Below are 72,089 nucleotides of genomic sequence, written 5' to 3' on the forward strand. Positions count from 1 at the left end.
ACAAGTCTTATAAAATAAAATTATTTAGCATTACTTCCCAAAATGTATGAGTGCAGCAATATTTAATCTACTCATAGATACCAAAATGATACCATCTTAAAGGGACACTATAGTCAGCAAATCAACTTTATTTTAATGAAGCACTTTTGTTGTATCTGCCTTGGCTGGCTCCGATGGTGCAATTTGCAGAACCTGTTTCTCCTTCTACCAGTGATGCCCCTATCTCCTCCTGCCCTCCTTGTCGCAATTCAATGCAATAAATGTCAGAATTAGGAGGAGGAGGGTGGAAGCAGGCAGCTATATGTCACAGGAGCAGGGCCGGTGCAAGGATTTTTGCCGCCCTAGGCAAAAGTAAAGTTTGCTGCCCCCCCCCCCCCCCATATGACATCACAATGCCCCATGTTAACTAACGCAAGTGCTGCAGTGCCGCCGTGTTTACATTAAAAGGCCTGCAGGGACAGGCTATAGACACCAGAACCACTACATTAAGCTGCAGTGGTTCTGGGGACTAAAGTGTCCCTTTAATGTGAGGTAAATTAGAGATTAGTGCCACGAATAATATACTAGATTGCCTACTTACAATCAGATGAGGATGGTGATGGGCTCTAGCTGCAGTCTGGCTCCACTCGTCTGGTGTAGAACAGGCTCTCTGGAGGCTGTTTGTCTTCTGGGAGACAGCTCATGGTCTGGGCCCCAGGGTCCAACTACATGTTCCACCAAATAGTTTGTTCACAGGAGTAGGGGATGTCCTGATATGTGTGTAAGGAATGCATTGTGTGAATCTGTGTTTGTATGTGTAAGGGCTGCAATGTGTGTTTCTGTGTATGTACGGGATGCAGTGTGTGCGTCTGTAAGGGGTGCATTGAGTGTGTGTAAAGGGTGCATTGAGTGTGTGTAAGGAATGCATTGTGTGTTTCTGTGTGTGTAAGGGATGCATTGTATGTAAGGGTTGAATTGCTTGTGTGTGTGTGTGTCTGTGTGTGTAATGCATTGTGTGTTTTTCTGTGTGCAAGGGGTGCATTGTGTGTGTGTGATGGGTGTCAATCTCTCCCTCCTCCCTTGTCACTCTTCTCCCCCTCTCCCTCCCTCGTCACTCTTCTCTCCCCCCCTCGTCACTCTCTTCTCTCCCCCCCCTCGTCACTCTCTTCTCTCCCCCCCCTCGTCACTCTCTTCTCTCCCCCCTTGTCCCTCTCTTCTCTCCCCCCTTGTCCCTCTCTTCTCTCCCCCTTGTCCCTCTCTTCTCTCCCCCTTGTCCCTCTCTTCTCTCCCCCTTGTCCCTCTCTTCCCCCCCCTTGTCCCTCTCTTCTCCCCATCCCTTGTCACTCTCTTCTCCCCTGCGTGTCCCTCTCTTCTCCCCCTCCCTTGTCACTCTCTTCTCCCCTCCCCACTCTCATTCCCCCTCCTAACCCTGTCAATTCCACTCCCTGTCAATTACTTCCCCCCCACCTTGTCAATTTATTTCCCCCCCCCTTTCAATTTATTCCCCCACCCTCCCTGTCCATTTATCCCCCCCTCCCTGTCCATTTATTCCCCCCCCTGTCCATTTATTCCCCCCCTGTCCATTTATTCCCCCCTCTCCATTTATTTCCCCCCCTCCCTCTCCATTTATTTCCCCCCCTCCCTCTCCATTTATTTCCCCCCTCCATTTATTTCTCCCCCCCCTCCATTTATTTCTCCCCCACCTATGTTGTAGCGTGGTCGAGCTCTGTACTGTCCGCGGGTACAGGGAGCTTTTGTTTCCTGTACCCGGCCGGACTAAAAGGAAGTGAACACTCAGTGTTCACTTCCTGTTAGTCCGTCCGGGTACAGGAGACAAATGCTCCCTGTACCGGCGGATCATACCGCGCTCGGCCACGCTACAGTGAGGGAGTGACAGGAGGGAGCGCTGAGCGCTTCCCTCCTGTCAACCCCTCTCCTCATGCTGCGCCCGGGCGGTGCACCCTCATGGACGCACCAGCCCGGGCGAAGCTGCAGCCGCCTGAGGCGCTCTACAGAGCGCTCGGGCGGCTGCAGCATTAGGGGGGCCGGCGCTCCTGCCGTGCCCCTTCCCAAGGGGCGCCCTAGGCGGCTGCCTAGTCCGCCTTAATGGTAGCGCCGGCCCTGCACAGGAGAGTCTGAATTCTTAAAGTTTCAAAAGTGCGGGGGGATACAATATATTAATGTACTCTGGAGCCAGCCATGGCAATAGGGAGGCATGTGCCAATAGGAAGTGCTGACCCTGCTGCCAAGGATATAGTTATTCACAATTTAATAAATTGTGCCCACACAGTTGTATCATGAGCACATGTTAACTATCTTGTGGGCACGCTCTATTAAATCATGCGCATGACATAATACAGTGTATCCACTATTAAAAAAATAAAATTAAAATAAATGACACCTCTGGGACTCTGTAGGAGTGTGCTTTTAAAAGACATATCTTTAAGGTTAATAATCTCAAATCGAACAAATGTATTCTGACCACTTTTGAAACAAAAATAACAATTGGTGATACATCGTATCTAGAAAATATAATAGTAGCAAGCAGGAAAACAAGGGGGAGAGGAGAGGGACACAACCATGTTTCATGCTAGACAGAGCCTAGTTATCTGAGTAAGGTATGTCTGACTTCACTGGAAACTATCCAAATGCTCTTATCTTCAAACACACAAATGATGGAAAATATTTGTTGCATTAGACCAGAAAGTAAAAAAAAAAAAAAAATAGAAAATGCATGTCTATCAATTTTTGAAAATAAATGTAAGTTTCCATTCCAAGTTTCTCAATGAGTCTTCCAAGGATGCAATTATATTTTAAGTTTTTTTTTTTTTTTTTATTATTGCAATTGCAAAGTTTTTTTTGTGTAAATGAAACAGAATACTTAAAAGTATGTATTCCTTTTAATTAAATTTCATTGAAAAAGCTCCAGTGATAAATTGAACATTTGCCTGTCTCTTCTAGAAAGAAAATTGATTCTGAGTAGAAAAAATATAAAATAAAAGCATTGAAATGAATAGGTCTCCCTGAGCTGTTCATATCTTGGGAAATGCAGGAATGTGATTTGAAAAGCTGTAACAATAGCTTGTTATATGTTTGGAAATTGTAATCATTTTTTTTTCAGTGTATTTAAATCTGCAGTCATTGTCACAAACTGTCGGCACAGATGTACAATTTGACATGTTCTGATCCGGCTAGAGAAATTCCCCATCAGGTTACATCCATTCACACAGTGTCCTAGATCAGAAAGCTAGTGGCAGCCAGATCATTGAACAATGTCAGTATATGCTAAACCTTTGTGAGAATCTTACACTGGTATTTTGTGCCAAGGGCAAAAAAATGTCCCTCTGTCATAGTGTACTGTTGGAGTCTGATTTATTTTATAAGCATTTTTTAGTAAAGCATGGGAATGAAAAATTAATTCAGATCGCTCTGCTTGCCCATTTGCACAATATTACGATAAAGCCTCTGGTCAAATTTAACTAAGGGAGGGGACATTGTGGGGGCTCAAGAAAATATACCTGTTTATTGCGAAGCATGGTTTAGAAAAGTATAAATAAAGACCAATTAATACCAAAGGCTTGACAACATATTTTATGGTTTTACGGCTTTGCTAATTAATGACAAAGTTGTTATACTGAAAACCTGCCCACTTACCCTCTATTAAACTCTCTCCTTTCCATGGATGAATAGAAAACTACTAATACAAGTTTATATAATTAACAATTTATTGCTTTTTTTTTAATGAATAGTAATATATTTATCTTTTAGTAAAAGTTTCAAAATTCCTAATGCATTATTGAATAAATGTGTTCTAGCATAATGCCCCAAAATAATGTTTTATTGAGAATTTGAATTACTTTAAAGGAACACAAATTCTGCTGCTTCTTATTAAACCAGGAGGCATTGGGGGTAATTTTCCTGAAATCCCACACTTAGTACAGTAGCTGGCCACCACCAAGACATTGAGAATCTAATATCTCTGGGTGTCCTAGCTTACACCAAAATTACAAATTAAGTAAAACCTGACTCAATCAAAGCCTTTAAGATCGATAGGTATACGAGTCAGTACATGATCAATACTCAAAAGAGCTTTTGAAACAACACCAGAGGATTAAAAAACAACTGCTGAGCACTGTTATGGGATTCTAAGACCAGACCTACCAAGCTGTGCACAGCATGAACGGACTGCAAGAAAGCCTATGAAACAATGCCACACACAAGGATACTGGAATGCTTTACTCTATATAAGGTTGAAAAGCCTTCATCAAGAACTCGATGGGGGTGATGGCACTCATTATCCGGGGGCTGGCCAGGTTTCACATGAGCCACGTGTGGCTCAATCTCATCTTCTGAGCGGGCCGCGTGCACTGACCGCAATGAGTAGTTACCCTGCCCGCCTGGCAGTGGGAGTCAAAAGTCGATTGGCCCATGTCATTCCGGCACCCCTACACATGCACGTTTTGGGGGCGTAGGCATGACGTAGGCTAATCAGATGTTAAAGGGCATTTAAACTTCCCTAGCCCTATCCACTTTGCCTTATTGTGGTTTCTGTTTCAGTACCCTTTAGTGCGTTCCTTGATCTTTTGTGTATATTCTGGTTGTGACCTTGGCTTTGTATCTGACTCTTTATCTTTAACAATAACACAAGTGAACATCAAGGGTGGCATATACCAAGGCATTTACCAAAGTGTTCTGCATAGGCCTCAACCCCCTTAGCCAGATCATCATGAAGAAGTTCCAGCTCAATGGCAAGAACAGGATCCAAGCCATCAACACATATGTACTACCTGTCATCAGGTACCCAGCTGGAATAATAACCTTTATGTCAAGACCCAGAAACTACTCACTGTGAATGGAGGATTCCACCTGAAATACAGCACCAAGAGACTGTACACCAGCCAGAAGGAAAGAGGTTGGGGCTTGATTAGTGTTACATACTGGATAAGACACAGAGCATCCACAAGTACATCACAAAGATTGCTCCCAAACATGAAGTCCATGCTAAAGGAATGCCTGAGAAAACAACAGATAGAGGCTGCAGAAAAGAAGGAAGTTGCACGGCAAGCCAAATCTCTCCATTGGGTGTGCCACTGACAGATAGTGGATGTGGGTCAAATTTCCACTACCACTAGCAGTGGTTGGAAAATGCAGGACTGAAAGACACTAAAGCACTAATCACAAAAAACACAGGAACAGGCATTCAACACCAGATCACTAGATGTGGGGGTCTACCACACTAGACTTTACCAAAGGTACAGATTGTGTGAAAAGGCCTCTTTGACAATCCAGCACATAGCAGTTGGGTGCAAGATGTTAGCATGGACAGCATACACTGAGAGGCACGACCAAGTTGATGGGATTGTGTACAAAAATATCTGCACAGAATATGGGCTGGACCTGACTAAGTCCAGATGTGAGATGCCACAAAGGGTAGTAGAAAATGACAGGGCTTAGATCTTGTGGGACTTTCAGATCCAGACAGACAAGCAAGTAGTGGCCAACCAACCTCATTTTGTAGTGGTAGAAAAGCAACAGAAGACTGTGAGTGGTGGTGGATGTGGAAAGATCCAGTGACCATAACATCACAAAGAACGTACATGAGAAAGTGGACAGATACCAAGGACTGAAAGAGGATCTAGAAAGGATGTAGAAAGTGAAAGTAGTAGTATCCCAGTTGCCATAGGAGCACTCAGGGATTTGACCCCTAAGGTGGGGAGATTGTTTTCAGCAGTTTCCAAGTGATACATCTAAGATCACTGTCCAGAAGAGTGCAGTTGTGGAACAGCTAAGACAGGTCTAAACAAATCCCAGATGCCAGGTCACCACGGTGATTAGAAATGTAGTCCTGGTGCCTGGGACCTGTCAGCCCATTTAACAGAGGCGGCTAATTGAGGGAGCATGGAGGCGGCTGGCCGAGGGAGCATGGAAGCAACAGACACGGAGAGCATGGAGGCAGCGAGGGAGCAGTAATCTTCCTGCTGATTTTTCTCTGCTACTTTGCATGCTGTTACTGTAACCCATAGGAAAGCATTGGGAGGCTATTGCGCATGCGTGGCAAAATGCCACTCTGCACCAATCAGAATCTCCTCATAAAAATACATTAAATTTATGCATTTCTATTGGGAACACTCAGCGCCTTTATGCAGAGAGGGGGGAGCTGAATGTAGATGCAGCACACTGTGCAGCACTGGACTAAAAGGCGCTTTTATTGACTGCCCCTAGACGTGTTTCTAGGCAGCAATGTAAACACTGACTTTTCTCTGAAAAGACAGTGTTTACATTTAAAAGCCGGCAGGGACATACTATACACACCAGAACAACTACATTAAGCTGTAGTGGTTCTAGTGACTATAGTGTCGCTTTACGTATTGTATTTTTGGCGTTGAAAATGAAACGGTTAGTTTAAAAAAAACTGGCTCGTAACTTTTTTTAGCTGGCTCCTAGATTCCAAGCAAATTTGTTAAGCCCTGAGCTCAGATTCTGCGAAAAACCCAGGAATTAGGTGTGTTACCAGTCATTAGAAGTGGGGACACCTGAAATCAGATAATTGATTAGACAAAGCCAGGTCAGGGAAACAAAAATACAGAATGGTGAAATGGAGATCCGGGCCAGAAACAAATAATTCAATACAGTATTGGGTCAAGGAGAAATTACAACATAGCACCGTGCACTTGGAAATCTGCAGCTTAATAGGCTGGGGTAATTGTTGTGGTAATCATGCCCTCAAAACATATGAGGGCTGTGAACATGTCAAGTATTAGTGTCTGTGACATCATGACACCGGTGTGCGTGTGTCACGTCATTAAAAGGGACATGGCATCAGAAAGACCAGAGATGCCAGCAGGGACTTGGAAAATGGTGGTCCGCCCGATCGGAATGGCTCGTGACTAACAAGATAAGAGGGGAGCTGCTTACAAAATGACATCTTAAGACAAAATATTATTTTGGCTGAACATTTTCAGCATATTCCATAAAGCACTGAATCATAAATGAAATGTATATAAGTAGAGATGTCCCGAACAGTTCGCCGGGAACTGTTCGCCGGCGAACATAGCTTGTTCGCGGTCGCCATGGCGGGCGAACATATGCGATGTTCGGTCCGCCCCCTATTCGTCATGGAGGTGGGAGGGTCTGGGAGGGAGGGTCTGCTGCTGATTGGCTGGAATGTGTCTGCTGACTGTGAGGTACAGGGTCAAAGTTTACTCAATGATGACGAATAGGGGGCGGACCGAACATCGCATATGTTCGCCCGCCGCGGCGACCGCGAACAAGCTATGTTCGCCAGGCGAACAGTTCACGGCGAACTGTTCGGGACATCTCTATATATAAGCATCGAACATCATGAAATTAACATTTTTGGGTTTATCACAAGAAGAGCAAGAGGTAGCTAATAGAATATAAATTTAAATTAATTGGTTATGACGGCAAGATACACTAGGTGAACATAATAGAATAGCCATCATTCACAATGGTTCATGACATATTGGACAAGAATGTGCCATTACATTTTAGAATAATTTCCCAATGAACATAATGTGCATAGAGAGACAAGGGGCTAACTGCACAAAATCAGGATAATAATTGCTATCATTAGCTCATACAAAATAAAAAAAAATAAAAAACTATATTTAAGCAGAGATATCAATTCATGAATTACAGCAACTGTTCCTTGTTAATGGAATTATTTAACATTCACACTAATAACTTATTAAAATCTTTCAAGCGTTCTCATGTCACATTACCAAACAGTGGGCTTTTTATTGTTATTAACCACTCATTGTATAATCCTTAACGGTACATTCGTCTGAAACAATACTTTTCTTACAGGAAGTGTGAAAGCTGTCTAAATGTAACCTGGGGCATTTTAAAGACCCCACTCACAGCCCTTCAGGCCTACCTAGGACACTGACTTTGCACTTGTGGGTTCCATGGGGACAACTTAGAAATCAAATTAGGCTAGCATTAGAGGCAATATTCTAGCTATTTTTGCATTGCACCCCAGAATAGGTTGCCTTTTTTCCTGCTTTTCTGGATGTCTGAATTTTTATGCTAAATATTTTTCGTTAACAAAATTCTTCCCAAGAAGGATTGCAACATGGCTGAAATCTCTATGTAATCAAATATTTTTTTATTTTTTTATTTTAGATGAAGTGGTTCGGCCATAACAATTTTTCCTTTTGTGCACAAGTCTATTATTGGGAAGTTCTATAAAACATCATGTATACATACACATGTATATATGTATATATATATATATATATATATATATATATATATATATATATATATATATATATATATATATATATATATATAGACCTTTAGCTCGAAAATAAACTTATACACATATGATATTACCATTGTATTTATTTTTACTGCGGAACTCTAATGTTACACATTATGGAGAAAATCTGTAATACACAGTGCATGCCACATGTATATGTGTTACTCTGTAGTACTCACATACACACTACATTTGACTGGAGATTATTGTGGGTCTCTGTAAAATGCAAATGGACATTGCACTGTATATGCTTCTACACCGTGTAGAAGTGACACTACATTTAGTTGATTACAGCATCATCGCATTTATAAGTTTAGCGCCACTATACCCCTTACTGCTTTTATATACTCATGCACACCACATATTACTGGAGCTTCTGTAATATTTGGAATAAACGTTGTTTGTGACTCTTAAGAGATACAATTAAACTTGTTTTGCGTTTGTTTCATGGATATGACACCAATTGAATGGGTTAATTAAAAGTTTATTTTTTAAGGATGAAATTGTATACTATTTATAATTCCAAGTTATTAAGGATAATGTAGCATAATCTTTCTAATTACAAGGATTTTACAAAGCAAATTACCACGATCAATGCAGAAAATCAACATCGAGGAACGCTCTGGGCTGGGAAGCTATGGTCAGCCTTTTGCCAGGAGCAAATTACGAGAGAAATTTCTGGCTCAGAAAGTCTGCTCACAGGTGGAGCTTATGACAAAACTTCAGAAAAACCCAGCTATTATAATCATACAAAAAGGGGATCACCTAACTAATTCATACAAGTGACATGCGCATTTCATACATGCATGAGTGCAGATTCGCAGTTTTTCAAGACATCAGCCCACCACTGGCCAGACAACGGAACTTTGTTTGGAAGATTATGAAACTCTGGGCAGTGTGCCCAGAAAATTGCAAAGGATACTTCAGGGGAGGGGGGGGGGGGGTTGCTTTGTTTTTTTTCTTTGTTTTTTTACTAAATAGCTTTAAAAAGTGACGATCTATATATATATACAATTAGCAGTACAACACTACACTACATCGCCATAAGAAGGAGTAGCAGTGTGACTGTGCTCTCTCAAGTGTGAGCCCAATATACCACCAATGACATAACACTGCCTTGATGACTCCCGAGAGACTGGGTCAAGTTTGAAAAGTTTCCCAATGTAAATGCACACACTTGACTGAATGGGTGTAGGACAAATGAATTGTTACATCTCAGTTCCACCATTATAATATTTACATTTTATCAGCATTTTATATTGTCATTGTTCTGAACATATGTTTAATTTCCCCCTTACCCAGCACATGGTAAAATGATTCAAAACTACTTGCAAATGATCACTTACAAAAGAATTTGTAGCATTTTTATACACAGTGAAACAAACTAAAAATAAAATCAAGCCAAAACAAAGGAGGCTGCTGCTATCTGTGCATCATGTTACAACTACAATAAAAAGCAGCCATAGGAGCAAATATGAGTGAGTTACCATTTATTTGTAATGCTCACGAAAACACTGTATATTTGATAATTAACTATTCTATTATTTATTATTTTATATTCATTGAATATATATATATATTAAAAAAAATACACTTACATTCTCACTACGAGGAGTTTTATTTTCATTCTACTACATAACATGCCATACAAGTGATATATATCCACTGTGTAGTGAAAGCCATATGGCAATTTTTACACCCACTTAATGCTAAATTGAAAGACTAATTAAAATACGATCAGTCTATCAGTAAATTATAGTGATTACTGTAAAATGAAAGATATATCGGGCTAACCTTTATCGGAGACAGAATAGATTCATTTATTGACATTAACATTAATAATAACATAATATTTCATATAACTAGATTATTATATTCAATCAATGGATAACATAGTGATCAATTGTTTTAACAGCAAGAATTTACATTCAGTCGCTGGTATAACCCTTTGCCTTTTGACATTAATAGGATTTGAAATGTTTTGTTCAACCGGTACTGGTGATAAACTCTAAAACATAGCACCACACAAAACATTTCATGTTTTCTTTGTAATATCTCTTTTTAGAATACCCAGTTGCTAATTAAATAATGTAATTGTATTTCTGTTAAGAAGCAGCATATATTGTGAAATCATTAATCTGAGAATATTTGAGTTTTTATTTCCCCTTTAGCTACGGATTTAATCGTCTCTGTCCTTGTTTCTTATGCTAATTGATACATTTAGGATTTAACTTTATGAGCAAACGCACTTATTTTAACAAGTTAATATAAGTCGACCTTAGCTGTAATAATACTTCACAATTCCAAGGAGTACAATAATAATTTTGAATAGATCCACATGTCTTTACGACATGGGTAATAAAATGAACAGTCAAAACAGACATTATAATTAACATCAATAGTCTTTACATAAATCACTTTAAAACAAAAATATTTTTAAGACATTAATATTATTTTAATTAAACCAAACTATAATAAGTTTTGCTGTAATTACCTTTTAAAGATCCGTCAATATTTCATTTTCGAGGTAGCCGTCTTTGAATATCATCACCGTTTTCATTCTAAGAGGTAGTTTCTGATAAAAACAACAGTGACGGTAACATACAGCCAATCAGAATCTGTGATTTGAAGAGTTGCTCCCAGCTTTCCACTGTGCAGGAAACAGAAAATATTTATTTGTACTTCGATGATGCTTTGCATCAAACATGTCCAAGGTAAGCAAGTAAGTAACAAACATGCAAATAAAACAGATTTAAAAATGATCAACACAAAGTAAAATTCTATAGGATAGTGCTTAGGTAATTTCTGATGACTTGCTTCTATGGAAGAAAGGGTAAACAAAAAACCCCACAAGTTATCTACACTTGATTGAAAGTAATATTTAAACATAATAAGGATAGTTACCTACTATCAGGATTCCCATTTGGTTCCTGGTCGTGAGTAGTGACTAGAGGGAGGCTACAGCCCCCTCATCATCTTCTGGGGAGGCAACTTATTGTTACGCTAAATGCTTAAGTTATTACAATATCACACTATATTTATTTCAATTTACTTTTAGGACCATCAGCTGTATCTCAGATTTTGTCTTTTGTCTATATTTATATTTGTATTTAAAATCACTACCTTGGAAGTTGTACTAAATCAAATAAGTGATTCAATTTATACTAGCTTCACTTTTATTGAGTGGTGTAGGTCTTTTTTTTTTGTACAGATTATATTGGTGAATTCAGGTACTTAATTTAAGACCAAACATGACATATATTATGCCCCAAAACAAAATTATCATCTAAAATCATTTCTAAACTTTACGAGATTGACAATTCATTGAACTTACAATAAACATTGTTAGTATAAGTTATTTGTCTAGCTCTTTCTGAAAGCTTATCTGATAATAAAGGGCAACACTTATTGCACCAGTACCAGTTATAACAATACGTTCAAATTATTTGGTTTACACACAGAAAAATAACACATTACTTAATTGCTGTACTTTTGCAGGGTATTTTTGAAGAATTAACCCATTGCTACCAGACACAGTTGACCTCATAGGCCTTAGGGAGACTGTAGGGTTAAGATTAGGGGCAAGGCAAGGGTGGGTATATGGTTAGTGTTAGTGTAAGCATAGGCTAGTATAGGGTTAGGCTCAACTACCAACGATTAACATAGATCCAAGACATTTAGTAATCAGGACTTGTATGTGCATTTATTTTGAGTTATTTTTATATAATTGCACTGATGTGTAGAAGTCATGATAAATAAAAATGTTAAAAAAAAATTGTTTAAAAAAATGTTTTTTACACTTAATGTTTTGATAGGTATACATGTAGGATATTTAAAAAATAAAAATAAAATAAAAATCCCTATCATTTAAAAACAAACAAACAAAAAAAAAAACAGTATATGGAGCACCTTACATTTTGGTGGCACAAACATATTTTGAAAATGTTGTATTTGGTTTAGAACTTGCTTAAATGAACATTCCAAAACCAGAACATGCTTCCCATGGAGGGTGCGCACCCTACTTCCCAATGTTTCTCTGTAAGAAGCAGTGGATTGGCCATGAGGTTACCAGTACTGGTCTTCTTCCAGGGGTGGAGTGGAGCTGTGGCAAGGAGACCCTCTCACCACTGGATTACAGGTAAGCTAACTTTTTATTTTACACTAAAAGGTGGAAAAGCAGGGCCCAACAAACTAACCAACACTTTTGCATTATAAATATATTTAGAAAACATTTTTACATAACATGATATATTCCAGTTAGTGCTACTGTGTTAGGGTTGGGTTTATGGCAAGTGTTAGGTCCAGGGAAAGTGTTAGTGCTTACCCTGGCCTAGCTCTAACATTACCACTAAGGGCAGCATGCTAGTCCGTGATTTATGGGAGTTACAGTGCTGCGTGCCAACTATTACAGTTGCTGCCAATGATTTAGAGTGGCAGCTACCATTCCGATTTATGAGTGTAACTCCTATAGTGCTTAGGCAGACTACGAACTATATGTCCAGATTTTGCTTGATGTTATATTTCACCAACTTTATGAAGGTGAACTGTGCATTATTCTCCATTCATTGCAGGATTGCAGGTAATAACCGTACAGATTTCATTGCCATCTGTTCCGTACAGGATTCTAAAAACATGATCAGCCTGTTAAAACAAATACACACACAAACGCACACAAACATGCAAATACACACGCACACATACTAAAGCCATCACAGAAACTGAAAGACAGTTATTTTGTTGCTGTGTTTTTTTTTTTTTTTTACTTAAAATGACTTTTGTCACATAATAGTGGTTTACATTTATTAAGTGCCTTTAGAAAATAATGTGTATTTCTCTTTATATCGCCACCACTTAACTCTCTCCAGTAATTCTAAATGGTGACTGATTCCGGCAAGTGCTGCTTATTATTTTTGTTAATAGACCATTATCACAGCCAATTTTGGTACAGATTTACTTTAAGTGGAAGGCAATTAAAGAATTCTTAGTACATACGGCGCAGACAGTGGGTATCACTACATGCACAGCAGGCAAAACAAACAATAAAACCTTTTGTTTTGCAGCCATCCACAGTAAAATTCAGCAGTTGATATGCAAACGTGCTTCTTTAAAATGACCGTTAAATTTGTAGTTTTTAAGCACAGATTGCATGCTGTCTATTTCTTCCTTTGCAGTCTCTTTCAAACCTCCATTGCTTTGTGACACCCCTACACACATTCTGACAACTATCCCTGAACACTCACACTGTGACATCTCTTTTTTACTAACACACTCACATTCATATATGAAGCTGGTGCCACTGTACATAAGTTATTTGTCTCTTCATGCTTCTACGATTAACAAAAATTTGTTTTTTAACTTTGATTTTACCCATGTTGATTTTCATCAGCAGTAAAGTAAGCCAACAGCCAGATTATAAAAACCAAAGAAAAGAGTTACTTGCACACTATCCCAAATCCCTATGCACATTTAAATGACTGGAAGTATTTTAGTATCGCTCCAACGACCTATTGAGTGTAAGCTCACCTGCCACGTCAGGGCAAAACCTCTTAAGTGAGTCAGACACTAACAATTCACCTTGGCTCTTTCAGCTTAAAGGCAAAATCTCTGAGACGGAGAGGGATATTTTTCTAAACCCCTACACACTTAATAACCCTTAATAGAGAACACATGGGGTGGGCGGCAGCATAGTAACTTTGCAGTGTAATACAAAAATAAATACACAAAATGAGGTTCTGCTCTCAAACTCCAACTACTCCTGGGTGGCAGCATTGACTATAGTACACATTAGCCCCAAAAGGTACAATAAAAAACTAAGAAAAGAGTTAATAAATTAAAAGCCCTGTGCAGGTAAGCTTACACTTATCTGACCATTGGAGTGACATTAAAACCCTCCAGCTATTTAAATGTACATAGGGTTTTGGGATAGTGCTCTGATGCTCATGTCCCAATTGCAGGCGCTTCCGGTGGTTTCATAACCAGCTTTAGGGTTTTTTTTTTTAGCATTTTGAGGTACAGTAGCTCTTCTGTGTGACCGGACTAGTTGGGCTAGCTTTCTCTCCCCACGTGCATCATTGAGTCTCTGACGCTGGTTTACCGGTTGTCCTTCCTTGCACCTCTTTTGGTATGTACTAACCACTGTATACTGGTGATGTAGAATTATTAAAAAAATCTTTATTGCACCTGTATTGAATTATTGTACTTACTCCATTTTAACTTCATATTATGACAAACCCTCCATTTTAACTACACTACATGACAGCATTTCCCAACAGCATTTGGTATAATGAATAGAGACTGTATTTTCTAGAAAGACATGACTAACCCCGGAATTATTGAATCTCCTGTAACATGCAACAAAATATAGCCAAGGCCATAGCCAAGGCCATGAGAAGCTGGCCTAATGAAATGTTCTATTCATAAAAAGAACCCTGCACCTGACCACGAGTCTGACATCACTAACTACCCAAAATGACGCTCAAGCCCCCCTTCCCACCGAGTAAGCCTCGTGCTGGGTAAGATGGCGCTTGAGCCATCTGTCCACACCCGTGTCCAGAACAATACCATCTCCCGGTGGGAGGACACCTAGCTAACCACTTAGTTCTTGAGCCAATAACTAATATTGATGGGTGGACATTGACATAGCCACTTAACACTTAATCCAATTAATGATGTTTATTTACTGATATCTCGATAATCAATGATGATGTAATTTCGCTCTTATAAGGGTCTGCGAGCCCGCTTTTAACCAGATGCCATTACATTTTCTCGAAGTTATTTTAACCTGAACTCCGTGTGTCAGTGTGAATTTACTTCTGCGTATACGCAATTTAATCATCTCAGATTTGGACAGGAACAGATAGATTTTTAAACATATTTGTTTATTTCTAAATTAATCTACATCACTGGGAACACCCCACAAGACTTGCCATACTCTGACCAGTCATCTAACCATCACTATTTGGACCTTGTCAAAATCACTCAGATCTTTTCACTTGTGCATTTTTCCTGCTTCCAACACATACAATTCAAGAACGGACTGTTCACTTGCTGCCAAATATATCCCACTCCTTGAGACATATAATTGTAACAATATAATCAATGTTATTCACTTCACCTGTTATATGTATATATATATATACACACACACACACACACACACATACTTCTTTTGCTTGAAGATTCTACCAAGTTTGTATGGCTAATTGATGACTTTTTTCAGTAATGTACTTACCTAGTTATTTTCAACAATTACATCAATTTGCCATCTACGGTCTGTGCTATTAGTGCTCCATTTTACGCATTGTATAAAAGAGAAAAACAAGCTTTAGCACTCCAGCTATTGTATTGAGAGAACTCTGTGTCCCAGTCAGTAACAGGTGGGCGAAATATATAATAAGATGGTACTTGAATGCTAGGAACAACTGAAGTGTCTGAGGCTGCCTACCCTAGCTTTAGAATGAATCAGCTATTCAGTAATCTTGAACAAACCATGGACTTTCCATTTGCTGCTTCTTGTAAGTAAGCTATGTCAGTGTTCCAACACTAAAATAGATAGGAAAAAAAAACCCCACTAAGAAACCAAATGCAATGGAATTTAACGTTTTCCTTTTTAGATATTTTAGTGTTGAGCCACTAAAAACTTCTGAGAGTGAGCAAAAGCCCTTGACAAACTGAGTACACACCATCACATGGAGCTAGAAATCGAGGTGGGACACTGGTCTTGATGTACTGTATTTGCTTGAAATTGGAAAGAGATTAAAGTGTAAAAACATAAACATACTAAAAACAAGACAAAAAAGGTGTTATGAGCGTATATAAAGTTATTTTCTTTTTAGATTGTTGAGTGCCAGCAGTCTTTATTGTGGCATTGCGCTCATATGGCCAATCTGAGGTGACAGCAGTGTGATTGCCACTGCAACGGCCATTGAAGTATAAACTTACTTGCCAACATCAAGGCTGATTTCTTAAATGAGATCTACATTGATCTTGGAACACATACGGGAGCACTGTAACAAGCATGTGTAATACAAGAGCAGGTAAAACACAGAAAACAGACCTACACTCAAACTTCTAATACTCGTAGGTGGCACCATTGGCTATGGTATTTAGTCCAACTGGCTAATCAATATACAAAGAAAGAAGACACAAACCAATAGAATCAAGACAGATCCCAGATGCCAACTATCCGTGGGCAGCCACACTCCAAACAAAATGTAGAAATAAAGATTGACACACTAATCACCATTTTAAGGCAGTTAAATGCAGACGCAAACTTGACGTTCCTCTAAACAGAGTCTTTCTCAAGACTTCACAAGAAATGCTCTGCATGAAGCTGAAATTATTATTTTATTATTATTTATATAGTGTTAGCAAATTCTGTAGCGCAGTACAATGGGTGGACTAACAGAAACGTAATTGTAATCAGACAAATGGACGCACAGGGGCAGAGGGCCCTGCTCAATGAGCTTACATGCTAGAGGGAGTGGGATATAGTGACACAAATGGTATAAGTAGGGGTAATGAAATAGGTTGTTAGAAAAGTATTCACTGAGAATTTAGTAGGTTTTTTTTTTGACAGTTGCAGGAGAGGAGTCATGGAGGGGGGAAGAAAACCCACTAACAGTTTATATGATATGCTTTCCTGAAGAAATGTATTGCATCTGTGTTTACAATAATCTACCTTCAAATGGCAATTGGTGTGTCAAGTCTTATCAATGCAATCAGTGCATCGGCATATCAATGCAACATTTGCTTAAGAGTACGACATGGGGGGGCGGAGCCTGGACACCAAACCAAGCAGACGTGTCTAGCACGAGCTCCTGCCAAGCGGGCAAAAAAACAGGGCAAAAGCGGAGGAAATATGGCCCAAGGCCCTACACGGGTGCACCACTTATGTCGGGGGTGCCCCGCCGACTCGATAAACACTAACCAGGAGCCCGTCGGAGCCAGGAGTGCGGAGACCCAAGCGCGGCCTACTAGGGCTGGAGCCGGGGAGAGACGGCCGCTCTCCTCGACGCAGAGGCCCCTAAGCGACTCACCTCTAATCTACCTCCCCCCCCTCCCCGGACCGGTGGGGGATATCCCGGTCCCCACTGGACGAAGCGACCAGCACAGACAGCAGACAAACCAGCCACATGGCAAACTGGTGTGACAGGCCTCCACTACACAGCCAAGATGGCTACCCAACAAAGACCTCCAGAGCGGAGCGCCCACAGCAAGCCGCTACCACCACTAAAGGGGACCTTCGACTGGCTCTGCAAATGTTTCACGGACGCACTGCGAAGTCGAGGCGCGACCTACCGCAAAGCAGAAATCCTGGTGGCCTCGTGGATCTGTCCAGCAGTGCGGCGCAGCCAGTACAGAAGCACACCGTGAGCCTCAAAAGCAGCAGTCCGGCAGCGCAGATTCCTGCTGTCCCCAAGGCGGGAAAAGAAGCCACGCTCCTCCGGCGCAAGCACCCACCCGCAGCCATACAGCAGCGAGACCTCCACACAAGCAGCACCTAAAAAGCTTTCACCAAACCAGCTTCCCAGTGTCTGGCACGGCATGGCACGACTCCTTGCCACCAGCGACGCAGAGCGAGAGATCGGGCGGCCGCATACCCCTCAAGACACCATCGGAGCTGGCTCCCAGCACAACAGCACCCTGCTCAGGTGCTCCAAGGGAGGGCGCAGACCGCCGCACCGGGAGGACTCTAAGACCCAGCAAGGCATTGGCTGACCAACGCCACAGGCGCCCTGCTGTACCCCCAACTGTCCGCATTTACACAGCAGACACACTCACCATGTGAAAACGGACGGTCAGGAGGGATAACAAGTTATGAAGTTTGTTTCATCAGTTTCTCCTACTGCTCTAAACTGCTAGAACTGTATACTAGATGTCATTCCCCAACGTAAGGCTTGTAGTCTAATACTTACAAATAAGCACGATACAGCTTGTAACCCAGCAATGTCTTAGCAAGCACAGTGGCTGTAAAGTACAGCTTAGCGCAAACGTGATTTCTATAAGTCTTACTGTGTTACCATGATATACTCTGCTGCAAGGCTAGCGACAAACACTAACAGATTATCCATACCAATTATTCTGCTTAAAAAATGGGAAGGTTATGCTACAGTTCTTATGTTATTTTGATTAATAACTCTGCTCCGCTAAGCCTCTAGAGCGATTAACTGTAATTTAATTTTCTCAGGCGTACCCTACTCTTAAAGCTCCAACGACAACTAATTATGTCTACCTACTTTCTAAACGTACCGTTAGACTAACTAAACAGCAAACGTACTTCTCTATAAACTACCGCAAACCTTCCTTCTAGATATAGCAGTGTCAAAGCTTAAAATGTACAGCTTCCTTAGCTAGTACCTACTTAACCACACTCTAGCGATAGCTCACCCTTGTTCTGTTTACTCCTCAAAAATGGGCAGGTCAGACAGGAAAGCTCACGTGTTAAATACTATGTTTACCCACTATTGTGATATATTCATATGCCATGTTTGAATTGTTATGCCTGTTACCGCTTACGACTGCTATCGTGGCTGAGTAAGCCTATTGTTATATTATGCACAACAGAAAATAAAGAATTAAAAAAAAAAAAGAGTACGACATAGAAATTGACCAAGTCTTTATTTCAACCATAGAAAACAAAAACGTAAAAGGTTGCCTGCATTTTATCACTTTATTATAAAATGCAGTGAGTCCTACAGTAACAATTTACCTTGCTGCTTTCAGCTAAAGAGCAAACTAATGAAACAGAAGTGAATATTATATTGAACCACTACAAACTAATTAACCCTAAATAGAGTATGAATCACAGGCTGGCAGTAGCGCTGTAACTTTTACAAACTTACCTTAACCTGGCGCTTGCGCCGCTTCTCTTCTCAGGCCACGCGGTGCATTGCCTCAGTCCTCGATCCATGCGGCCCGAATGCTCCACATGGCCTGCACTGAATACTCCCCAAACAGATGCATTTATTCAAGATGCAGATCGGTCAGTGCAGTGTTTTGCTGCACATGGACGATAGCCTCCCAGTGCTTTCCTATAGGAAAGCATTGTATTGATTGACCGAGATCGTCAATTTTGATGATCTCAGTCAAGGGGGCGAATTGGGTGGGGGGACAGCCGTGGCAGATCTGCGCAGCACTAGAATAAAGGTGAGTAAACTCACCTTTTACATTATAGAAAAGTGTGGCTAAGGACTGTCACTAGTGTTCCTTTAAGGTCATAGTAACCAAACAAAGTATAGCTGACGGAGAATTTCGACTTTAAATTTGGAATTCATTTTGAATTAACCTTAAATTCTCAATTTAGTGGATAACCCTGTTGGTTAATTCATGACTCACACAGCAGGTTTTCCTTGGTGGTGGCAAGTGAGCTTACACTTTAATGGACATTACAGTGGTAGTAAAAGCCTCTGTTCTATAAGTGTTCACTGTGTCACCGTGTGCAGGTAACCATTTCTGGTTTTGTTTTAGTTGTGCATTGTTTTGTTTGGGGAACTCAATATATTAAACAAAACCTGACTGCGAGGTATGTCTGTGTTAGAATTGACCTCTATATTACCTTCCTTAGCTCTCCCCGTTAATGGAAGAATTGCTGTATAGACATTAAACAATAGTTTACTATTTTGTAACCGCTTTATTCTTCGCTCCAGTTATTCCTACATCTGATCAACAATATTCAGCAAATAGTGCTGTGCTCTCACATTATTTATTGTTTTGATACAACAGATAATTAAATATAATTAGCCGGGTGATTATGGTTTGCTGCTAAGAATTGCCAAGAACGCAGAGATTCCTTTTGGGAGAGGCTTTCTATTTCTCGCATCAATGGGTCGTTGCCATTTAGAAAGAATCTACTTTTTTTTTTTCCTATTTACTGCTCCAGTGATCTAGGGCAGAAAAAAAGAGTGAGTGCATTAAAATCAGTCAGCAACAGTCTGTGAATAATTCCTATCTCGGAGACTAAATATTATGCTTGCAAAATGGCGTTGCAAACATCTTCGACATAAAACTGAAGATGAAAAGTCATTTAATGTGACAAGAAGTGTTAAATGTCACAATTTCTTCCCTCTCTTGCAGGTTTTCCACTCAATTTATAATGGCATTTGTTCTCGTACAAAGTAAGATAGCGAGCCCAAACGGGTAGCCTATGCCAATAACCAGGATCTGGCTAGAATGTTTGCTAACTTATAGAAGAGTTGGCACAGAAAGTGCATGATGACAAACTCATGCAGTGACATAAATTGCACACTCTGGGACAAAATTTCCAGCCCCATCTAGTTTTACATAGCAGAACAACATAGTAAAAATTAAAGAAAAGTGCAGATTTGTTGCCCATATTTTATACTCTTATAAAACGGTCAAATTGAGGGAAAAAAAAAAAAATAAGCAGTAAGTGATGCAGCGAAGGATAAGAGAATGTATGTGTAAAAGACATATACAACAATTTTTTCTTACAAATTTAGTTTGCTCATAAAGCCTCCTAAAATTATGCCTCTGCCCAATTGTCAATAGTTAAAATGACAAATCAAAAAAAAAAAAAAAATGCATATATTGTCAGTGTAGAGAGATTATGTAAGAGTATGATTGGTGGGCATTGAACTCGTTTTCAAACAACTCTGCTTAACATCCCTGTGGATAGAAGGTAATGCTAGTCATCAGCATATGTGGCTAGTCGAATTATGTATTTCCCTATTAACATTCTCTGATTATATACATTTTCACGATGGAAGCAACAAGGGGACAGACAGAGACAAAGACAGATGCAAAAAGGTAATACGCGCTCTCTTCTCAAGGGTGAGCAGCAGTTCACCAACAAGGTGTTCCCTCTACCTTGTGATAAATGGACAGAAAGTGTGTGTGTGTGTGTGTGTGTGTGTGTGTGTGTGTGCGTGCGTGCACGCGCGCATATATGTTCTATACATTACACAGTCTGTTTTGTGTGTGTGTTCATGTTTATCCCATGTTTACACATAGCTTTATCATATTCTGTTTGATTTTGCTCTGACATATTTCCACTTTCAGTTGTGATCTAATTTCTTTTTGTTCTCAGTTTTGCAGTCTCTAACTTTTTTTATTTCTTTTTTTTATTGTTCAAGTAAAGCCAGGACTGGTTATTTAATGGGTGAAATGTTGCTGGTCCCAGAATATAGTCAAATTGATTTCTTCTACAGAAGTAATTCTAATGGATTTTGGATGCTGCGTTATTTATTTTGGCTGCTCCATTCCCTAATGAGCGTGTAAACCTTTAAGATTGTCCTGCCTGCAAACTGTGGCACATTTTATTTTGTTAAACTCAAATATCAAACTACTTAAAGTACATCTGGCATGGTGACATGTTTTTGGATGTCCTTGAAAAAAAAAGAAAAGAAAAAGGGAATTAGATCTAAATCTAGATTAATTTTGTATATAAAACCCAAAGGGCAAAGAAAATCAACCAGAATATAATTTGTTACAAAACTGTTACAAACCCGGATTATGTTGACTATTTTGTGATACACTGGCTTTGGTACTTGAATGCTGCACCCTCTCCCGAATGGATTATATATACCCCGGTTTGTCAAACGAACAACCGACCACCCGGCTCCTGGCGTGTGCCGCCACTTAACCCCGGTCACCTCTCAAACTACCGAACGGTCGACCACCCGGCTGAGAGCGTGTGCCACCAATTGATCACCCAGGGAGTTGTGGTTTGCGGTTAACCGCGGGCTAATTGATGGCCCCAGTATATATCCGTTCGTGCATTATCTACCGATGGGGAAACTACCGAAAGAGGCACGAACGGGGACCACCTTCAATCTGGCGTGTGGCCTCAATTTAAGTTTGGATTCCAATATTGTTGAATAGGTGAGGCAGTGGCTGAGTGACAGACAACAGAGGGTTGTAGTCAATGGAGTATATTCGAAGCTTGGGCTTGTCACCAGTGGGGTACCTCAGGGATCTTTACTTGGACCCATTCTCGTTAATATTTTTATTAGTGATATTGATGGTAAGGTATGTATTTTGGCTGATGATACTAAGATATGTAACAGGGTTGATGTTCCAGGAGGGATAAGCCAAATGGCTAATGATTTAGGTAAACTAGAAAAATGGTCAGAGTTGTGGCAACTGACATTTAATGTGGATAAGTGCAAGATAATGCATCTTGGATGAGTACAGAATATTTGATACAGTCCTAATCTCAACATCTGAGGAAAGGGATTTAGGGGTGATTATTTCTGATGACTTAAAGGTAGGCAGACAATGTAACAGAGCATCAGTAAATGCTAGCATAATGCTTGGTTGTATAGGGAGAGGTATTAGCAGTAGAAAGAGGGAAGTGCTCATGCCATTGTACAGAACACTGGTGAGACCTCACTTGGAGTATTGTACGCAGTACTGGAGACCGTATCTTCAGAAGGATATTGATACCTTAGAGAGAGTTCAGAGAAGGGCTACTAAACTGGTTCATGGATTGCAGGATAAAACTTACCAGGAAAGGTTAAAGGATCTTAACATGTATAGCTTGGAGGAAAGACGAGACAGGGGGGAATATGATAGAAACATTTAACCCCTTAAGGACGGAGCCAAATGTACACGTTGTGAACAAAACAAAATGTAAACAAAACCTGGCATTTGCGCTATATGTCTGTCCAACCGTAATTCACCTCTTTCATATTAAATGCACTCCCCCTTATTATATATCATTTTATTCAGGGGAAACAGGGCTTTCATTTGATATCAAATATTTAGCTGTGAAACATAATTTAATATGAAAAAAATGGGAGAAAATAAGAAATGTTGTTATTTGTTTTGTTCTACATGACATTTTAACTGTCAACGCCATAATACTGTTTGCTTTTACTGCAATAAAATACACATATTTGTATTCAGCAAAGTCTCACGTGTAAAACAGTACCCCCTATGTACAGGTTTTATGGTGTTTTGGGAAGTGTACAGGGTCAAATATAGCACGTTACATTTGAAATTGAAATTCGCCAGATTGGTTACGTTGCCTTTGGGACTTTATAGTAGCCCAGGAATGAAATTTACACCCATAATGGCATACCATTTGCAATAGTAGACAACCCAAGGTATTGCAAATGGGGTATGTCCAGTCTTTTTTAGTAGCCATTTGGTCACAAACACTGGCCAAAGTTAGCGTTAGTATTTGTTTGTGTGTGAAAAATGCAAAAAATGCCAATTTTGGCTAGTGTTTGTGACTAAGTGGCTACTATAAAGACTGGACATACCCCGTTTACAATACCTTGGGTTGTCTACTATTGCAAATGGTATGCCATCATAGGGGTAATTTTCATTCTTGGGCTACCATAGGGTCTCAAAGGCAGCCTACTCAATCTGGCAAATTTGAATGTGAAAAAAATGAAACACAAACCTTATATTTGACGCTGTAACTTTTGAAAACACCATAAAACCTGTACATGAGGGGTACTGTTGTACTCGGGAGACTTCGCTGAATACAAATATTTGTGTTTCAAAACAGTAAAAAGTATCGCAGCAATAATATCGTCCTTGTAAGTGCTGTTTGTGCGTGAAAAATGCAAACAAACGTCACTTTTGCTGGCGATATAATCGTTGTAATACATTTTACTGTTTTGACACACTAATATTTGTGTTCAGCGAAGTCCCCCGAGTAGAACAGTACCCCCCATGTACAGGTTTTATGGTGTCTTGGAAAGTAATAGGGTTAAATATTGTGCTAGCAAATTAAATTCCCTTTACTTTCGGCATGGGTTGTCAGGCAGGTCCCGCTAATTGTAATTCATTAAGATACCCAATTATGTAAAAATATTACATAAATATATATGTATATATATGTACGTGAATATATATGTATATATATAGTGATATATACGTATATATTTATGTATATAGATATATATATATTATTTCGTTCGTGTTTTTTGATATAAATATATATATTAATATCACAATACAGTTAGAACGAAATAACATCTATATATTTTTTTTATTTATATTTTATTTTATTTTTTAACGTATTTACATATTACATTTTTTTATATTATATATAAATATCTATATAACAATAATTATATATATATATATATTTAATCAGTATCAGTCTACGTGTAATTTGATATTAATATATATATATATAATTATATATATATATTAATAGTAAAATACACCTATACAGTGTACGTGTGTGTATGTATATGTGTATGTATATGTATATATATATATATATACACACATAATATATATATATATATATATATGATCTAAGTATATATTATTATTTTTTTACACTTTTAACATTTATTTTATTTTCAGCCAGCAGGGGGACCACCTGTCATTACAGGCAGTCCCCCTGCTGGCAATACAGAAGCCAGCTATCCCTGCCATGTGATTGTGAGGTCCTCGCAAGGACCTCACTCTCACATGGCCGGGGGGGACCGGAGGAGGAAGATCTGCCGCGGGGGGGGCTCCCTGGGAGTCCCCCCAACCGCGATCGCCGGCGTGGGACCGGCGGCAACCGGGTAAGTAAGGAAAGACCGGAGGGCGTACTATTACGCCCGGCGGCGTTTAGAGCTGCCTATAATAGGACCTAATAGTACGCCCTCCGGTCTTAAGGGGTTAAATACATAAAGGGAATCAACACAGTAAAGGAGGAGACTATATTTAAAAGAAGAAAAACTACCACAACAAGATGACATAGTCTTAAATTAGAGGGACAAAGGTTTAGAAATAATACCAGGAAGTATTACTTTACTGAGAGGGTAGTGGATGCATGGAATAGCCTTCCATCTGAAGTGGTAGAGGTTAACACAGTAAAGGAGTTTAAGCATGCATGGGATAGGCATAAGGCTATCCTAACTATAAGATAAGGCCAGAGACTAATGAAAGTATTTAGAAAATTGGGCAGACTAGATGGGCCGAATGGTTCTTATCTGCCGTCACATTCTATGTTTCTAATTAGAATGTAGAACGTTGCGGTTAACCGCAGGCTAAGTGCCCCTTCACGGAGGGCTAACTTCGTATACCGAACAGCGACCACATCCAGCCAGAGAGCGGGGATTCGGGCACAACTCTGGCCGTTATTAGTTCCACGAGTTGACGCCGAGGTCCCGCTGCCTATTGTTGCACCTAAAAACATGGCCGCCATTTTCAGCCTGCGACCCAAATACACGAACAGACTTTCTCTCGACGAAATACAGCAGCGGGTTTGTGAGTTTGAGTTGCTATTCGGTGAACTAGTGCACACAGACTGGAGCTACAAAATGAGTGGTGAAAGTACCGAAGGATCTATTAAACTGTTGGAGTTATGTATTTTTTTTTTTTTTTTTATTCTTTATTTTGGCGTGCAAGAAAAGAATTACATACAGGCTGGTAGAGCCACGACAGCTTCTACTAGCTTAATATGGTTGAACAGTTGTTAACATCGTCATGGCATATGAAACAATTGCACTTTACATTTTTATGAGTAAAATCAACAGGTGTCAACATCGTTTGTAGTATAAAACTTGAGAAATAACAAGCTACAAAACCAACGTTAGGATGAGATTAAATATAATTAAATGTGTTGCCGCGGTAGCGTGCTGAGTTATGACGTCGAGGATGTCAGTGGGTACATAAGAGTGTTTGAACTAATAATGGATCTGTAAGCTTAGTTATGGAGTGACCTGGGTCCTGGGCCCAGGAGGTTATTCCATGATATGGCAGCGCTTTTGGTATTACATACAAGGTGTGCTGCTGCCTAGCGCGAGGTCTTAGCTAAAGAGGTTGACCTTGTGCCGATACTAATGTGCCAGGTATGTGTCAATAAAAGGTATGATCTCTGCAGGTCTATGGATTCCTTAGGTTACTCCAGTAGTGGAGTATGTGTTGCATGAGGGAGGGGCTCTGTGCAGGTTGACATAGTAGCATAAGAAGGGTTGGTAGCTTTAAAAATTACCCAGGGGTAAGGAAGGCGATGCGAACTATGGGCCATGTGGTCTGAACCTGCCTTGTATTGCATAAAAGTAGGAGGAAGCCCTCCAGCAGTCCATGCTGGTTGGTCTATACCCCTTCTGGAGGCCCGTGATTTGGCCCTAGGTGTGCTAGTACTGGGTATTTGCAGCTAAGTAACACTGTGCATCTTTACACGGCTATGATCACTCCACACACATGTACATAAACAAGCTTACTAAGACTATAATGAACGTAATGCACATTAACAATTTCTGGTTGCATAGCCTTCAGTCCTTGCACCTTTGCAGGTGGCCAAGCGTACATTCACCTCGGAGAGGCTGAGCAATGTGTCAGATTAAAATTTACAATGTTAAGCCAAAAAGTCGCAGTAAGTCACACGCAAACTGACTATGAGCTGATGCGTTAAGCTTAATAGTAAATGGTACCAGCATTGAATTTATAGCGTGAGCAGTCTTAGTTACTTATGCGATTATGGTGTTATAAGGTGGGGAACGTAACCGCGGCTAAAACATAGATTAATAGTCTAAAAAGAGCTATCAGTTGCTTATGGAGTCGGCTATCATACTTAGTATATACCAGAACATTTATGCATTTATGAGTCAGGAACGTTAAGCATAGAATAACAACATAGCATAACAACGAAACCGTGTGAGGAAGGGGGTCGGAGCCCCGCGTGGTTTTGCGTATGGATCCCCTGTTACCCGGGGGAAGGGGGAGATATCAGATGGCTTTACATAAGTGGCTTAAAAATGCCCTTGGTTGCTAAAACTCGTGTGAGTTCTACCTTAATAATGTGGCTTTATCATTTCAACATATATATATCATGAGTGGGTCAGGAGTCCAGGGGTTGCAGCGAGCGTTGCTGCTGAAAATAGTCTTGTCTGGATACCGGAGAGCTTCAGGACTGCGTCAGGTGTTGGTTGCTGCAGCGCTCGCCATTTTGGCTCCTCTAGGGACAAATGTGACCGCTGTTGCGGGGTTCCATGCGGTGTCCTGTGCCAGCGTGGTTCTTTTCTCCGGTGGAGGATGAGCGATCGGGGGAAGTCCCAGGGTCGGTAGTAGCTCAGTTGCCTCTTGTAAGTCCCGTATGGTGGAAGTCCCGTTCCCATGGTGGACCAACATTGTGCGCGAACCTCTCCAATGGTATGTAATATTATGTTGGCGTAGGAGGGCTGTAAAGGGCTGAAGCGTGCGTCTCCACGCCAGGGTGGACCCCGACAGGTCCGCGTAGAAAGATAGCTGCATATTTTCAAACTGGTACGGAGATTTATTCCTCGTGGCTTGCATCACCGCCACCTTGTCTCCATGGTTTTGGAAGCATGCCAGTAGGTCTCTTGGAGCCTTTGGAGGGGCCTTAGCCGCTCGCGAGAGGCGAAATACCCTTTCAATGGGTACCTATCTGGCATGTTTGGGAGGTAGTAGTGCCTGCATTAGCCTCCGCACCGTGTGCGGGAGTTCAGACTCCGGTATGTCCTCTCTTATGCCCCGGATTTTTATATTCCGGCAGCGACTCCGATCTTCTAAGGCTGCTATACGTTGCTCGTATGTGGAGTGCTGTAACTTGAGGTCCCGAACCGTTTGTTGGAGGTCTTGGGTGTGTTGCTTGGCGCGCTGGGAGTCTGCCTCCAGCGTGGTCAGACGGCCCGTTAGGCCTTGCAGGTCTTTGCGCAGTTGAGCCATGTCTGCCTGTATTGTGGAGCGGAGGTCTGCTAGGAGGTCTTTCATGACCGTGACAGTCACTGGTGAGGAGTCTGTTTTCGGGGGTGACTTGTGAGGTGGTAGTACCTCGTGTGGCTGCTCCATCTCAGTCTCCGTGTTGAAATCATCAGATATATCTGAGCCGTAGTCGTTGTAAGCGGCCATTTTGGGGCCTTGGGCGCTGAGTGCCTGCTTCCACATGTCGCCGATGCTGTGGTGTTGCCGCGGGTTGTCGGGCTTAGGTTTTTTGTTTTTCCGGCCCATATCGCTGTTGGATGCTGGCAGGTCAGTGTGGCACCGGTTTCGTTGGGCTGGGTTTGCGTAATCCGGTCCAAAGTGTTGTTTTACTGCGGAGCTCGCTCGTCGTGCGGCCATTCAGGTCAGTTGCTCGGCTCTGCCCCCCGGAGTTATGTATTTTTAATCTGTTTTCTGTGTGTAAAATAAATGTGGGTTGTGGGCGCTTGGAGATAATTATATTACTGTAACCGTTGGATTCATTATCTCCAAGCTGGGCGGTAGCAAATTCAAATGATACATTGTATTCCCATTGGTTGATCCCTTGTGTTATCCCTGTATCCCATCAGGTCCAGAGGGGGCTGTCCCTGGACCTGATATTTTGCATAAATACCGATCCCTGTGTGCCATTAAATTCAGTTCTTGTTTGACCTTCAAATCGCAGCCTCGACTCGTTTTGTGGGGAAAGAGTATCCTAGCTGTAAAATAGCTAGTGGGATTGTTCTACACTTACAGGATCCTTCTGGATATCGAGCTAAAGCGGCTTCTCTCTCTCTCTAAACTGGGATCCAGACTATCCAAGCGGTCCAGCTGCCAGCTAGCCTGGGAGTAACCGTAACATAATTATATAATTAAATCTATATTGTCCAATTTCATTGCTTTTTTTCATATATTTAACAATAAAGTAATACAAATATGTCTCTGGTCTTTCATTATAGTTAGTTACTTGACTAACTAACTATACAATGTATGCTGTCAAACCTTGTCAACTATATCACACTCCAGAGAATGCACCTCTTAGGAGTTGTCTCAGTATTGCAAGTAACATTAAAAAATATTTTAACAGGCATTGTTTTGTATAATCCTAACGGTAGCATCCTTTCTTAACTGCCTACTAGTGTCAATTACCTAGCATGGTCCACCACTGGCTCAATGCTCAGTTGTTTTAGAGCTAATTTATGTGTCCAAGATGACTATATAGCATTGATTTACGGTTTCTGACTCTTGTCCTGTGCTGCCTGCCCTGACCTAGTAGCCTGCTCTTGAATTTTCTCTGCACTAATACTTACAGTCTTGGAGGCTATTCCCATGTACAGATGTTATTCCTTTGAGCAGGTCTTATGCTTCTCCTAGGTTCCCATTATACCGTTAGTGTCAGACTAGATCAGGGGTAGGCAGCCTTCGGCACTACAGATGTTGCAGACTACATCTCCCATGATGCTTTGTCAGGATAATGGCTGTAAGAGCATTATGGTAGATGTAGTCCAAAACATCTGGAGTCGCGAAGGTTGCCTACACCTAGACTAGATTATTGCGCTTGAGTAACATGTAGACAAGTTTCATTAGTTGGGAAACTGCAAGTAAAGTTAACATGCACACAACACATCCATGTTTCAAGGAGTAGTGACCTTTTATAAAGATGAGAATAAGCATTATTAACATTTTATAGTATTTGTAACCATAACACAGTCAAGGTCTAACCCATCTACAAGAGCTCCACCACCCTCTCTTGGCTGCTTTGGCACTGAGCATTTGGTTATGATACTTGGCAGATGAGACCATATAAATGCCTGTGTCAATGTGGTAGTAATGTTCCTTATGTCCTATAAACATCCATTCATTCTTAAATTGGTCACAGAGGTTACTGTTCGGTAATCTTAGCATATGACCGAACAGTAACCTCTCATTCATTTTGATGCTCTTCAACTTTATTAAGAAGAACACATTGCATCAGAGTTACCGAGGATCATACATGAAAACCGCCCACCCATCGCATTTTTCTGGGTTGATATGATCCTGGCCCTACGCAACGACTAACATGTATAGCCTTTGAGTTCTTTTTTTGTTTGACTTACCACGGTAATAATATAAATATGTCCAGCACCTGAGCCTGTGGCAGCTAACCAATAAACAAGGGAGTTTTTGTTCACAGGTTAATTGGAAGCTATGTTGATTGCACTGCCTAACACTTTCTAAAAAAAAAATTAGAAAACGGATTCCCGTTTTTGTACTCACAACATAGCTGTTAAGTGTAGAAACTTTATGCTACAAGAGAATAAGAGAATGATCCACCAAACCATCATTTTTGTCTACCTTTTTTGAATTACCACATTGAAACAAGCATTTATTTAAACATCAATTACGAAGAGAGATCGGCAACGTGGTTGTCTTTTTGGAGGACAATAGGTCATGTTTAGATTTCCGCTTATTTATTTCACTTGTTATGAAATTTAGCAACACCAGCTCTATTTGGAAATAAATGTAGAAGCCCTTTAACTCACCAAATGCCAGAAAAGTGCAGTGTGTTTAAGGATTAGGTGAGCTTCAAGGACTTAGTCTTTTTTTTTTTTTTTTTTTAATTGAGGCAGTTAAATATTTTCTTGAAAAACATTTCTTACTGTTGAGGGTTTATTGAGTAAATTGTACTATGGGGAACAGCAGTGATGACATTTTACCGACTCACAGACAGTCAGTCGGCTTTGTGACAAGTCTGACTTTTCCAGATTTCATTCTAATTGAATGTGTTCCCAGCGATAAACCAAAATGCTTCCTATTGGCTTTATGTTTTCTAAATTTCCCTTGAGTGCAACAATCTCTACTGATAATTTTATGGTGTGTTTTTTAACAAGTTCTTGATATTTTTCTCTTGGCAGGAAACATTAGCTCTATGATATGTCCTAACAGGCATCTTTTAGGATAAGTTTTTAATGATTATGTATCAAGGATTTGATGTCTTTTATAAATTCTGCAGTACTCTCATTGGAGTTTTCTGTGAAGAACAGAATTTGTTTTTAGTTTCTTATTTGCACTTTGTTGCTTTGTGTTGTCACACATCTCTAAATATCGACCAATGAGAGGCGGCTCCTTCTGAAAGTGCAGAAATGAGTTTAAAATATATTGACTCTTTCTATATAGTAGTTCTCTTGCTTCCATAAAGTATTATAAATAATATTCCAGAAAATCAGTGTAGCAATTGGTATTACTGATTATTTACTATTTCAGTATGTAGTAAATTAAAATACCATTTGATTCCAAAATATTTAAAGGGACACTATAGGCACCCAGACCATTTCAGCTCATTGAAGTGGTCTGGGCACAGTATCGTTATTGCACTTAGTGCTGCAACGTAAAACATTGCAGTTGCAACACTAGGACAGCCTCTAGTGGATGTCTACCAGAATGGAATGTTATCAGACTTTTGGTCTATAAACTGACGCTGGACATCCTCACGCTCTGTTTGAGGACATCCAACGTTAACTAATTCTCCATAGGAAAGCATTGATTCAATGTTTTCCTACGGGGAGACCCAATACACTCACCACACATGCACATTAAAGCCCCTCTCACTGAGAAATGTGGGAGGAGGCAGAGCCGTGACCCAGTGCTGATGAACATCAGTGCTGGGACCATTATTCACCATGGGGGGAGGGGGCAGAGGTAGAGGGTGCTATAGTTCCAGAAACACAGCTTTGTACTATAGTATGACTTTAATACATTTTTTGTGTTTCAACTGAAATAAATATATTATGTCTAGGTCTATGCATAAAACACTGCACATCCAGAGTTATTCTAGCTGCACCCCAGGACACATGACTTGGGCAGCCCAGAATGCTGTTCTGAGATGTGTAACGTCAATTCAATGTATATTTACATCTACCATCAGCCCGCACTGCACATTGGCAACAGCCAATCTGCTTCTCCCTTGCAGGCAAAGCCTGAAATGGTAAGATAGTGTCTCCCCCTTCCTCATACTTTTCCTCCCTACCACACTGATTGCAGTTCTTGCTCCTCCTTATCCCATGCACTATTATTTTTAATCCCCACTCTCCCTCCCTTCCTAACTTTGTCAGCTTAGAGCTTAAAGAGCATGGCTTAGAGCCTGTTTAATGGTCCAACCTTGGAAAACCTTGATGGGACCTCCACCCAGCTCCCTTGACATGAGACGGGGTCATGCCGAGCCGCACAGGGAGCTTCACCCTTGTGCTGTATTAAGGTCAGTAATAGCTTCTTTTAAATATATTTAAACATTTTGTGGGGAGGAGGGGACCTACAGAATAATGCCCAACAAAGGGAAAAAAGGGTTGGAGAAACCCTTTAATTCTTCATGTTAAATCTAAATTGAAAATTAGCTAGATTATCCAAATCCATATAGGTATAACACAATTAGTTATATCTGTAGAAAGGTGAATTTTAGCACCAGCTTAGAGGTTTCTATTCTATTGCAGTTTTGTTAATTTATAAGATCTATGTTTTTCTGGTGCGTGAAAAACTGACTTTCATTGACACGCATTGATACATTATGTATTTGCTCTCCGTTATACAGGTTATTCTGAACGGTACCTCTGATAAAGTGACCACTTTCTCCCAGCTCTGCTAAAAGATTAAGGAAAGATATAGAAGTAATATGCGCTGCTCTCGACCTGGTATATGACCTACCATTCTACTTAATAGCCTTTTAGGGACCAAACATTGAGTTTAAAATGGGCTGAATAGCAAAATTCAGATTTGTCAGGTTATTGGCATACTTCATTTATGTGGTGCACGTCTTTCATTTGCAAATGGCTCTCATCGGATTTTACAGACATTTATAGACATTAGCATGCCAGTTGAGCATACAATAAATTAATGAACAAATTCTGTTATTTGTGACATGCTTGTTCTTTACAATAATTTACTCTAAACATTTAAAAAATAAGTATTTAAGGATTTAAGGTACCTCTCCTCCCAAAAACTTAGATTTTAAAAATAAAAGTTTGATTTATCTGAAATCCAGGCCTCCGAGTGTTGCTTTCCACGCCTCCTAATGCCACAGCAGTCTACGCACGGTCAAATCAAAGGCTTCAGAATCAGATCACATCTGTCGCCAACAAGCAGTGCGCACTGCCAAGAGATGTAAAATATGCACAGAATTGACATTAGGATAGCACAGAAAAGGGTTGAATGTATGCCGGGGGGTTTAACTAGCCCCCTGCACATGAGTGCAAATAACTCCGACAACACCTCACAGACAGATTTCTTCCTCCATGAGCACGTCAAAAAGCAGAAGTGGTTATGGACATTGGAGTAACCCTTTAATTTGTTCCTTTATAAAAAAAATAATAAAATACATCATATGATTGTTACTTATTTTTCAGTGATATCCAACCATGGCTTGGATATTAGAAGACTGCATTTTCACAAAGTTCGTACCCTTCTCAATTTTTGAAAACATCAAAATGCAAGCTGATAATATAAATAAAAGAAGTAGATAATATCAACTGGTTAAATCTAAAGTTTCATTTTGGAGAAATTCCTTGTACAGGTTAAAAATATATATGGTGGTGGTGGTGGGTGTGTGTGTGTGTGTGTGTGTGTGTGTTATTTTTATTTAAAGTAAAACAATATCCTTGAATGATAGTATTGCAACATTTCTCCTATCTAAAACGTAATTTAGTTGTTTTTTTTTTTTTTTTTGTATTTCAGCATTTCTCATTTTGCACAACTGACAAATAATTCCAGTCATCCCTGATTTTATTTATGTTAAAAAAAAAGAGAGAGAGAGAGAGAGAGAGAGAATGATTTAAAAACATTAAGGAACAAATACTGTACTTTGCTCTGAGCATTTGCTATTTTCAAGGTCAATATATATAACAAGTGACAGATTTATGATTTACTTTTAAATTCTTGAGTCGCTTCTAAATTGGTAGACAAAGTATTATTAAATATTTCATGATTTATTTTGTTTAAAATAAAAAATAAATGAAAAAAAAAGCACAACATTTTTTCAAACTCATCAAAAGCATAGAAGAAAAAACTCCTATAAAGACGTCAATTACTTTGACATTTTAGCCAAACCTTTTACACTTTTCTATCTCAGGGCTGAAAAATGAGCTCTCCAATATTTCATTACGATGAACATTTTGTCGTAAATCATATGTTTATTGAGTTTGGAATAGACTGATATTGACTGCACTTAATATTCTGCATAAATATTTATACTGAGGATATGTAAAACATAAATACAGCGCTGTCATCTAGACAGCTAACAAGAAGACAGAGTATACTATACATAGGGAAAAACAAATCACTTGGAGGACCGCCATGATAAACAGGGAGAGGGCACCAAGGAACCCAAACACGTCTTTTAAGGGAGGGGGTTCATTTGGGCTGAGGATCCGCAATCATTCTTAGAGAATATTTACAGAAAGAAAAAGAAAATTAACCTAGTTTTTGTGTGAGTTACTTTATCACTGTCTATGTATCAATTACCATTGACTTTTAGGGAGTTTGCTATGGTAAGATAAAAATGATCCAGGTAAACTCTTAAAGGATAAGTCTGGCACTGTACTGCTTCAGCGAGCAATAGTGGTTATGGTGCATGGAATCCGCTGGCACCACCCAATGATGATTAGTCTAATCATTTTTAAACAGCCCTGTCTTCGTATATCGCTATGTGGAGGTCCCTTCTTCTTCATTAGTGACCTCAATTCCACCCCTGACTGTCCATTTAAAGGGAACTATTAGACATATTTTCAATAGAATGCACACTATAGACATTTATGGAAGTTTTGAAGATGGCATGCATGTAGTAAATATATTTATGTCTCTATGGCATTATTAATTTGTGGTTGCATTGAGAGGAGTATATTAAAGATACACTATAGACACCCAAACCCCACAATTGTAATTATTGCTGTTATTGAGAAACTGCAATAATTAAATGCCAGGGTTTATTCCAGGTCTATGTGCTTTGGGTCCTTAGCAGACTTTTGGTCTGCTAAATGACACTGGACATCCCCCCGCTTTCCATAAAGACATCCAATGTCACGTAAACCCCACAAGAAACATTGATTCAATGCTTTCCCTACAGGGAAGTCCTAATGCGTTTACAGCGCTTGCCGTACATGCTCATTCACCCATGCGTGAATACGTCCGACGTGAGGCCTTTTTAGGGCCTCTGAACTCGGAAGTCCCTCTGGTGGCCGTCTGATTGACTGCAACAAGAGGTGTTCCAAGCTTCCAATGTAAACACTGCATTTTCTATGAAAATACAGTGCTTACAAGAAAAAGGCTGCAGGGAGCTGTAGCACTCACCTGAACAACCTCATTAAGCTGAAGTCCCTTTAGTATAATTGCAAAAAGCTGATACAAAACTATCTAGTTACACTGGTAAGATTAATAGTAATGTATCAATAGAAGAAATGAAATAAAAATTGACACATTAACAGTGTCTACACCAATACCAATAGGGGTGTGTAAAGTGTAGCATAAACACACTCCCAAGACAGTAAAGAGGAGGGGAAACAAGAGTATATAGAAAACTTATACTGTAACTGAAGCACGAGTATAGCCTGGAGGAAGGCAATCTAAAGAATGTCTCTAAGCAATTGCTAAGCTTAAATGCCTTCAAGGGCACCCCTTAACTAAAATCTGCCACCCACCAAGACTGCACTTCTGCAACAAGTATACAGTTAGAAAGTAGCAATACCCAATCCCTTCATAAAGCAAATAGAAACTAAATAATAAATGAGAAAATTAAACAGTTAAAATACGAAAATGGTGTGTATCTCTATAATTGTCTAGTGCTGCAGTGTCGTTCCATATATTGAGAGCACCAATACACATAAACCGGCCCGACGCGCGTTTTGCCACTAACTGGCTCTTCCAAGGAAACTGTATGTTCGGCAATTTGGGACTTCGGCAATTCGGCACTGCACTTTCGAAATTCAGACCAAAACAAATTGCACATGTCTACTTCTTATGTTCCTTCTTCAGTGCTAAAGGCACGGGGTATTGCCACATCAACCACGACTGCAGTCTTCCATTCCTTGTGACCCACTACAATGTCTTGTTGGCCACAATGTAGTTGTCTTTCTAAATCTGGAAGTCCCACAGGATCTTAGCCCTGCCATTTTTAACTACCCTTTGTGGTATCTCCCATCTGAACTTAGGCAGGTCCAGACCATGTTCTGTGCAGATGTTTTAGTACACAATACCAGTAACTTGGTTGTGTCTCTCAGTGTATGCTGTTCCTGCTAACATCTCACATCCAGCTACTATTGTCACATAGAACTCTTCCCACAGTCTGCATCTTGGTTCTTGCCTGGTGTAGTAGACTCCTGCTTTATTGATCTGGTGCCGAGTGCCTGTTTAGGTGCTGCAAGGATTAATGCCTCAGTGCGGTCTTTCAGCGCTGCTTTTTCTAACCACTGGTAGGATTTTGTCATGTGAGCACAAATATGCAAAACACGTGTTGTCTCAAGCACACCTTATGCAACTAATCAAGGGCTTCATTAATTGCACCAGGTGTGCAATTTGGTTTCTAAAGAGACCAACTAGGAGCCAATTTCAGTATTACAGTAATCCATGCAAGAGATTACCAGAGCAGGAACGAGCTCCTTGGCAGCCTCTTGCAAACAGTGTAAAGTCTGTAAATTGTGACAAAAAAAAACTGATTTTGAATGGTGAATTAATCATTTTACATTACACTGTATAAATATATATAAAATCCCAAATAGCTTGGCACTCACCCCATATTATACACACACACACACACAGATACATGCACACACATGCATAGATACTCACACTACCAAACATGTTACATTACCCACCGTGTTTAATAATTTACAGTGAATCTACTCAATTACTTTTTCAAAATATACATACCATATATACATTTGTAGCTCTGTAGCTCGCCCACAGGGATTTACAAGCAGCAGACATATTCACAGACAGTGCTCAGTGCATGTCAGATTATTTAACTTGCACGTCTGCCAAGCAATACACTGAAGAATCATATAAATGCAAAAGAAAGCCCAGCAGAGAAACAACATCCTATCATATTCTCCCAGAATGCTTCAGCCATCTCTCATCGACAATAAAAAGCTATATTAAAGCTCGGCTGCAGTCCCAGGTGTATGCATGTGGCAGAGAGAGAGAACCAAATAGCCTGGTTCTCAGAAAAGATTCACCACCTGGAATTATTAGGTGCAAGTCAAGCTACATCTATTCAAGTCCCGGCGAGCAGATGGAGAGGGGAATTAAGCTCTGTTCTTTTAGTTCGATCAAACAGATGCATAAACAATCAATTGAGGACAGGAATAGCACGTCCTAATTAATACAAAGGTCTCTGATGTTCTTAAAATACACATGTGCTGTATACGGTTATTTATCATTACCCGTATAAACAAAACTATGTCATGTTTGAGCATGGAGAACGGCAAGTTCTTGTAGTAGAGATGTATTGACAAACGTTGCGGCTCATTAGAGTGCACATGGTTTAAAGAGAAAAAATAAACAATTTATAATGTTATTTCTATGTTATATTTATTAACAATTATATTATTAATTAAGGCTTCTGGAGACATAATAAACCAGAAGCTAGAAGGTTGACTTGTTCATAAATGTCTCCAGAACCCCGAGATGACATTAATGCTTGAAAGCTGCCTGAGAATAGTGGGAGTTACAATCTCAGGAGATAGCAATTTGAAGCTACCAGGTTCCGCTCAGAAGTGTAGTTTCCACCATCTTGGGCAGACTGGAATATAAAAATGTAATAATTGTAGATACTAGGATTGTGGTGTAGTCTTACTCAATATAAGTCAGTTCATATATCGTATACATAAACTGTGCACTGGAGGCCTCAGTCCCCCACTCTGAGCACCTCCATGAGACAGCATAGCTTGCTGCCATGTGACAGGGCAATATGCTGCTGGACATCTGTCGTCAGGTCGAATACCTCGGCAATAATATTTGGATCCATGGCCTGCCTGAGACCACTCAGGAGGAAACCCTGGAAGTCACCCTCCAGGTCTTTTTCAACTATGTGCTGGGGAATGAAGACCCAGAGGAAATCCAGCTGGAAAGGGCACACATGGCATTTCGTTCACCACATTCTGACGGGATACCCCGGGATGTTGTGTGCTGTATACACTCCTTTCAACTCAAAGACAGAATCATGGCAAAGGCAAGGCAACATCAGGCATGGAAATTCCGGAATGCGGCTGTGAGCCTTTATCCAGACCTTTCCCCACTCACGTTGGATGCCCGCTCTGCTCTACGGCCATTCACATCACTGCTGAGAGACCGCAGAGTGGATTATCGGTAGGGAGAGGATGTCTCAGAGTTTCTACGAGTTGGATTTTGCACCTTACCACTCAACCACCCAGGGAGCAGTGAACCAGACCAAGACAGAGGCCAATGCATAGATTTCTGCCCGTGGTCATGTGCCCAACAACACCCTGGAGGTCAGAGGAGTGATATCGCCACATGGATGCACAAACATGAGAGACTCAGAGGAGCTTAACACTCTTGCTTTGGGGGCTGTGTTTTACCTATTGGGAATGGGAGCGGGAGTCTGAGTCGGATGGGTCATGGGAGTAATATTTGTGGGATCCATGTGCGCCAATGTCCCCTTCTGAGTCGGTTCCCTGGAGACACCTCTCGACAAGTAGGATACTACACACTGTAGTGGGTGGGTGTTGCCTCCGAAATCCCGGATATGGTTGCCTGGGTCCTGCCCCGGGGCTGCTAACTCCACAGCTCAGGTATCGCTGGTGCTGACAAGGTAGCCAAGTGGTGCCTAGGTAGTTCTTGTGCTTGCATGTTTTGGAGGTGGCGAGGCCACATTACACTAGGACTTGAAGGGGACAGAGGGTTTTTGGGACCTTTGCGGAAAGTGTGGACACATGGGCAAGAAGGGACTTCTGCTATGGTAAAGAGCAACCTTTTTTTTATATTGTATCGTTTGTCACAACTGGGATGCCGCCAGATTAGGTTGGAGTTCCATGTATTTTGTGTCACTGGTGTTGGGATCCTCAACTGCTATCAATAATATGGGTCTACAGAGTCAGGACACATTGATGCGTCCCTCTTAATGTTGTATGTTAGATACACACACATTAACTTTTCAGGCGCATTCGCATTGCTTCAATAAATTAACCAACAGTTTATGCCAAAACGTCTGTGCAGGTTCTGCGTGACAACAGGCATAATTAGCTAGATATACAGTACAAGTCACTGCTAATAACTATCCAACATGATGCAGGAACATGTCCTCTAGCGTAATTTGATCCCCCTTCCTTCTCCTGTTTTTTAAATTAAAAAAAATAAAAATAAAAATAAATTCTTTTCTGCTGAGGCAGAATGCCCCTACTTAGCTACAGCCGGGCACCCACACTAGTGCAGGCCAGAGCCGACCCAGGAGTCATGCCAGGAAAATTGCTCAATTTATACAGCTTTTCAATGTTATGTTTCATACTATCAGTGGTTTCACTGTACAACACCTATGGCTATATCAGGTGCTCACCTGGCTCCACGTGTTGGGGTTTGTAACCACATCCAATATTATACACTATGTCACAATACATCCTGGAAAATGCCATTCCTTAGATGCCACATGGGGCGGTCTGGGAGGCACACAAGAGTGTTAACCGAGGTGCATTCATAAAGATTAGCTCTGCGTGAAAAAGACAACATGCTGATACCAACGAAAATTGCAGATTTGGAGATAATGCACAAAACACACACAATCGGAAGCGGACCTGTGCACCCTGCTGGGGGCTCAGAAAGACCTTTCAGTGATCCTCCTCCAGCAGAACTATCTCCAACTCCAGAAATCCTAGCATTCTTTCTATGAGCACTTGAACAAATGAGGCCAATTGCTGGCGCAAATGTTAAAAGAAGTTGGGACCAATTTCAGATACATAGGATACATACCGAACCCAGTTTGATATAAGCTCACCCCTCATAGCAAGAGTATTACACAGAGCAAGAGTATTACACAGCCCTCTATAACATCTCCCCAGACCAGGGTGCTGGTCCATCTAACCGGCAAAGGGACAAGATCGCAGCGTACTTGACCTTCCATGTCTCTCGTAGGCAGGGCCCTGACTCGGCAGCCCTCTTCAAGGCAGAAATAACAATAGAGGAAATACAAAAAGATTACAAAAACAGAGTGGGTCCCAGGCCCAGACGGCTTCCCCTTACAATACTACAAGAATTCTGGTGATGTCCTATTTCTTAGCCTTCTGACCTCACTCAACTCTCTGCTCCTGGATGGAGCTTTAGGCATGAAGTATCTTGCGGCACACATTACAGTGCTGCCCATAGATGGAAAAGATCCAGAGCAATGTGCCAGCTACAGGCCAATATCTTTATTGAACTGTGATGCCAAGCTTTTGGCAAATGTCCTGGCCACGCGAATGAAGATTGTGCTTCTGAACCTCATCTACCAGGACCAGGGCAGGTTTGTCTCAGGTAGGGAGGCAAAGGACAATACCATCCGCTTGCTGAACATCCTGCACCTGGCAAAAACATCAAGCCTTCCCTTGGTCATCCTCTCCACAGACGCGGAGAAAGGCTTTTGACCGGGTGTACTGAGAGTTTATGTTTCTCACTTTGACAGCTGTGGGATTTGGAGACACATTCTGCAAGTGGGTTCATGCATTGTATTCCAAACCGTCGGCCAAGGTGCACATCAACGGGGTGCTCTCTGGCCCCATCAGAATAACAAGTGGGACAAGGCAGGCCTGCCCGCTCTCACTGCTCCTATTCGTGATGACATTGGAGCCTTTCCTGGAGGCCATTAGACACAACCAGTCGATAAGGGGCTTTCAGTTTGCATGGGTAGAGCACAAAGTATCTGCATATGCAGACGACCTACTATTTTACATTACACAACCTATAAGCACCCTCCAAAACTTCATCAACGGCGATCTGAGCAACTGTAAACTCAATCTGGACAAATCTGGGGCACTCAACATCACAGTCCCAACTGGGGTGTTAAACCAACCAGTCCCCAGTCCAATTTTGCCGGTGTGCAGATAAGCTAAAGTACCTGGGGGTTTGGGTCCTACGCAATGTGCAGTCCTTATACCTACTGAATTTTCAGCCACTTTTAGACCAATTCAAGGTGGAAATGAAGACCTGGATGGAATTCCTACTTCAACCTACTTATATAATAGATTCCCACCTGTATGCTATGACTGTGTGTAGTAATACTTTTGAGAAACTTTCAATGAAAAACTGAGATTATCAAAGAGAGAGAAAAAAAAGCGACACTAACCACTAACCACAGTTATCTACTTTATACAATCGCAAATGAATCCTTAGGTACAGTGATTACAGCATCAAGATATTATTCATATCTTGCATTTTTTTTTGTAAACACTGATCCTTTGTCTACCTACTTTCTGTAAACAAATAAAAATGTAAAAAACAAAAAAAACAAACAAAAAAAACAAGTGATTCTGTAAGCAAACAACTATTTAGCAAAAGTAGGTGTTTGTTTTGCAAAATTGACTAGTGCTTGGTGTATTTACTCCTGTAACGTTATTGTGTTTGAATTTAAGAAACACTACATAGTGCGTGCACACTTGCAAAACATTAATCAGAAAACAATAAAAAAAAAAAAATTTTAACAAGTGTATATTGGTAAAATAGTCTTACACTCGGATGAATGACAAAATGCCTGCCAACCCAAGTGCCAATCTCACACTCAAAATCCAGTGAAAAATGACCAAATACGGACTGCAATGTCAGAATTCAGTCAGCCGATCGAATCTTCAGCAATCGCCTAAATGCATTCGGTGACCGGATTAAAAAAAAATAAAAATAAATACAAATAGGTGCTTTCACGTCCGAAACCGGTACAAAACATAGGATTAGGATGATTCACAAAGCACTTTATTCTGGTCCGAATGGATGCATATTTATAAATTATCATTAATTTTTAAGTACTATTTGCCCACTGGCAGTTTTTAAATACTGTGAAGAAAATTGACTTTTAATTCAGGATTTGGTAAGGCCATTTGTTATTTTGATGTTTTATTTGTTCGGTAGGGAACCGTCATGAGCGCTCTCTCTGGGTGGCCGCCATTCTTATAGTCGAACGCCACGTGGAAGAGAAAATGGCGGCCATCTTGTTTGCATGAAAGGAGGCAGCGGGACTTGGTCGTTGAGTGTCTGGAACTAAAATCGGACACTCGACTTCCCAAACACTGCTGAAACCATATGAACGCCTGCTTCCTTTTGTCGAAATGCTAGGAGAACGCTCCTATGAGCCAGGAGGCTCCGTTTGTGCTTTTATTCATTTTTGTGACTTTATCGAAATTGACCGCACATACTGAATTCATGGAACTGTTTTGGGCTGAAGTATTGTGTGCGGTCGGTGGACTAAAACTTCCATACATTTCGAAAACCCCTGAACCGATCTGGGTGAAATTTGAATATGTTGGTCACCCAGATCGGGGCTATCAGGGGATGTGTCATTTGTGGGGATACCATGTATTTTAGGCAGTGTTTCAAGTTTTGGGGAAAATGTGTTCCCTTTGGCTGGAGATAATTGGGTTTTCCATTAGCTTACATAATTATCTCACAGGCAGAGAGGAGGAGATTGTATGTTTGCAATGGGAGTGTTTAACTGTAACAAAGTAATATTATTGGTTGTCACTTTTGTGTCCTGGTGCCCAACAAGGTCCAGGTGGGAGGTCCGCTTGCATGGGGACTTGCATAAAAGCCAGTGTGGCATCAATAAAACATTATTCCTGTTGTACCCTTTATGAAGACTAGGCTCATGTTTGGGTAACTCTTTATTCGCTGGGGAGATTCGTCTTGGAAGCTGCATTCGTCTGAACTATTCATCTCTACCCCCCCAAGCTGCAGCTATAATCACTAAGGCTCAGCAATTGGGAGAGAATAGGCGAACAAGGTACCATAACTACTGACTTTCGTAACAAATACCTCTTGGCAATGCAAGACACGCACAAGACTACAACAGTTAAAATAAATAAAAGCCTATAAGATCAATGAGACCCCCATATTATTATAAGGGATATTTAAAAACCGGCTATGCCACTGCATGACTTCTAAATACTTAAAGCGAACATGTAAGCAGCCATTGCTTGCCAAACACTGAGCTCTCAAAGCAGGGACAGCCCTTTCTAAAGCCTTTCCCACACTATGCCAACTATTATATAATGTGGAAAAATTCCCCACGCTATGTAATATCAGTAAGAGTGCTCTGATTAACTGGCTACTAAGGGAGCCAATCAGGGCGCTCTTGAAAGTCATCTCTTGAGAGTCAAATAAGTCTTGTCTGTCAAAGTGCTCTGCTTGGTTAAAGAGGGGTAGACAGGGTCATTAATTTTTAATGGGGGCATGGTTAGGGTATTGGGCTCCTCTAGCCACACGTAGGGTGGACATAACACTATTGAGGATGGACAATTGCATGTCCATCCCCCTATTGTTTAATTCATTAGAGGCCCCACCCACTGCCAATGGTTGAAGGCCTGGTGGGATATTAGGTCATTCCCCTGAATTATTTAATTCAGGCGCACGTGTACCGCGAAGGGGTAAAAATTATCTGAAAATTATAATAGCCCCCACCTGCTTAACACGGTGATGTGTCCACACCCTATTACTTATTAAAAAATCCCCCACCGAATGCCCACTTTTGATAGCAATGGCTGCCCATTTGGTAGGTGTCACATGACAAGTGAGTATATGAAAGTGTTAAATCTCCCTTATTGTAATACAGGGATCTTATTGACCACCATAGAGTTGTTACTTTAATTATTTCATGTGGTAGTGTTGTTCATCATGGGAAAACAAGTCTAATGAATAGGCTGTTTGCTGCTATGATTCAGACTGAAGTGCAAGTACAGAATCAAGTGTAGAATAGCTTGATCGTTTAGCCTACAGTATCATTACAAAATTCAGTAACAGTTTTCTATGCCTTAAAGGGACACTATAGTCATCAGAACAACTACAGCTTAATGTAGTGGTTCTGGCGTATACTGCCTCTCCATGCAGGGTTTCTAATGTAAACACAGAGAAAAAGCAGTGTCTCAATTGCTGCTGAGGGACAGTTCTAGTGAAGGTTATTCAGATGTCCACTAGCGGTTCTTCTTAGGTCAGTGCTGCAGCTCCATGCTTTGTATGGAGAAGCTGAATGTTTATCAGAGAGATGCATAGATTAATTGCATTTCTATGAGGAAATATTGATTTGCGTAGCACGGCGTTTTGCTGCGCATGCGAGATAGCCTCCCAATGCTTTCCTCCAGGAGAGCATTGGATTGGCTGAGATCATCAAGTTTGGTGATCTAAGTCAAGGGGCAGAGCCAGCTATGAGGAGACCTCTTCAGCACTTGAAACAGATAAATTCACCTTTTACTCATTTAACAGGGGGGCTAGTCACCTAAATAGTGCCAATTGAATACAATAATAGTGTTAGGAATACAAACTTTAACAGAAAAAATAATTTTACTAAAAAAACTTGTAACATGGCATTGTTTTAAAATATTATGTAATGAATACATATCTAAAAATACTTTTTAGCACATCTCTAGACTTAACTTGTTCCATGGGACAGTCATCTTTAGCACTATTTTGTCAGAAGCATATTTTATCTGTCGAGACCATGCATAATTTGAAGGCATGAAACCATGGCAGGTGGCATGTTTGAAATGTCTTGGGCTGTGATGTTACAACTCATTAACAAACAAAACATTCCACAGAAATATATATATATATATATATATATATATATATATATATATATATATATATATTACAGTTGCAAGAAAAAGTATGTGAACCCTTTGGAATGATATGGATTTCTGCACAAATTGGTCCTAAAATGTGATCTGATCATCATCAGATCGCAATCTCTCAATTCTCAATCTCTCTCTCTCTGGTATATTTCCATTGCCCTTCAAACATGCAACTGTAACCCCAATTCTAAAGAAGCCCAATCTTGACCCTAACTCCCCATCCAACTATCGTCCTATCTCGCTACTGCCTTTTGCATCCAAGATCCTTGAAAAAATTGTGTATGCGAGATTGACAGACTTCCTCGAGTCCAACTCTCTGCTAGACCCGCTTCAGTCTGGTTTCCGCACTAAGCACTCTGTGGAAACGGCACTGATCAAAGTATCCAATGATCTACTTGCTGTAAAATCTCGTGGTCACTACTCTATCCTAATTCTCCTTGACCTGTCTGAGGCTTTTGACACTGTTGATCATCAACAGCTTCTTCTCATCATCCGCAATATCGGTCTACAAGATATTGCTCTCTCATGGTGCTCCTCCTACCTCTCCCAGCGCTCTTTCAGTGTTTCTTTCTCTGGCACTGCTTCGTCTCCCCAACTCTTCTCTGTTGGTGTCCCCCAAGGTTCAGTCCTTGGTCCCCTACTGTTCTCCAACTATACTACCTCTGTTTGGTAAACTCATTAGCTCCTTTGGCTTCCAATATCATTTCTATGCAGATGACACACAAATCTACCTGTCCTCTCCTGATCTCTCCTCGTCCCTCTTGACTAGTGTCTCTGACCGCCTCTCTGCTGTTTCTAACTGGATGGCTGCCCACTTCCTTAAACTAAACTTGACCAAAACTGAATTTCTGGTCTTTCCTCCCTCCAGCACCTCCCAAGCCTCACCCTTCTGTCAGTCCCTACATTGGCTTCCTATAAGATATAGAGCTCAATTTAAAATTATAGTTCTTGCTTTCAAATCTCTACATAATGCTGCGCCCACCTATCTATCCTCCCTTATACACAAGTATGTCCCGTCTAGGCCCTTACGATCTACTGAAGACTTACGTCTATCTTCTGTCCATACTCCCACCTCTGATGCTCGCCTTCAAGATTTCTCGAGGGCTGCACCGTTCCTGTGGAACTTGCTTCCCTCCTCCGTTAGATGCTTACCCAGTCTCCACTCCTTCGAAAAATCATTAAAAGCCCACTTCTTCATAAAAGCGTATCAATTAAACTGTTAATAGCTCCCAACTGATTCCTCTTCTGCAACTGTCACTAGTCTAATACTATCCTTACCTTTTTGTGTCATTTTACCCCACTCCCTCTAGCATGTAAGCTCATTGAGCAGGGCCCTCAACCCCTCTGTTCCTGTGTGTCCAACTTGTCTGGTTACAACTACATGTCTGTTCGTCCACCCATTGTAAAGCACTGCGGAATTTGACGGCACTCTATAAATATCATAATAATAATAATAATAAAAGTCACAACAATAGACAATCACAGTCTGCTTAAACTAATAACACACAAAGAATGAAATGATGCCTCGCAAAAAAAAGAGCTCTCAGAAGATCTACGTTTAAAAAATGTTGACTTGCATGAAGCTGGAAAGGGTTATAAAAGTATCTCCAAAAGCATTGTTGTGCATCAGTCCACGGTAAGACAAATTGTCTATAAATGGAGAAAGTTCAGCACTGCTTCTACTCTACCAAGGAGTGGCCGTCCTGTAAAGATGACTGCAAGAGCACAGCGCAGACTGCTCAATGAGGTGAAGAAGAATCCTAGAGTGTCAGCTAAAGACTTACAAAAGTCACTGGCAAATGCTAACATCCCTGTTAGCGAATCTACAATCCGTAAAACACTAAACAAGAATGGATTTCATGCGAGGATACCACAGAGGAAGCCACTGCTGTCCAAACAAAACATTGCTGCACGTTTACAGTTTGCACAAGAGCACCTGGATGTTCCACAACAGTACTGGTACAATATTCTGTGGACAGATGTGTCACGATTCGGGGAACCCAACACGCTAACACACACACAGAAAGTGTGCAGTACCGGACCTTAGAGTGGCCGGGCTAAGCACACACAGAATAGTCAGGAGACAAGCCGAGTAAGGGGAACCAGAAAACAGAATAATGAGAAACAAGCCGAGGTCAAAGGGTAGGAGAAAGTCACAAAGTCATTATAACAAGCCAGGGAGTACGTAACCAGAAAGCACACGTTCAGTATCAATACTCTAAAGCAAACGCCGGGTCACGTGAGCGACCTCGGCGTACTGATATAGGTGCCGGCTCCCAGCGTGTAGCGTTAGACATGCTGCCGCTGGGAGGAGGAGGAGAGGACGCGAGTGGCGTGTCAAGAGGAGAGGACGCCGCTCGCCGACCGGTAAGGGGAGGGGGGGCCGCGGGGACCGAGGTGAGTGCTGCGAGAGGATTGCAGCCTCCCCTCACCGCTGCCCGCGGAGCCCTGATAAGATGAAACCAAAGTTGAGTTGTTTGGAAGAAACACACAACACTATGTGTGGCGAAAAAAAGGCACAGCACACCAACATCAAAACCTCATCCCAACTGTGAAGTATGGTGGTGGGGGCATCATGGTTTGGGGCTGCTTTGCTGCGTCAGGGCCTGGACGTATTGCTATCATCGAAGGAAAAATGAATTCCCAAGTTTATCAAGACATTTTGCAGGAGAACTTAAGGCCATCTGTTGTCAGGGTACCTGTGGTCTCTACCTCCGAAAGGTCTGATGGCTCCCTTCCCCGCGGTCTATCCGGTCATGCTAGGCCGGCCGCGAGGGAGTGACTGCCTTTTACAGCATCTAGGCAGGAAGTAGTCATCAGGACACTCCCCCAGAACAACCTGTCAGTCAATGGCTGCAGGACCAATCAGGACGCCTTGGGGGCGTGGTTACTGCTCTGAACAGGGTATTTAACAGAGCTTCTTTCATTAGCTCATTGCCCTGTCGTGGTTCTAGCTTGTTCTAGTCACTCAGTGCTTGTGTATTCTATTATCCCTTTTGGTTTTGACCCGGCTTGTTTACCTTACTCTGCTTATCTCTGTTACCCTTGATTCGGCTTGTCTCTCGCTTACCTGTCTTCTGTTACCCTCGACCTCGGCTTGTCTTTGACCATTCTATACTGTACTACTTACGTTAGTCCGGCCATTCTAAGGTCCGGTATACGTATCTGGCTACTGTTTGTACTCTGCGTGTTGGATCCCTGTCCCGATCCTGACATTACGACAGGGCCAATGGATCCTGCAAGTACAAACAGTCAGCTGGCTGCTCCTGATCCTAGGTTTGAAGCCATGGATCACAGAATGGATCAGATGGCGCTTGCGCTACAGGCTCTATTAGCTTGTGCCAATAAACCACCAGAGGAGATACGTAATACCCCTGTTTCTCCTGTCGGTTCAGGTCTAGAGGTAGCCACAGTGGGTGCTTCTTCTCACATTACCCCCCCAGTACGCTATGGTGGGGCTCCTGAGAAGTGTCGTGGTTTTTTAAACCAAATTAGTATCCACTTTGAATTGCAACCTCGCTCTTATCCTACAGATAGGGCAAAAGTAGGATTTATTATCACCCTACTCATTGAGAAAGCTCTGAGATGGGCCAACCCACTATGGGAGAACGATAATCCATTAGTTTATAACTATAACGCATTTGTAGCTGCTTTTAGAAGAACATTTGACCCTCCAGGTAGAAAGGTTAATGCAGCCAGATTACTGTTGCGCCTGAGACAGGAGAACCGAACACTGGTGGATTATGCACTAGAGTTCAGGTCTCTGGCGGCAGAAATCAAGTGGAATGAGCAGGCGTATATGGATGTATTTTTGAATGGCCTATCTGATGTAATCCTTGATGAGGTTGCTACCAGAGAACTCCCTGAGAATTTAGAGGATTTAATTTCGTTCATCTCTCGTATAGATGAACGTCTAAGAGAGAGACAGAACACTCGAGAGGGGAACCAGAGACCTTCTTTTAGGTTAGCTCCCGCTGTTCCAAGTCCTGACTCCACGATATCTTTGCTTACTGAACCTATGCAGAAAGGGTATACCCGCCTCTCTGAGGAGGAAAGACAGCACAGGAGAAGAGAGGGTTTGTGTATGTATTGTGGAGCCAAGGGTCATTTACTCTCGAACTGTTCTAACCGCCCGGGAAACGCTCGCACCTAAGTCTCTCTAGAGGACAGGCCTTGGGTGTTTCTATTTTGTCCTCTACTCCTGATTATAAAGATCACAGGCTTCTGCTACCAGTTTCCTTAACTTGGGGGAAGGAAGTAGTAAGGGCTATGGCATTGATAGATTCCGGTGCTGCTGAGAATTTTATCGACCAAGCCTTTGCTAGTAAGAACAATTTCCCATCCCAGCTAAGGGAGACACCTTTGGCCGTTGAGGCCATAGATGGTAGACCACTACTAGACCCTGTTATCTTTCGTGAGACCATACCCATTAATTTAAATGTGGGTATCCTACACGTGGAGAATTTATCTCTTCTGCTCATTTCGTCTCCTTCCGTTCCCATAGTTCTGGGGTACCCATGGTTGAAAAAACATAACCCTATTATCGATTGGGAGTTAGGAGAGATACTCTCGTGGGGCCAGGGCTGCCAGGATCGGTGTTTGTGCAAGGTTTCTCCATTAGCTAATATTAACATACCGGAGAATCCTACTCAGTCCACAGAAAGACAAATACCAGACCTTTACCTAGACTTAAGGGCAGTGTTTGACAAGAAGAATGCCGATTCTTTGCCTCCACACAGGTCATTTGACTGTAAGATTAAGCTTCTACCCGGCACTATGCCTCCGAGGGGCCATGTATATCCTTTGTCTGTTCAGGAAAACTCGGTTCTAGAGGAGTATATTCGGGAGAATTTAGAAAAGGGATTCATCAGGAGGTCTTCTTCTCCGGCCGGGGCTGGGTTCTTTTTCATTAAGAAGAAGGATGGCACGCTGAGACCTTGTATCGATTACCGAGGCTTGAATAAAATAACTGTCAAAAATGCCTATCCTATCCCACTGATTACCGAGTTATTTGATCGTCTTAAGGGCTCCAAAATCTTCACCAAGTTAGATCTCAGAGGGGCTTACAATTTGGTGAGAATCCAGCAAGGTCACGAGTGGATGACGGCATTCAATACCCGGTATGGCCATTACGAATACACTGTTATGCCATTTGGACTATGCAATGCTCCTGCAGTATTTCAAGATTTGATTAATGAGGTACTTAGGGAGTTTCAGCATGATTGTGTTATTGTTTACCTGGACGACATACTAATACACTCTAAGGAGATTGAGACTCACCATAGACAGGTCAGAAAGGTATTACACAAGCTGCTGCAACATGGTCTATATTGCAAATTGGAGAAGTGCAGTTTTGATCAGTCTCAGGTAGACTTTCTTGGATACGTGATTTCTGGGGAGGGTTTTAAAATGGATCCTGTAAAACTTCAATCTATTTTAGACTGGCCCTTGCCCAAAGGACTCAAGGCTATCCAAAGGTTTATTGGTTTTTCCAACTACTATAGGCGCTTCATTAAAGGATACTCCTCTATCATTGCGCCTATTACCAATATGACCAAACAAGGGGCTGACACTAAGTTCTGGTCTAAGGAAGCTCTGGGTGCTTTCAAGACTCTCAAGGAACTTTTTGCCTCGGCTCCCATTCTAGTCCATCCTGATACGACTCTGCCTTTCTTGCTCGAGGTCGATGCCTCTGAGACAGCAGTTGGGGCTGTTCTGTCTCAAAGGTTAGGGGTGGATAAACCGTTACACCCTTGTGGTTTCTTCTCTAAGAAATTTTCTGGGCCTGAGAGCAGATATGACATCGGGGAAAGGGAACTGTTAGCAGTCATTAAAGCCTTAAAGGAGTGGAGACATTTGTTGGAGGGGACCCTACACCCTATTACGATTTTGACGGACCACAAAAACTTGTCCTATATTGGGGAGGCTAAGCGCTTATCCTCTAGACAAGCTCGTTGGTCCTTATTCCTGACTCACTTCAATTATGTACTGACTTACAGACCTGGTTCTAAAAACTCTAAAGCCGATGCATTATCTCGCCAATATGAACCTTCTACTGTACCTGAACCAGTTCTTTCTTCTATAGTTCCGAAATGCAATATTATTGCTAATACGAATCTCAGGATTCATTCTCCATTACTGGCCGAGATCATTAAGTTGCAACATCTAGCACCTAAACAGACTCCTGCGGGCCGTCATTTCGTTCCTCCTGCTCTTCAACTGGAACTTTTACAGTGTTTACATAATAGCAAGATGGCGGGACATCCTGGTATCCGCAAAACTTACGCGTTGATCTCTAAGGACTTCTGGTGGCCTGCTTTACGGAGGGACATTGAGGAGTTCATCGCTGCATGTGAAGTTTGTACTAAAACCAAACAACCCCATACGCTTCCATGTGGATTCCTGCAACCATTGGAGGTTCCAGAAAAACCATGGTCCTGTTTGGCCATGGACTTTATTGTCGATCTACCTATCTCTAAAAGACAGACTGTTATCCTCACCGTGGTTGACAGGTTTACTAAGATGGCACACTTCATTCCCCTGCCTAAACTCCCGTCTTCTCCCGAATTGGCAGAGATATTCGCTAAGGAGATTTTTCGCCTACATGGGATACCCTCTCAAATTGTATCGGACAGAGGCTCCCAATTTGTTTCCCGCTTTTGGAGGTCCTTCTGCTCTCAACTTGGTATTAAATTAAACTTTTCTTCTGCCTATCATCCTCAGTCTAACGGAGCTGCTGAACGTACCAACCAGAAAATTGAACAATATTTACGATGCTTTGTTTCTGAACACCAGGATGATTGGGTCGGTTTGATTCCTTGGGCGGAGTTTGCACACAACAATCTCGTTTGCGATTCTACTCATTCAAGCCCCTTCTTCATGAATTATGGTTTTCATCCGTCTATTCTTCCTTCGGATTCCCCTTCCCAGGGGGTGCCGTCGGTTGATGTTCATGTTGCCAATTTGAGGAAGTTGTGGGATCAAACTCGACAAATCCTTGTGCACAACTCTATGTTGGTCAAGAAACACGCTGATAAACGTAGAAGGGCGGCTCCGGTCTTTGTTCCAGGTGATAGGGTATGGCTGAGCACGAGGAACATCCGTTTAAAAGTGCCCTCCATGAAGTTCGCTCCTCGTTATATTGGACCCTACAGGGTGCTGACCCGTATCAATCCAGTTGCGTATCGTTTAGCTCTTCCTAATACCTTACGCATCCCGAACTCGTTTCACGTTTCATTGCTGAAACCACTCATATGTAACAGATTTTCCTCCACAATAGCCCCTCCTCGCCCCGTTCAGGTGGAGGGTCAGGAGGAGTATGAGGTTAACTCTATTATTGATTCTCGAATCTCCCGGGGGAGAGTACAATATCTGGTTGATTGGAAGGGATATGGTCCTGAGGAGAGGAGTTGGGTACCTCAGGAGGATGTTCATGCTCCCCGTCTCCGCAGGGCGTATCACTCTCGCTTCCCATCTCGTCCCGGTTCATTCCGCCCGGTGGGCGTATCTGAGAGGGGGGGTACTGTCAGGGTACCTGTGGTCTCTACCTCCGAAAGGTCTGATGGCTCCCTTCCCCGCGGTCTATCCGGTCATGCTAGGCCGGCCGCGAGGGAGTGACTGCCTTTTACAGCATCTAGGCAGGAAGTAGTCATCAGGACACTCCCCCAGAACAACCTGTCAGTCAATGGCTGCAGGACCAATCAGGACGCCTTGGGGGCGTGGTTACTGCTCTGAACAGGGTATTTAACAGAGCTTCTTTCATTAGCTCATTGCCCTGTCGTGGTTCTAGCTTGTTCTAGTCACTCAGTGCTTGTGTATTCTATTATCCCTTTTGGTTTTGACCCGGCTTGTTTACCTTACTCTGCTTATCTCTGTTACCCTTGATTCGGCTTGTCTCTCGCTTACCTGTCTTCTGTTACCCTCGACCTCGGCTTGTCTTTGACCATTCTATACTGTACTACTTACGTTAGTCCGGCCATTCTAAGGTCCGGTATACGTATCTGGCTACTGTTTGTACTCTGCGTGTTGGATCCCTGTCCCGATCCTGACATCTGTCTACCGGCTGAAGCTCAACAGAAGATGGGTGTTGCAAAAGGACAATGACCCAAAGCATAGAAGTAAATCAACAACAGAATGGCTTAAACAGAAGAAAATATGCCTTCTGAAGTGGCCCAGTCAGAGTCCTGACCTCAACCCGATTGAGATGCTGTGGCAGGACCTCAAGAAAGCGATTCACACCAGACATCCCAAGAATATTGCTGAACTGAAACAGTTCTGTAAAGAGGAATGGTCAAGAATTACTCCTGACCGTTGTGCACGTCTGATCTGCAACTACAGGAAACGTTTAGTTGAAGTTATTGCTGCCAAAGGAGGTTCAACCAGTTATTAAATCCAAGGGTTCACATACTTTTTCCACCTGCACTGTGAATGTTTACATGGTGTGTTCAATAAAAACATGGCAACATTTCATTCTTTGTGTGTTATTAGTTTAAGCAGACTGTGATTGTCTATTGTTGTGACTTAGATGATGATCAGATCACATTTTATGACCAATTTGTGCAGAAATCCATATCATTCCAAAGGGTTCACATACTTTTTCTTGCAACTGTGTGTATGTATATATATATATATTAACAAACAAAACATTCCACAGATTATATATATATATATTTCTGTGGAATGTTTTGTTTGTTAATGAGTTGTAACATCACAGCCCAAGACATTTCAAACATGCCACCTGCCATGGTTTCATGCCTTCAAATTATGCATGGTCTCGACAGATAAAATATGCTTCTGACAAAATAGTGCTAAAGAGGACTGTCCCATGGAACAAGTTAAGTCTAGAGATGTGCTAAAAAGTATTTTAGATATGTATTCATTACATAATATTTTAAAACAATGCCATGTTACAAGTTTTTTTTTTTAATTCTTTATTTTTGGGGTGCAGTGGGTACAAACATTGCGTAACAGTGACATAGAATTAAGTTGCATTATTAATGGTTACAGGCTTCAAGTGTAATCGCAGTATGTCAAGAGTACCTGCACACTTTTTTGGTTAAAAAAGGAAAAACAATAGTTAGTTGCAGCGCAAGCGTATACAAACATGCTTTTTTATACCATGTCAAGATGGTCAGGCGTTTAACATCATTAAGATTTGGTCTGAGACATGGCTTGCTAGGAACTTGCTTTGTTACAGGCTATAATATTAGGCTAGTGAAATCGTAGTTAAGTACAGGCTGTTATTGCCACTGGGAGACAAAGACCTGCTGCAGGAATTATTGGGGCACTTTCATAGGTTATAACAAAGTGAAACAAATTATAACGGGGTGACTGACAGAGGCCCAGCAGCAGCTCACCGGCTGAGCTGAGATATACTGATAGCACAACTTTCTGCAGGTGTCTAACATTTTGCAGCCCCACCATTTTATAATACTAATGACATCAAGCCACAGTTCTATTCTGTCATATGGCAGGTGTGAGTAAAAGATTTAAGGACAGAGCTGCTGCTTTGCAGTGGGAGATTAAGTGGTCACCTCGGGGGCCCCTGCGGATAAGCTTTGGCTAGGTTGGTGAGGACAGTTTATCATGGGTGCTGGATGTCGCCTGTGTAGTCCCCATATTATGCGCGGGCACCTAGCCCGTGTCCTCCGCGAGCCTCTCAGGCTACTGCTGCATGCCGGCTGTCATGTTGGCATCGCGGCTCTTTCACGGCAGGCTGGGAAAGGTTGTCTTGCTTTACGGCAGAGGTGTGCGGCTCTTTTCGGTGGAGACCAGTTCCCAGTCTCGGCTGAACGGTCGGATTTCTTTGAGTGTCACCTGCTTGATCCGTGGGGTGAGTTTAGGACTTTTGCTGTCAGGCTTGAGCTTAAGGGAAGGGTATACTTTTTCTCCGTCCTCAGCGCACATGGCATCGGCCATTTTGGGCGCGCTGCTGAGGTCGCTGATCAAGGTGGTTTCGTTGTTGGGCCTTGATTGCATGGCAGCCACCAGGGTCCCAGGGCAAGGACTGGGATCACCCCACCGGTCCAGAGTGGGGGGGGGGGGGAGCAGGACCCGCTCTACTCCGGGCCCTCAGGTCAGGCCCCACTAGGCGGGACAGCTGGGCAGCGGCCGTCCGCCCCACTCCCCGCCGGAGCAGGCCCCATATGGTTTTTCGAAGATTCCTCCTCCAGGGGACTAAAGCTCATGGAGCCAGCCTCTCCCTGCATCCAGTACCTCCTTTGGGCCACGGATCAGTGCTGTTGGTTGGCTTTTAGGTTGAGATTCATAGGTATAGAGGCTTAGAAATTTGCCGGAGCTGATCCTTCTTGTGACCGTCCAGCTCGGCGGTCCGGCCCCGCCCCCCGTTACAAGTTTTTTTAGTAAAATTATTTTATATATATTATTTTTTTTAGATAGCCTAAACCCTATTTAGAAAATGTATTTAAAAAAAAAAAGAAAAAACATGATAGCCGTTTTTGTATTAACTTACTGAATGGGATTTTATAATAAGGATAGAGAACCTTTTCATTTGAGATGTGTATTTTTTCAGTTTTATTTAATTCATTGTTCAGGAGACTTTGTTTATTTTTTCCTTTTATTTTTTTTTTCTCAAAATAATTCTGTTTCGTTTTCTTTTACATAAAGAGTGAACACATTAAAAGTGTGATTAACAACATCAATTGCAAGGTACATAAAATAATGATTCATATCAGGAAATAAGCATGGGTTATCACAGATAATGACTCATCAATAATTGGTATATAAGTGCTGTGGATCTGAGCCATCCACTGTATTTAGTAATATATTCTGTTATGATTTAAACGGATGATGGTGAGATCCACTGAATGCAAACAGCCTGCTGTATCTGTATCAACCTCGAACATCTAAGTCCGATGTACCAGGTTAACATTATGAGACAGATATAAAAGAAGTCAAAGGTTGGAGTTTGGCATGAAAAAGCATGCATCTTCAAATGCAGTATATAAGAGCAGGATGTGCTTATGAGAATGTTAATATGTCAGCTTGGTATGTAGACGCCTTTGAGGTACAGAGGTTTTATGCTGTCTGATTACTGCAGTGGGATAACACAGGAGCTACCTTTGAGTGCCTGTTTTAACCTGTAAGAAATTTCTCTGCTCCAAGATACTAGGTATTAGTCCCCCCTATGGTATGTTTCAAGTAATATATTTGACTTATTATACAATTATGCTGCCGAGGTGTTGTGATATGCTCCTACCTAGGTGATAATTCTTCTTTGTTTTGTAGGAGCTTTTTTGCTCCAAGCTATTACGGTAGACCACCTAAGTCAGGCCTGTCCATCCTGCGGCCCCCCAGATGTTTCCAAACTACAATTCCCATGATTCCTTCAATGAAACAAATAGCCAGGGAATCATGGGAGTTGTAGTTCAGCAACATCTGGGGGGCAGCAGGTTTGAAAGCCCTGACCTAAGTGGTATGCAGTACCCATCTTTGTAATGTGTTTTATACATCTTAACTTAAAGGGACACTCCAGGCACCCAGACCACTTCTGCCCATTGGCGTGGTCTGGGTGCCAACTCCCACCCCCCTAACCCTGCAAGTGTATTTATTGAAGTTTTTATAAACTGCAATAATTACCCTGCAGGGTTAAGTCCTCCTCCAGTGGCTGCCACCAGAGGGACTTTCGGCTTCTTAAAACATGAAAAGTGTTTTAAACTAAGCTGGACGTCCTCACACTATGCACGAGGACCTCCAGTGTTGCCGGAATCCCCATATAAAAGCATTGAATAATGCCTTCCAATGGGGAGGTCTAATGCGCATGCGCGGCCATTGCAACATGGGATGGGGGTTGGGAGGGAGAGGGGCACTGCAGGATTCTGCAGTGCCAGGAAAATGGATTTGTTTTATGGCACTGGAGAGTCCCTTTAATCACCTAAGCTGATCTATTCTCTCAAACTCCCCAATTTGCAAAAGCTTTCTGCCGCCCTCCAGGAGTTGAAAACAGATACAAAGTAGCAGACACAGTTGATTACTTTGTATATTTAAATGGATAGTGTTTATTTTTTGTCATGACTAACTCAATATCTCTTATAAGTAACAGTTTATTGCCTTGGCAATGCATGGGATAGAGATATTTTTGCTTGAGTAAATAATCCATTTGAATATGATTTTTTAGGGGTTATTAAGCCAACTTTATCTCACGTATAATTAACTGTTTAGTTGAGTTGCCTCACACACATGTTAATAAAGTAACATTTAGTTGGTATGAAGACTCATCATATACAGACATGTACATTGAATTAAGTTATACTTATTTGTATTAATCTTTAGGTTCACTTAGGTGTTTATTTATTCTCATTATAAAGCACTAGCACTTTTCAGTATAGCACATTTTATATGCTAATTTAGGGTTTCTCCAATTTCATTTCTGATTTATAAACATGTTTTACTTGACTAAACTGTCTGTTTAAGAACAGTAAGGTGCCTTTAGGTTTGCTGAAGGTATCAAGGCAGAGAAGTAGAGAACATGAAGGAAAAATGTAAGCAAACATGTCAAATATCCACTAAGACATAGAGTGTTACTCACTAAAGTAAGAATTCAAAGTATATGTCAAATTTTAAGTTAAAAACAGCCGAACCAGAAAAATTGTCTCAGTCAACTATGCTTTCCGTTCAGCTACTCTGGCCTTGAATTCACTTTCAACTCAGTGCAAATGCTAGCTTTACTGAATAACCCGGATACTGATTCAAACATAAATAAATTAAACTGACCCTCACCAGTCTATAAGCGAAATATATATATATATATATATTAACTTTTTTCCCCAAGAGACTTGTATGGAGACAAAAAAAACAAATGTCTTTAAAAAGGACAGATTCATTTTGGTCTTACCCATGAGACCCTTAGCAAGCACAAAAAACCATAAAACACATTATATAGATATAACCAAACTTACCCCACCCATGTGCCATTCCAAAAAGCAGGATGTGTTACACCTAAAATCAGCCCCCAGGTATACACCCATAAACCATCTTGAAAAAGGTTCCATCATAACAAATTCACCTGATAAATACTTATCAATATAATATGTCTCTGAATCAAAAATAATAAATCAAATGTACTATGTCAAAAATGCATAAATAGGCATAAATGACATATAAAATGTTTACATCAAATGGTAAATCAGTATAACATTAAATTAACATTTAATTATATTTCCAGCATTGGTGAGAACTTTTCATGTACAAACACCTTGAAAAAGGTTTCATCATAGCAGATTCTCCCGATAAACACTTTTTTTCCCCATTTGAAAAGTTTTTATTATTTCTTCATCCATAATTAAACAGCATGGGCAGGGGCAGGGGCGCACCTGAAACAATTGGCACCCAGGGCGGATCCTTTATTTGGCACCCAACCTCCGCTTAAAAATTGAAAAAACACCCGCAAATTGTTTACATGTAATTAGTACCAAGCAGTGTTTGTATTTTGTTTATGTATGTAGCACGGAGCAGTGTTTGTGTGTTTGAATGTCTGACACACACACATACAGATATACACACACTGACACATACAGATACACCTATACCAACACACATACAGATACACAGACATACAGATACACAGACACACATGTATAAGTGTTTGTCTCTGTGTGTTTGTATAGTGTATGTAGTGTGTTTGTGTAGTGGATGCAGTTTGTGTGCTTGTATAGTGGATGCAGTTTGTGTGCTTGTATAGTGGATAATGGTGAGAGGGAGGGTGGAGTAATCTGTGATGGAGGGGGTGATGGTGTGAGGGAGGGAGTGATGGTGAGAGGGAGGGGGGAGTAATACTGTGATGGATGGGGTGATGGTGTGAGGGAGGGGGTTATGGTGAGAGGGAGGGGTTTGATGGTGTGAGGGAGGGGGCGATGCTGACAGGGATATTATTGACCACCATAGAGTTTTTATTTTAACTATTTCATGTGGTAGTTTGGGGGGGGTGATGGTGAGAGGGAGGGGTTTGATGGTGTGAGGGAGGGGGGTGATGCTGACAGGGATTTTATTAGACATGTGCATTCATTTTCGAACGAAAGCGTTTTTCGGCCGAAATTCCTGTGGTTTTCGTATTCATCGGCAGAAACGTAAACGAAAGAGCAACATACGATAATGGGAACGAAAGGAAAGTGGAAATGCCAAATGATTACCTTTTCGTTTCCATTTTTGTTTCCATTAGGACGAACACAACACTGGCGTGCGCAAAAGAAAGGAAACAAAAACAAGGAGGGAGCCAGCATATCTACCAGCTCCCTCCTTGTAAAAAAATTATACTACCCTCCCTGCATTAAAATCCATGGGGGTCATATTAATAAATTGGAGGTTAAATCCTCCTGAATGCCCCTAAGTTCTTTGGAATTTTCACATGCTGTAAAAAGTGGCTAGCACTCTGATTGGTTGACTTAAACTAACCAATCAGAGTGCTAGCCACTTTTTACAGCGTGGGGAAATTCCAAAGAACTTTCCCACGCTGTGTAAAATGACACATAGCGCTCTGATTGGTTGAATTTCAAACCAATAAATCAAAGTGCTGTGATAGGTCAATGGAGAGACTCTGTCAGTCTCTTCATTTACCTGTCAGAGCACTGTGATTGGTTGGTTTAAACCAACCAATCACAGTGCTCTGAGCTTAATTGCAGGGTGGGGGAAGGCTTTATAAGGATTTTTTTGCGCGTTTTTTTTTTGTTTTGTTTTTTTACAGTTGCAGCGTGTATTATGGGTTTTTATTTGGCCTTTTTTGGGGGCTGAAGAAAGAAAACAAAAGAAGAAAGAAAAAAGAAGACATCAAATGGTAAGTATGAAATTGATTTTTTTTTACAGGTTAGTTTTTTGCCCACCCCCTCACTATTATTAGGGTGAGGGTGGTAGGTAGGATTTTTCTTATTGGGGGTAGGGGGGAGAGTGACTAGGGGCTGGGCACCCCTAGTCACTTTATTTGTGGTCCCCACCCGGCGCTCATGGGTGGGGACCGGGGACGACGACATTAGGTCCCCCCATCATTATTAAATTAGGGTCCCCACCCGCCACTCATGGGTGGGGACCGGGGTGGACATTATGTCCCCCCATCATTATTAAATTAGGGTCCCCACCTGCCGCTCATGGGTGGGGACCGGGGGGGGACATTAGGTCCCCCCCACCATTATTAAATTAGGGTCCCCACCCGCCGCTCATGGGTGGGAACTGGTGGGGACATTAGGTCCCCCGCATCATTATTAAATTAGGGTCCCCACCTGCCGCTCATGGGTGGGGACCGGGGGGGACATTAGGTCCCCCCACCATTATTAAATTAGGGTCTCCACCCGCCGCTCATGGGTGGGGACCGGGGGGGACATTAGGTCCCCCCCACAATTATTTTATTAGGGTCCCCACCCGCCGGCAATGGGTGGGGACCGGGGGGACATTAGGTCCCCCCCATCATTATTAAATTAGGGTCCCCACCCGCCACTCATGGGTGGGGACCGGGGGGGGACATTAGGTCCCCCCCACAATTATTATATTAGGGTCCCCACCCGCCGGCAATGGGTGGGGACGGGGGGGACATTAGGTACCCCTCACAATTATGTTAGGGTCCCCACCCGCGGGCAATGGGTGGGGACCGGGTGGGGGTCACTATGTCCCCCCCATTTTAACTTGTGTGTTCCCCACCATGGGGGAAGGGGGGACCTGTGTCAGCTCTCACTCACTATGTAAAATACTGATTTAAATGACAGCAAGCAGCCACTGGCTGCTCGCTGTTTCGATGACATGCCCCTACTGCAGGGAGGGGGGGGCTGGCACAGGTAGGGGCAGCAGGATTTTACCTGTGCCACCCCCCCCATTTATTGCTCTAGTGACTGAGCAATAGCTGTCCAGTCACTTGTAATTTTAAATTTGTTCAGGCGATATGCCCCTACTCGCTAGTAGGGGCATTCAGGAGGATTTAACCTCCCATTTATTAATATGGGGGTCATAGTGACCCACATGGATTTTAATGCGGCGGGGGGTAGTAATTTTTTTACAAGGAGGGAGCTGGTATAGATGCCGGCTCCCTCCTTTTTTTTTTTTTTTTGGGCGCACGCGCAGTGCTGTTTTCATCCCAATGGATGAAAACGCACAAATTTTTAACGATTTTCGGTGGAAAACAAATGGTTTGAAGATGAAATTCAGGATTGACGAATTAACATTTTTTTTAAGCAAAATCTTTAGTAGAAAACGAAAATTTCATTGGTGCACATGTCTAGATCTTATTGAACACCATAGAGTTTTTATTTTAACTAATTCATGTGGTAGTTTTGTCCATCTTGGGAAAAACAGATTATTTGCAACACCCCCCCCCCAAAAAAAACAAACAAAAAAAAAACAGCAGCCCTTTTTTCCATTCTGTTCCCCATTGGTTCAAGGAATGGCACTTCAAATCACAAAAGAAAATGCACGAGTTGTTTCCCGTTAGACACTTGACTGTTCAGAAATCAGAAATTCTTCTGATCACTTGATCAACCTAAATTCGTCCGAATTGCAGTTCGGTCTGAAATGACTCTCCGAGTCTAATGAATAGGCTGTTTGCTGCTGTGATTCAGACTGAATTACAAGTATAGAGTCAAGTGTGGAGTAGATTGAGCATATTTTATCTGTCGAGACCATGCACATTTTGAAGGCCTGAAAACATGGCAGATGGCATGTTTGAAATATCTTTGTGATGGTGGCTGTGATATTACAATTCATTAACAAACAAAACAGGGAGGTGGGTGATGATGAGAGGGAGGGGGATGATGGTGAGAGGAAGGGTGGGTGATGGTGAGAGGGATAGGGGGTGATGGCGAGAGGAGGGGGGTGATGGTGAGAGGAGGGGGGTGATGGTGAGAGGAAGGGGGGTGATGATGAGAGGAAGGGGGTGATGATGAGAGGAAGGGGGTGATGATGAGAGGAAGGGGGGTGATGATGAGAGGAAGGGGGTGATGATGAGAGGAAGGGGGTGATGGTGAGAGGAAGGGGGGTGATGGTGAGAGGGAGGGGGGTGATGGTGAGAGATAGGGGGTGATGGTGAGAGGAAGGGGGGTGATGTGAGAGGAAGGGGGATGATGATGAGAGGGAGGGGGGTGATGGGGACAGGGTGGGGGGAAACTAAATACCTTAATTCCCTGTTGGTCTGGTGGACTCCTTGGTGGTCCAGTGGCCATAATATCCGGTCTGGAGCTCTGCAGAGCTGCAGACCATGAATCTCGCGTGACCCAGTCAGAGCGTTGCCTTGGTAAATGCGGCAATGCTCTGATTGATCAGACATCGCGAGACACATGGTCTGCAGCTCTGCACACTGCTGTGTCTGCGATGGGCGCAGGAGGGGCACCTCACTGAGCAAGCTGCCGGGCCCCCTACTGGTGTCGGGCCCTGGTAAGTGGCACGCAAGGCGAACCGCCTCCACCCCCACTTAGTACACCACTGGGAAGGGGTAAAGAATAAATAAGAAGGGGTGTGGGGGCTAACTTACAATTACACAATAAGTATCTACTATGACAGGTAGCCGAAATTGGTACATCAGTGCATATAGACAGTTACTTTAGCTATAATTAAGCTTGTATATAGACTGTGGTTCCATACTGTTGAGCTGTGACGCTCTCCTACGTTGAGCTGTGACGCTCTCCAACACATAACATATTTATACAATGCATATAAATACCTGAACTCAGTATGACTTTCTTCGATGTTAACCATAACAGACATATGTACTACAATATCTCTAATCCTTTTGAAAAAACTGCTAGCTAGGTTCAATGCCTTTTATTAATAACAGATCTTAGGGACCAGATCTCCATGACTCCCATATTTGCCAAGCTTTATTTGAGGTTTGAGAAAGAGGGAAAGTCCCTCAAAAAGAGTATTCGTAGATATGCTGTGTATCCAGAGCTTCAGGGATTGTAAGAGTGAGGACAGTCTTCCACGCTCTCGCTATATGATGCTGAGCAGTCAAGATAATTTGCAGTATCACTTTCTGTTGTGACTTAGGGATACGGGCACGGAGATGTAATAAGAGGTAGGTAAGACAGTTTAGGGAACAGTCTACTATTCCGATTATAAATCTATGTAATATTTCCCAGAATGCGTAAATAGATGCACATTTCCACCACATGTGGCAGATGGAGCCCTCCTGGCCATCACATCTCCAACAAGTTGGAGGAGTGCCTGAGTATCTGCTGTGTAATCTGGTGGGTACCAAATACCACCTGTAGTGATGTCGCGAACATAAAATTTTCGGTTCGCGAACGGCAGACGCGAACGTCTGCAAATGTTCGCGAACCGGCGAACCGTGCGAACCGCCATAGCCTTCAATAGGCAGGCGAATTTTAAAACCCACAATAGTGGTTGAAGGGGGGGGGAGGAGACCTACTCTCCTCCCCCCCCCGGCCCCCACCCCTGGGTTCGGGTGGGGGCCATAATGATAATGAGGGGGGGGGAACCTACTGTCCTCTGCCCCCCGGCCCCCACCCCTGTGCGGCGGGTGGGGGCCATAATGATAATGAGGGGGGGCTACTGTCCCCCCCCGGCCCCCACCCCTGGACGGCGGGTGGGGGCCATAAAGATAATGAGGGGGGGACCTACTGTCCTCCCCCTCTCCGGCCCCCACCCCTGTGCGGCGGGTGGGGGCCCTAAAATTAACAATAGGGGGGGACCTATTGTCCCCCCCGGCCCCCACCCCTGAGCGGTGGGTGGGGGCCCTAAAATTAACAATAAGGGGGGGACCTATTGTCCCCCCCCGGCCCCCACCCCTGAGCGGTGGGTGGGGGCCCTAAAATTAACAATAAGGGGGGGACCTATTGTCCCCCCCGGCCCCCACCCCTGAGCGGTGGGTGGGGGCCCTAAAATTAACAATAGGGGGGGACCTATTGTCCCCCCCGGCCCCCATCGCTGAGCGGTGGGTGGGGGCCCTAAAATTAACAATAGGGGGGACCTATTGTCCCCCCCCTGGCCTCCTCCACCTCTCCGGCCCCCACCCCTGTGCGGCGGGTGGGGGCCCTAAAATTAACAATAGGGGGGGACCTATTGTCCCCCCCGGCCCCCATCGCTGAGCGGTGGGTGGGGGCCCTAAAATTAACAATAGGGGGGGACCTATTGTCCCCCCCCGGCCACCACCCCTGAGCGGTGGGTGGGGGCCCTAAAATTAACAATAAGGGGGGGACCTATTGTCCCCCCCCGGCCCCCACCCCTGAGCGGTGGGTGGGGGCCCTAAAATTAACAATAAGGGGGGGACCTATTGTCCCCCCCGGCCCCCACCCCTGAGCGGTGGGTGGGGGCCCTAAAATTAACAATAGGGGGGGACCTATTGTCCCCCCCGGCCTCCTCCCCCTCTCCGGCCCCCACCCCTGTGCGGCGGGTGGGGGCCCTAAAATTAACAATAGGGGGGGACCTATTGTCCCCCCCGGCCCCCATCGCTGAGCGGTGGGTGGGGGCCCTAAAATTAACAATAGGGGGGGACCTACTGTCCTCAGTAGCCCCCCCTCATTATCATTATGGCCCCCACCCGCCGCACAGGGGTGGGGGCCGGGGGGCAGAGGACAGTAGGTCCCCCCCCGGCCCCCACCCCTGAGCGGTGGGTGGGGGCCCTAAAATTAACAATAAGGGGGGGACCTATTGTCCCTCCCCGGCCCCCACCCCTGAGCGGTGGGTGGGGGCCCTAAAATTAACAATAGGGGGGGACCTATTGTCCCCCCCCTGGCCCCCACCCCTGAGCGGTGGGTGGGGGCCCTAAAATTAACAATAAAGGGGGGACCTATTGTCCCCCCCCCGGCCCCCACCCCTGAGCGGTGGGTGGGGGCCCTAAAATTAACAATAAGGGGGGGACCTATTGTCCCCCCCGGCCCCCACCCCTGAGCGGTGGGTGGGGGCCCTAAAATTAACAATAAGGGGGGACCTATTGTCCCCCCCGGCCCCCACCCCTGAGCGGTGGGTGGGGGCCCTAAAATTAACAATAAGGGGGGGACCTATTGTCCCCCCCGGCCCCCACCCCTGAGCGGTGGGTGGGGGCCCTAAAATTAGCCTATTGTGGGGGCTCTAAATACAAAGGGAGGGGGGGGTGCCCTTGTTAACCCTCCCCCACCCCAAAAAAAAATGATCTACCTACCTACCCCCCTCACCCTAAAAATAATGAGGGGGGGGACCTTTAACTAAAACACTGTAAAAAAAATAGATAAAAACAACTTACCATTTGATGTTTTCTTTCTTCTACAATCTTCTTTTTTCAGCCCCAAAAAAGGCCAAAAAAAACCCCATAATAACCGACGCAATAAAAAAAAAAAAAAACGACCGCACAAAAAAATAATCCATCTTCACCCATGGAGGGCTCCGCGCAGACTGAGCTCTGCAGGGCGGGGGAAGGCTTATAAAGCCTTGCCACGCCATGCAATTAGGCTAAGAACACTCTGATTGGCTGGTTTAAGCCAATCAGAGTGCTCTTTGTCATTTTACACAGTGTGGGAAAATTCCAAAGAACTTTCCCACGCGTGTAAAATGACACAGAGCACTGTTATTGGATGGCTTGAAATCCATCCAATCACAGTGCTCTGTGTCATTTTACACAGCGTGGGAAAATTGATCTTTCCCACGCTGTGTAAAATGACACAGAGCACTGTGATTGGATGGCTTGAAATCCATCCAATCACAGTGCTCTGTGTCATTTTACACAGCGTGTGAAAATTGATCTTTCCCACGCTGTGTAAAATGACACAGAGCACTGTGATTGGATGGATTTCAAGCCATCCAATCACAGTGCTCTGTGTCATTTTACACGCGTGGGAAAGTTCTTTGGAGTTTTCCCACGCTGTGTAAAATGACAAAGAGCACTCTGATTGGCTTAAACCAGCCAATCAGAGTGTTCTTAGCCTAATTGCAGGGCGTGGCAAGGCTTTATAAGCCTTCCCCCGCCCTGCAGAGCTCAGTCTGCGCGGAGCCCTCCATGGGTGAAGATGGATTATTTTTTTGTGCGGTCGTTTTTTTTTGTTTGTTTTTTTAATTGCGTCGGTTATTATGGTTTTTTTTTTGGCCTTTTTTGGGGCTGAAAAAAGAAGATTGTAGAAGAAAGAAAACATCAAATGGTAAGTTGTTTTTATCTATTTTTTTTTTACAGGGTTTTAGTTAAAGGTCCCCCCCTCATTATTTTTAGGGTGAGGGGGGTAGGTAGGTAGATCATTTTTTTTTTTTGGGGGGGGGAAGGGTTAACAAGGGCACCCCCTTTGTATTTAGGGACCCCACCCACCGCTCAGGGGTGGGGGCCGGGGGGGGACAATAGGTCCCCCCTAATTGTTATTTTTAGGGCCCCCACCCGCCTTTTTTTTTTTTTTTTTAACAGTGAGCAGCCACAGGCTGCTCACTGTTTAATAGACATGCCCCTACTCGCGGTATTGCGAGTACGGGCACAATTTACTAATACTAAGTAATTTTTACTTAGTATTAGTAAATTAATAGGGGGTTGACCGAACATCGCATATGTTCGCCCGCCGTGGCGAACGCGAACACGCTAAGTTCGCCGGGAACTATTCGCCAGCGAACAGTTCGGTACATCACTAACCACCTGTAGTACTTTGCGTTGTTGTTCTATATGCTTGAAGGATTTAATCAGACTCTTGGGGCGAAATAATCCATTCTCACTGTTTGGGCGGTACAGAGCACTGCAAATCTGCTTCCCATTGTTTGGCATAATTGGAAACTGAGAAAGACAAATAGTCTAATATAGCTTTATAGCACATGGAGATTTGTTTACAACCAACTGGTAATTTCCTGATTATACATATGTGTTCCCATTCCGAGATCAGATTTGTGGAAGCATGAAACTGGGCACCCTGCTTCTGAATACTAGGCAGGTACTATTTTAATTGGATGTATGAATATTGAGATGCAGTATGTAGGGCATATTTAATCACTAATGTAGGATAGTAAAGTAGGTCCCCTGTAAAAGATGGTATAGGTGTGTAGCTCCTCTTTTGTGCCACGGCATGGCATTGCACGTATACAATATTGCAGGGATTTTATGGATGTCGCTAATGAAATGCCTGAGGTGCTACTTAAATTATGTCTAAATGTGTCCCATATACGTTGGAGAAGTTGGGTTTGAGCAGGAAAGTGATGCAGAAGTGGTCTGAGTTGCTTGGGCAGCCATATTACATGACTGAGGTTATGGGGTTGAAGGAAGGACCTTTCTAAAAGTGTACATTGTGGGCGGAGATTTTCCACTATATGAGGAATAACCACAGTTAGTACTGTAGCGTAGTAGTAGGCGAGCATATTGGGCAGGGCTTGTTCCCCCTTTCTTCAACGGCTCCTGCAATAATTCGTAGCTACTCTAGATTTCCCCCCCTTTCAATAAAAATCTAAGGAGATCTCTTTGTATGGTCTTGAAATATGCTAGAGGTATAGTTATCTGAAGGGTGCAAAATATGTATAAGAGTCTGGGAAGGATCAACATCTTAAATACAACTATACATTCAGCCCAAGAAAGAAATATGAGTGACCACTTCTGACATGCATTCCACACTTTGATGTAGTTAGCAGAGTACAGAGCAGTAGGGTTTTTAGTAACGGATAGTGCCAGATATTTAATATAATCTGATCTCCAGTCAAACTGCTAGGTTTGGGTAAGAGTATGTAAAAGCTCAGAGGGAATACCCACAGCCATAGCTTGGGTTTTGTCCCATTGAGGGAGTAGTATGAAACCTGCCCATATTCTTTTATCAATCGGAGAATGGAGGGTAAGGTTATAACAAGATATCACCTTCGAATGCACTCAGATTTTTATCTGAGAGTTATTGATGGTCACTCCCCTTATGTCAGGATGCATTTGGATTAAGTGGAGCAGGGGATCCAGTGCGAGCACATAAAGAAAAGGAGAAAGCGGGCATCCCTGTCGTGTGCCGTTCATCACTTGGAATGGCTGTGACATAAATCCAGACTGTGATACCTGGGCTGTGGGGCATGAGCATAGTGCAAAACACCTGTTGAAGGAAGGGCCAGCCAAGGCAGTCAAATGCTTTCTCTGCGTTTAGAGCCAATAAGAGACCGCCCGGGCTGGTCTCCCTGAGTTATTTGAGTACTGTGACGGAGCTCCATGTACCCCTGGCAAGTACAGCTTCCTTGCTGGAACAGGGGACAAACCAAAGCACTTCTGCCCACAGTCACCGTGGCTTGACTGGGGTCCTGGAACCGCTCCCTTCTGGAGCCGAATGGGATATTTGCTCTAGACACTCAGTCCTGGGAGCTCTAGTCCTTACAAGGACTTTCCCAGTTGAATCATCCACACTGGGACAATGATAAAAGAATAGCCCTTTCCCCTTCCAGTAACCAAACGACACATGGTTCTGGGAGTAGAAACTGGAATACATTTATTGGCAGCCACAACTGGCCTTATATGCAGGTCCCCATGCCTGGACCTGAGAGTAGACTACAGTAAAAACATACACATGATTACATTGGCTCTCAGGTCCAGGACACTCCCATACAAAACAAGATCATCCCTCCCCTGTGCCTGAGAGATAATTGAGTCAAGCACTGTATTAAACTCAATTATCTCCAGGCACAGAAAACACACATTTCCCAAGCACCCCAAAAGTACCTTAAAATTACGAAAACCCCACAAAGTTACATCCCATGATAGCCAAAATCTGGGTGACCAACATATCCAAAAATCACCCAGATCGGTTGAGGGGTTCAGGAATTTCCTGGAAGTCATATTTTGACCGACCGCACGCATCAAAAAATAGTTTGTCAAAAAATAGTCGGTCAAAAAATAGTTCCAGAGAATCAGGGCTTGCGGTCGGTCTAGTTCGGTAGTTTAGAACCAAACAATATAGTCAATGTTCTTACCCCGGAGCTTGTTTCCCTTGTTCATGGGAACTTTTCCACTGAACAGTGTCTTTCTAAGTGCTGTAGAACCAAAAACAGGTGTTCATGGAAGTTCAGCATTGGGAGTTTCCGTGTCTGAAAATAGTTGTTCATACGAAAAAGATGGTGTTCATGGTCGTCCATAGGAAATCCGGCCACCCAGACGAACACTTAGAACACTTCGGTGGAAATTGTACAAAGTATTCATTAACAAGCTCTCCGGTTTGTGCGTCTGTTTGGTTCCCAATTCATATAGTCCAAATACACGGACAGAGACTTTTACATTATATTTTACAGGGTCCATAGTCTATGGGCAGGGGCTGGCAAGCAGGCTCCTCCAGAAGTTTGTGGCAAACTCACTTGGAAAGGGGAGTTTGTCACAAGTACCAAAGCCAACTTTCGCTTATTGTCCTGCCCCTGTCTCCCCTGCATGAACCCTATTTGATCATCAGGAACCAGGTGTAGTAATGTACTACTGAGTCTATTGGCTAAGATTTTGGCATAAAGTTTAGCGTCCATGTTGAGGAGTGATATGGGTCTAAAGTTTTTGCACGTGTCAAGAGACTTTTCAGGTTTGGGTATAGTCCCTATCGTGGCCAAAACCATTTCCCTTGGTAGTGTTCCTGTGTCTGTAGTGTATTGATAAACTTTGAGTAAATGAGGGGCAAGTATCTCGGCAATCTTTTTGTAATAAGAATTAGAGAGCCCATTCTCTCCTGGCTATTTGCCTTGGGGCAATTGTTTTTTTTAGCAGCTAAAATTTCTTGCAATGTGATGGGATGCATAAGATCTCATGTGTGTTTTGTCGTTACCAGTGGAAAAGATATTGAGCTTAAGTACTGGTTCACCTCTTCTATCGTATGAGTATGTGTTTTAAGGTCCAAGTGTAAGTTGTATAGTTGTATAGCATAAAAGGCCGCAAATTCTTCACTAATTCCTTGAGGCCCTATATGTTTAGTACCCCTGTCTCATATTATATAGGCTTTTTTCGAGTCTGCTAGTTTATTTCTCAAACGGGAAGCTAAGGTCCTACACACCTTCCCTGAGGTATGATATGAAGTGGCTTTCAGTCTTTGTAAAAGGTAGTTAGTGTTAATAGCGTTAAGTTACATACGTTTTTGGTGAAGGGAGTTCAGTTTAATCAGTAGGTCAGGGGTAGGGTTTGTTTTATTCTGGGAAGAAACCTGTGCTAATTGGTTATGACAGTCCAATAGTTCAGATTGGCGTTGCCGTTTGTGTGAAGCAGCCTTTTTTACAAATACCCCTCTAATAACTGCCTTATGGGCAGACCATACCATTTCATTAGAAACTTCCCCTTGAGCGTTGCGTCGAAAGTACTCCTATAGTTTGGTTTGGATATGTTGTAGAAACAGAGTATCCACCAGAAGCTACTCATTAAGAATCCAGGTGCCCTTACCCTTAACTTGGTAATTGTTGTGCAAAGATAAAAACAATGGGCCGTGATCCGACCAGGTAATGTCACCTAAGTTGAATGCAGAAAGTTGTGCCAAGGCTACAGTGTCTAGGAAGAAGGTGTCGATTCTAGTATCGGTGTTATAGACACGTGAGTGAAAAGTTTAGTCTCTTTCCGACGGATGAAGCATTTTTAAAGCTGAATCTATTGCTTTACTCAGGGAAGTAAGTTGTTTCCGTCTTTTGCCTGTGAGCTTCGCAGACATGTCTAGGTAGGGTGATTGAATAAAATGAAAGTCTCTGCACAGAATCAGTCCACCCTCTTTTATTGAATCTATTTCACACAGTAGGAATTGTAAAATATGTTTAGAGTCTGTGTTTGGAAAATATGCAGAGGCTAATGTGTATTGCACATTATTAAACAATCCCAAACGAATAACAAATCTGCCCTGCGGGTCTATAATCTGTCATGGAGCGTAAATGCTGTGTCTCTGTGGATAAATATAGACACCCCTCTCGATTTGTTTTCAGAAAGGGCATGAAATTGAGTAGGATAGTACTTATTATATATTGCAGGTTTTCTGGGCTGTAAAAAAAGTGTCTCATGGATACACGCTATGTCTATCCCCTGTTTACTCAGGTCCCGTAGAAGTAGCCACCTCTTCCCCGGACTAGTTTCATGTAAAGTAATGGAGTGCATGGATGCTATTGGAGTACCGTTAATGTATTTTCTGTGGCAACCCGCCCTTAAGGTACCTAGAAGGATGTCAGTGGATTTTGTTATATGTCTAGAGAGTTGATGGAGTACCAATCAATGTGAGTGAGTATAGAAAATGGATAGGAAAACTTGGGACATAAATCATAGAATATAAAGAATCAACACATTATCTGGTATATGCTCAGCCATCCTGAGCAGTAATGTGCCATGGTGACACCAGGCACAATAGTGGGGGGTGGTGGCGGTGGTCTCCATCAATGGCTACTGAGCCCTGATGTAGAGGGAGCAGTTGTGTTGCAGTATGCATCAGAACCTCATAAGTCGCATGAGTCCTATCTTATTTTTTTAAATTAAAACTTACACCTCAGTCTGTCTGTCTGTTGTTGAGTTAACATTCCACACTTGTATGTTCTTACAATATAAAAACCACTGCACATTATGCAAATATGGCAGAGTCGTGATCTATCCAAAATTATCTTATAGCAAGGCATATTGCAAACTTTACCAGCTGGGGAAGCCAAAGGAGCTAGGGATGTACTCCCTAACAGAGCTGAGTAACAAAACTTTGAATCTAAACTGCTTCAAAGCTTAAGTCAGGTGTAGAACCAAGTGAGGCAATGTAAATACGATAGCAACTAGTCCAGATCACATAGACAGGTCACATCATATGATACCCATGTGGAGAGTATGCAAGGTTAGGACTGGTCCCCTCTGGGGTGGTATGCCCCAGCCATGCAGTTTCTGCAGGCCATATTCAATGTTGCAACAGAGTGTATATGCCTTGTCACAATATGAATAGCTTCGCTGGATAGCCCCAGTGATAGGAGATATCCTTTGATCCCAGCGTAGAGGTGAGTGTGGACAGTGACTTGCGGAACTGCAGCATTGTCGCAGAGAAATCAGCGAAGACCTTGATGTTTCCATATGGCTCTGGGAGATCGCTGTTTGCCTGAAGTGGTTAAAACCCTTTCAGCCACTTACCTTAATCCAATGCCAGGCTCCCTCGGCGCTGGTGACCTCTTCTCCTCCTGCCGACATCAGCTCCGTTTGAGCCTCGTGCGCATTCAAACCGCCCATAGGAAAGCGTTACTCAATGCTTTCCTATGGATGTCAGCGTGTCCTCAATGCGATTTTCGCATTGAGGATCGTGGAAGCGGCCTCTAGTAGCTGTCAGGGAGACAGCTACTAGAGGCTAGATTATCCCTCAATTATCCCTCTTTGAAACTGCTATGTTAACAGCTGCAGGGCTAAAACTAGGGGGACCTGGCACCCAGACCACTTCATTGAGCTGAAGTGATCTGGGTGCCTATATTGGTCTTTTAACTACTTGTGTTCTCCCTTTCCAGGTACTGTGTCGGTATGAACACTTTCCCTAGTCCCTTTTAAAGGAAGCCAGGATGGGTGTGAAATTTTGTGTATACATAGCCTGATGCTTGGTGTGAGCCAGATCCCCAGGTATTTA

The sequence above is a fragment of the Pelobates fuscus genome, chromosome 13 (genome assembly GCF_036172605.1).
Source record: "Pelobates fuscus isolate aPelFus1 chromosome 13, aPelFus1.pri, whole genome shotgun sequence".
Taxonomy (NCBI): Eukaryota; Metazoa; Chordata; class Amphibia; order Anura; family Pelobatidae; genus Pelobates; species Pelobates fuscus.